General features: G+C 39.3%; 6 protein-coding genes across 9 annotated transcripts in view; 4 read left to right on the top strand and 2 right to left on the bottom strand.

Moving 5' to 3' along the window:
- Window positions 1-350, top strand: part of LOC135482244 (echinoderm microtubule-associated protein-like 2) — a 21,112-nt gene extending 20,762 nt beyond the window's left edge. Inside the window, 1 exon segment of the mRNA XM_064762122.1 lies at window positions 213-350. Coding sequence (XP_064618192.1) covers window positions 213-335 — 123 coding nt within the window. The 3' untranslated portion in view covers window positions 336-350.
- A 2,359-nt stretch (window positions 351-2,709) lies between these two features.
- On the top strand, window positions 2,710-12,662 carry LOC135482053 (myophilin-like). The gene is made up of 4 exons (XM_064761883.1): window positions 2,710-2,862; window positions 9,492-9,604; window positions 9,913-10,117; window positions 11,432-12,662. The coding sequence occupies exons 1-4, from the start codon at window positions 2,854-2,856 to the stop codon at window positions 11,615-11,617; spliced, it is 513 nt and encodes a 170-aa protein (XP_064617953.1). The 5' UTR covers window positions 2,710-2,853; the 3' UTR covers window positions 11,618-12,662.
- Window positions 12,663-14,594: 1,932 nt separating this feature from the next.
- Window positions 14,595-18,843, top strand: LOC135482241 (protein DGCR6-like). Its single transcript, XM_064762120.1, is given in 6 exon segments — window positions 14,595-14,685; window positions 15,024-15,290; window positions 15,292-15,359; window positions 16,569-16,729; window positions 17,107-17,219; window positions 17,397-18,843. Coding segments are annotated over 5 exon segments (624 nt in total). The 5' UTR covers window positions 14,595-14,685; window positions 15,024-15,221; the 3' UTR covers window positions 17,610-18,843.
- A 4,754-nt stretch (window positions 18,844-23,597) lies between these two features.
- On the bottom strand, window positions 23,598-32,938 carry LOC135481853 (glutathionyl-hydroquinone reductase YqjG-like). 2 transcript variants are annotated; one of them, XM_064761593.1, is made up of 9 exons: window positions 32,745-32,938; window positions 31,769-31,964; window positions 28,871-29,049; window positions 28,486-28,558; window positions 28,054-28,252; window positions 27,562-27,655; window positions 24,767-24,883; window positions 24,409-24,525; window positions 23,598-24,059 (listed from the first exon to the last, which is right to left on the bottom strand). In XM_064761593.1, the coding sequence occupies exons 1-9, from the start codon at window positions 32,844-32,846 to the stop codon at window positions 23,964-23,966; spliced, it is 1,173 nt and encodes a 390-aa protein (XP_064617663.1). In that variant the 5' UTR covers window positions 32,847-32,938; the 3' UTR covers window positions 23,598-23,963. The 2 variants fall into 2 exon arrangements, with proteins under 2 accessions (XP_064617663.1, XP_064617664.1); XM_064761594.1 differs by lacking the exon at window positions 32,745-32,938 and adding an exon at window positions 32,188-32,638.
- LOC135481854 (uncharacterized) lies at window positions 31,206-41,109 on the top strand. Of its 3 annotated transcripts, none has more exons than XM_064761597.1 (7): window positions 31,206-31,401; window positions 35,144-35,325; window positions 35,983-36,008; window positions 36,515-36,635; window positions 38,049-38,093; window positions 38,750-38,881; window positions 40,046-41,109. In XM_064761597.1, exons 2-7 carry the CDS (start codon window positions 35,179-35,181, stop codon window positions 40,223-40,225), a joined length of 651 nt encoding a protein of 216 aa, XP_064617667.1. In that variant the 5' UTR covers window positions 31,206-31,401; window positions 35,144-35,178; the 3' UTR covers window positions 40,226-41,109. The 3 variants fall into 3 exon arrangements, with proteins under 3 accessions (XP_064617667.1, XP_064617665.1, XP_064617666.1); XM_064761595.1 differs by having other exon boundaries at window positions 35,136-35,325; window positions 40,046-41,107; XM_064761596.1 differs by lacking the exon at window positions 31,206-31,401 and adding an exon at window positions 33,029-33,094 and having other exon boundaries at window positions 35,136-35,325.
- A 4,501-nt stretch (window positions 41,110-45,610) lies between these two features.
- On the bottom strand, window positions 45,611-55,966 carry LOC135461779 (myophilin-like). Its single transcript, XM_064739007.1, has 4 exons — window positions 55,768-55,966; window positions 49,272-49,426; window positions 47,575-47,809; window positions 45,611-46,855 (listed from the first exon to the last, which is right to left on the bottom strand). Exons 1-4 carry the CDS (start codon window positions 55,819-55,821, stop codon window positions 46,667-46,669), a joined length of 633 nt encoding a protein of 210 aa, XP_064595077.1. The 5' UTR covers window positions 55,822-55,966; the 3' UTR covers window positions 45,611-46,666.
- Window positions 55,967-63,272: the final 7,306 nt, after the last annotated feature.

Genomic DNA, 63,272 nt, shown 5'->3' with positions numbered 1-63,272 from the left:
TTTTAATCTTTTACGGATAATGGAATGTAATATTTTTCTTTATATTCTTTATTGATCTACTTTAATGAGGCTACAACCAATTATGATGTGCAATGTTTGGTAAATGTAATCAACTTCTTCCTTAAACAGGAACTTATTGTGATTGTTCAAGAAGATGCTGTGTATGTTAAATCGCTTACTTTTCACATTTTCTTGTTTCTCATTGCTGACAGGCATTCAGTCATACATACAAGGCTCATCAATCTGTCCACGCTCTACGATTTGTTGGTGACGGCAAGCACCTGGTGTCACTAGGAGGCGCTGATTCATGCATCATCCAGTGGAAGATCGTGTAAAGTCTCTTGGGTATTGAGGAGAACCTATTTTGGGACATAGTTGTCAAAACACTGCAAATTTTATCTTTGTCGTGCCATAAACTGTAAATATGCATTTAAACACTTTTTTGTTACAGATAGTTTATTGTTGATGTAGAGAAAATGTCATGCAAATAAACGGTTCTTGTTTAGATTGATGTTATTGTGTACAAAGTTATTAAGAATAATATCAGCTTCTTATTATTGGCTAAATAGTTCCACCTGCTACGATTACACTCTTCTTGCAACGGGAAATTGTAGATATAAATGCAAAACAAGTAATAGTTTATTTTTTTTGGTGCAAAATGTCTGTAAACGTTCTTGGCTATGCATACACGTGTATATACACCTTTCATAACTAGGTAAAGCTCATTTTGAATTTCGATTATTTAATTAGATAGGTAGAGGGTTTCGGTGATGGGAAATGTTGTAGAGTAAAATCAAGAATTGAGATAAAGCATCACACTGAAAAGAGATGCCAAGAATCTGAATTAGTTTTCAGTGTGTTTTATCTTAGGGATTTGATAAACTTCTGCGATTTTGTTCGATGGTTACCAGCGAAATAGAAGTTGATGGTTACACGTCAAGAACTGCGTAGATCCCGTTCTGATTACGCCTCTTGATATCGTTGATCATCTCACTGATACTACCTGTGGGTTCCCGTTAACTGGTGCAATTTACCCAGCTTTTTTCTAATAATAGCTTTACAAACAGATCCACCGTTGTGAATCTAGGGGTAATTTTATCACGGAACCTTTCCTTGCGGATTCGATTCATTGTTTTCTGGTTTCACACGGATACTGTAGTCTGTGTTCACAGCTGGTCATCCTGGCATGTACAACAACACACAGCGCATTCCTCAATGAACGGAAGAACACGGTGCATCGCGCAGCCATCTATACTCGTATATAAACGGCAATTGTTAGTGTAAAATTAGTGACGTTAGCCATCTGTCAGAAATAACTTAGAGTAAACAAAATGTGTTTAAACAGATCAGGAGGGGTGGGCCCTGGGTCATAGGAACTACTGAACTACCTATGGGTGGGTTTAGCGGGTTAGGTACTCGTTGTAGGATTGAGGTACAGTTTTAAAACACCCCCATATCCTTCAATCTATTATTCATTAATTTCTTTTTCATTTTAATAGCTATAACCTTGTGGTACAGGTACCATACAAAGGCGATAATTAGAGGCAACAATCAAGAACTATTTTCGTATCCTTATGCATGATTAATAGGTACACAGTAATATGACTGGGAATGTCATTCTAAAGAGATCTCAAATTATGATTTGGATTCGTTTAGCACCCACTCCCTCCACAAATGTCCTGTAACACTGGCCCAGAATCAAAAAGTAACAGTTTATCCTCAATTGAGAGGAGAACTATGAAGTTCGCAACATGCTTTTAATTCTGCCTTCTTTTACAAAGAGCTTAACAAAGTATTTTACCCATTACACTGAGAAGGTAAGGGTAACTTTTGTGGACTGACAGAGTGACCAGACCGTTGTTACCGATGTACTTACACGGCAGCAGTGATAGCATATGTAACAGATACAAAATAACCAACTGGTATGACGGTGTCTCAACGGATGCCTGTAAGGATGGGTGGTTCCACTGATGAAAGGCTGACAAAAAACAAATGTCTGCCTTTAGGTAATTATCCACAATGGAGGCTTCTCGTGCTTTCCAACCACATGGTTCTTGTTACAATTTGTTTATACCAGTTTGTGATTTTCTTGTAACTGAGTGGTAACGAACTTAAAGAAGAGGCCTACAGTTTCTTACTGAGTTCTTTACATCAACACCACGGAGGTTACTGTACGTTATAATTGGGGCAGACATGCCAGACTCCAATAGGTCGTATGTCATAACGTTTGCTACAGTGTGGTGTTAAACGACTTGCACTGAGGCGAAAATGTCGTTCACTTATTACATGTTAAAACAGGCAGACACAGACCTATGGACCCTAATATCCAACACACAACATCGATAGGAATATACTTAATGTAAAAAGTTACACACACACTCATATTTTTGCGTTTAAGCATGTCAAAGTGCACTAAATGCAGGGGTAAGAATATTAACTTTTTCTACGTGAATATCAGGTTAACGTGCGCTGAGCATTCAACGCTTGTAACTTTGGAGCATGTTGCCTGGAGATACACCAGCTTCGCCCATCACTTCACGGGCCACCATCCCGAACCCTGAATGTGGCATGCACGTGCTGACTGAGCTCTACATGTAATGTAGACGGTTGTGGGTTGAAGACAGATATTAGTTCAGTAGTAAGGGAATCGGAAGATGAGATCTACAGACATGTACCCGGTTTATAAATAGCCGCCCGAAGCTGGGTGGGGTATAAAGTGGTGGGTGTTGGTACGAGAGGCAGTGCTCTGTGGGAGTGAGCGCCATTCCATTAGCAGAACAGGAGAACGGAAGGTTGGGATTTCTTTAAGGCACACGAACTTTATTTTATACACGGACCAAAGATAACCTAATCATGTCTAAGGTAAGATGTTTCTATAACAATTATGGTACAAGAATCCATATTTTAACCCTAGTCTCTTTTCTTGTTTTGTGTTTTTCATGAAACAGCTACCAATAGTATGCAAAGTATCCAAATCGTCGTACACGCCGTCAAACAGTAAACCAACAACCCAAGGCGAATTCCCAAAGATTAATTTCATGAATGAAATTAGCATCACATCCTCTTAAATAAAAAAATATACTTTTAACGTAAGGTAATTAACTGAAACAAGATGTAGTCAGCAGTTTCTAATAATGTCGGAAAGTCAGACAGAGGTAACCAACAACTATTAATTTCCTTAAGAAAAAGTCCAAATTTGTACGGTTCTGGACCATTGTTCTGTTTCCTAGAACAGAGATGAGCTGTTAGTGTCTCGCTGAGCTAGTGACCGTCCTAGGCATACATGGGTTTACCTACTTTTATTACCTTATTATTTATTATAAACCCGACAACCAAGGCTATCAGAATACACCTTAACAAACTGCGCTGTTATAACGTTTCAACGTATATGACGAGAAAAAGGGCTCTATAATTAAGTAACATGCGACCCTTTCACGTCTGTTGACATAAAACTTTGGCTTTGGCTGACCTCAAATACTCTGAGATGACTAATTACTAAACATTGTTGGAGTCCTGCCATATAATAGCTTACAAGTAATTTATGACTTTGTTCTCACAAACTGAAGGTGAACCATTTCCTTTAACACCAATGCTCCGTAAGGCTATAAATATGAAAGGCTATATATCTTTTGGGCTATATATCTAAGACAGGATGAGCTTGAACATCAATGTTCTGTAATGCCATATATCTGTAAGGCTATCTAAGACAAGATGAGCTTGAACATCAATGTTCCTTAATGCTATATATCTGTAAGGCTATCTAAGACAAGATTAGCTTGAACATCAATGTTCCTTAATGCTATATATCTGTAAGGCTATCTAAGACAGGATGAGCTTGAACATCAATGTTCCTTAATGCTATATATCTGTAAGGCTATCTAAGACAAGATTAGCTTGAACATCAATGTTCTGTAATGCCATATGTCTGTAAGGCTATCTAAGACAAGATGAGCTTGAACATCAATGTTCCTTAATGCTATATATCTGTGAGGCTATCTAAGGCAAGATGAGCTTGAACATCAATGTTCCTTAATGCTATATATCTGTAAGGCTATCTAAGACATGATCAGCTTGAACTATTATAAATTACGATGATGGCAGCTAAAATGGCAAATATAGATCATTCCATGTGAAGTATATAATATTTATCTGCATAAGGATAAGCTATATCGTGCATAAATTAGACTGTTTTGAAAATTATATGTGTATCAATTACATCAACACGGACAAATTGTTTGCTGTCGCAACTTTATTAACAGATATTCTCTGTTATTTTTATTATGGGCTTAAAATTAACAGTTGTCATAACAGCACTGACGTTTTCTGTCTCGGAAATTAAAGCTATATCTTAAGCAACTACAGCAGCTCAATTATAGGCGCAATGCGAGTTGAAGCTGTGTAGCTCCTAGTTTGGACATCACACAAATGCCAGATGTTCCTTCTCTCGATGGACATTACACTGCTGACACTCCGTCACCCTATTTAACACGTGGACGAGTAGGCGCCTCCAGCTGGGTTGACTAACAATTTTCAGATAATGAGACATACTTTATCCCCAAAACACAAATCGCATACAGATAATAAATATTAGTCAAGGTTTCTATGGTCACAAAAACACACGCAAGCAGCTTCGATATATGAATGCATAACAGCCAACTATTAAATGTACTTTTAATTTATTAGAAACCACCTATGAATGCAGAGGTTCTTTACCTAACGCTCTGGAGGGATAATCAAACTTGGAACTAGAAGCTTGACACCATCAAAATCGATTAAGAATACAATGTAACGTTTTGTTTTAACACAAAATTTCAAGAAATATGCTCACGTATATGAAAAGGTACATAATACAGTTCAAATCCTTATTACCCTTATGTATCAGTTGTTCATTATAATGTTATTAGTAAAAGTGGCCAACAAAGATATATTACTTTCGCAAGAATAGTAATATTCTAGACATAATACATGTTCAACCAAAGGGTTTATATAATCAAGTTCTTGGAAAGTTGGACAGGAAGACCCGGTGTGATCTTAATGATTTTCACTCCGCAAGATTTATATATATGCTGGAAATCTTTTTAATAGAACATTAATCAACTGTTTTCACCTACGCTATTACTTCATCACGGGCATTCCAGCCAATTTCCGGTCATGAGACACGATTCCCGGTTTCAACCCGTTATTCTGACAGGTTAAGGTGACCTCTTCGATACAAACCACAGAATGCTGCTAATGTGGACCTTCGACCTCCTCTCTCGACCTCCGGGTGATATAAGACGATAACCGGGTGATATAAGACTGACGTCTCTCTTTAGCCGAGAATTTCCGACATCCTGACCCGCTGATTGGCTGCCAGATGTCATGGTAATCTCGTGCTGATTCCCGGCAGCTGATACAACACACTGCGGGAGATGAAGTTTCATTTGATCTCTTTCCGTCGGGAGATCGTTACCATTCTGTGATGCATTCATTTGAGGCTTGAGAATTGGTTATGAGGCCCAGTAAACAAGAACACTCGATCATTTATATCGAGATTATGGTACTGCAAGTAGAGCTTAGCAAGGCAAGAGACAAATGTATATCTACATAGCATGGGGGCAAGTCTTTTATTCCCATCAATCCTTATCTGTATATACCTAAGTCAGCCTAACATAATAATATGACATTAACAAAAACGTACAGGGAAGAACATCATTTGCATTGAGAGATAAAGCTAACTGGAGATTCTAATTCTGTCTGCGACACACCACACCAACATACACCGGATTTTCACACTCAAGAAATAATCTGTTAAAGTGAAGAGAAACTCTTAGGTATGAGTGACGATAGAATGTACTCTGTTATTGTAGTAGACTATTTCCTTACATGTAACAAACATATTTTATCAATTCATTAGTGTTAAACTAACTGGATGTTATGTCAGATACGTAACACTGTATTACGTTATAATAACAGAATGCATTCTAGCATCATTCAGACAGCACACTTTCTGTTAAACTATAACAAATTGTTTTGGGGTCTGTGCGGTTTTGTGCGCTAAGATAGAAAGCAGTTCTAAACACGGCAGGTATACACTATTGGCTTATAGAACTACCACTACATCACAATGTTCTTCGTTCTCGAGCTTTTGTCGTCTTTGGTCGTTAGAAGAGATCCTCCTTTTACATCCAGGTGAAAAAACAAACTATACGCTATACTGACTGCTTGTTTAGTGGAGATGTTCTAAGCCATGGGCTCTGCTGTGCAAACCACACCACATGTCTTAATCTGCACCACATAGCATGCCGCACAAACGCCGATATACAGCTGCATCTATGATAACAAACACATAAAGGTCAAACTGGTTCTGCCGGATGATATCCCAGTCATACGAATACGGGTGGAAACCGCTCATCTCCCCAGAGAACAAAACCCTCTTCTATCAGACTAAAGACACTTTCGTCACGAGGAGTCTCAGGGCGTGCCCGCCACATTTATATAAACTCCATGATCTCAAACTGATGTTTATAATTTTCGAACCTGTACCGAGAGACCATTCTCTTGTTGACGTTATGGATTTTTCTTTCCATGGTGTATCTGTTTTGAGGCATCCAATTTTCTAAAACAAAAAAAACAATTAAAGATACTCATCTGTGAGATAAAACAAACCAGCATGCTATATACTGTTTTGCAACATGATGTACAGCAGGGATTTTCAAATGCCATATTCTTGTCCACGCAGCTAACAAATTATCAAGATTACTCGACTCGGCCATATAATCACGAGATAATAGAGTCTTAAAAGTTTGGGAGCTCTAATAAAATAGCCTACATGTGGTGTATTCAGGAGTGAGAATTTTCAACCGAGTCAGTAAATTAAACGCCAGTATAAGGCTTGATGGAACATGGTACACAACCTATTTCAAGAAGATTGTAAATATACTATAGTTATGACTTCCCTGACGTAATAGCGTATGCATATTTATTTATTCGGTTGTTGTTGAATGCCATACTCAAGATATAGTCAGTTTTTTTAGTAATGGCGAATCAGTTGCAAATGTAATAAAATGTCTTTATTTCCTACGTACAGGAATGCAATAAAATGCTAACGACCTGGATAGTCAGTTTTAATTCCATCACACTTACTTCAGTAAAAACTGAAAACTAAACAGATTGGTAGCCAAAAAGGTATAAGTGTTGTTGATACTAACATTAGATGCTACCATTTCGACCCTTTGTATTACATATATTTACACTAGCTGGACTCTTGGATCATAAATTTTAAAAAGACTTTTTCAGCTTTTTGTCGTGACATCCACAACGTTTATCCTCAGAGGTGAAAAAACGTCACAGTTTTCTTGCTTAACTGTCTGTGTATGCCACACTGTAAATGTCCAGCTGAGAAACAAAATAATTCGCAATTCATGTACAGTAGAATGACTGTGAGATGTTGATTACTGCTGATGCTGTCTCTGTTGGGTGTGAGTTATCAGCTGGGTGCAGCTTTGATTTATACTGTACTGGAGTTGAACGCTTCAGCCAGCAGTGTTTGGCCGTACTAGAGTGCTATACAGCTGACAGCATTAAGCCGCATGGAGAGTCATACATCATATACATGTAGGCGAAACGTGAAGCATGACGTCAGAACCTAAAATAAACCTTCAGGTGCCAGCGCAACAAATTACCATAAATTTCAGAACCAACTTCGTGCGACCTGTTGATATAACATATAGACAAATACGGCCGTTTGGATTTTGCTGCAAATCTGCATTGAAATATTTTGAAAATGTAAATCGTTCAGAAAACGGCTCTTGCCCCTAGTTGGACAAGAAGCATTATACCAAAGTTCATTGTCGTATTCTTACATGTGTATATATTTAAACCTGACTATTGGCCCTTCTTGGCGTGTGTATGAGTCAGGTCTGGAGGAATTTTGCTGTATGAAGTTGCTTACAGCCAACGTGTTTGCAATGGTACCAGTGAGCAGGTAGACATAGACGAATTGATTTGGACACGTGACCAGCCTATATAAGCCGTACATAACATTGCTTATCTTTTATCTCGGAAGTGTACGAGTCTGTAATTGTTTAGCTTTTATTCTGGTGCATCCGGCACACCCATATCAGATCATATCCCTTGTTATTCTCTGCCTCTGCGTGTTGTTGGGAAGATGAAAGTACCGTAAATATGGCAGACTGTTTGGATATTACGTATTTGTAATGGTCGTTGCTGAGCCGCCGAAGGTTATGTAATACAACCGTGCAGTTTGGCCTGATGCCCATATGCACGGGGCCTGTTCGGAAGCATTGCGAAGCTCTCAGTAGCAGACTGCTTATAGAATGGCTGATACATGTTCTCAATAATACATGTAACAGAATCAGGACATTGTCTTAACTCGGATGTTGGTATCTAAAGCAGGGTATTAAGAAGCAAACTGTAAACACTTCGGACATCTGACACGAGAAAAGAAAAACGTGGGTAGATAATATACAAGATTACAGAATGAGGAGTAAAACCAGACCAGCGATTAAAATGTAATAGTGGCAGACAATCAATCACACGTACCCACTATAATCCGGCCTGTTGACAATTTTCCTCAGACCAAGTAAGGTTTTATTCTAACTATTCATGTAAATGCTAAAATAGTTTCAAATTACACGCCCCCTAACACCATGATTAAGGAGGTTTAGGTAAGAATTCAATAATGTTAATTATATTTTATTATACTGGTCTAGAATTACCCAAATCCTGTGTCGTTATCACATTTTATAAAAAGTAGCTCGGAAACAAGGCCTCGAGTGATTCTTAGTCATTGAACGAACACTATAAAGACCACAGTGTATATACAGCCAAACAGGAGCAGGGACGACAGAGTGGTATCTTGGTCACCCGTGATCGCAGAAGTTGTACCACACAAAGATAAATGGACTTTCCACTAGTCCTTTAATTTTCGATATGTTGAGTGGGATTCTCGGGTTGTGACTTCGTTCTGTTTGGAGGTTTAACTGTGGGTGTACATTTGTGATGAAAGTATTGGATACTTTCTAGGGCATAAATGTTTTTTAGTCACGATCGTAGCATTCTGTTTCTGTAATAGTTTGGCATGGTACTTTTATAAAGTCATAATGAAAGCGTGGAAAATTTTAAGTCATAATAAGAATACATTAATTCCCCCCCCCCCCCCCCCCCTTTTTTGAACTTAAATGTGGCGATAACGAGAGTAAGGTGCTGTCCTTATTTTGAAGAGAGCATGGTACATGTGTATCATTCAATTACAATCAGAATATACTATGCTTCTACCTTTTCTAGTCATAATGAAAGTCTTGAAGGTTCCCATAATTTAGAAATCATGACCCTTTGCTCTTCATTTCGAGATTGTGGTAATTTTTCTAGCCTTGATTATAATACGGATCATTTATAATTATGAATATGACACATTTTTAGTTTTATTCTCTTTAGGCATGATAAGAATGCATTTCCGAAACTTACTCTCATTCTTATTTTTTTCACAGAGAGATAAGAATCTTGAAGATCAGGCTCTGGCATGGATAGAGGCCATCCTCGGTGAGAGCCTGCCCAAAAAGCCGTATGAAGATTTGTTGAAGGATGGTCAGGTTTTATGCAGGTAAGGACGAATGGGAAAAAGCCAGGGTGATTCGTGACGTTAGCGTAAAGTAAGTAGTGTTAAAATACTATTATAGTGAATAGATAGTATACTGCGTGATACTCGTATATTGTCAAACACATGTACATCATTTCAAAAAAAATCGTTATAACATGAAGTGAAAGCTTTTGATCTTCAAACGAAAAGGTTATTGTGTGCCGTAAGCTGTGCAATGCTTATTCCAAAAACCAATATTCTGTAAGAAGAACAACAATCCAAAACAACATAAACGTGTAGCTAAGATCCGGATGTTTCTTCTGTCTCTCCAGACTGATCAACAAACTGGCGCCTGGCTCCGTCAAGAAGATAGAAACCAAAGGGATGGGTTTTGCATTGATGCAGAATATTGAACGGTTCCAGGCTGCGGTGCTGAAGTACGGGGTCCCTCCCAATGAGAGCTTCCAGACTGTTGATCTCTGGGAGAAGAAAAATATCGCCCAAGTCACCCTGTGTATACACGCCCTAGGCCGGATCGTAAGTACAGACGTATGCCATGAAGTGTGAATGCCTAAGTGTCTTATAGAATTGTTACCTTGGTTTAACTGGCTTGGTCATTCATATCAGAGTAAACAAAGCGTGTATATCATCCGGAAACCCTTGCTCTATTTCATCTCAACTCCAGCCCTGTCTAAATATTGCAGTGGGTTATATTTCAGCAATCCGCATCGAAATCTTTATAATCTCCATTTGTAAAAATGATTGGTTTTTGTTTTACGCCATCAGTCCTGAAGAAAAATCGATTTCTGAACATAACATCTGACAAGAAAAATCGATTTCTAAACATATACAAATTGAACGAGTAATCTAGAGATTCAACGGTTAATTTTAATATGGATGTCCTCAGGACACCACCTTGGAAATTAGGATATTGGTAAAGCGTCAAAAGATGCACTTGGTTGAAAACGTAAGTTGCAACTCTATTTAGCAGGGCAGTGTCTTGCATACATATATAATAGCGCCCAAACACGTCACCAGAAGATCGAAAGAAAGGAGAAATATTTTAAAACTGAAGAATGCATTTTGACCTTAACTAGTTACTATGTTGAATTCCACTGCACGGCAACACGTGCATGATGTTCCAATGCTGGCTACAGGTAGATGAAGTAGATTTCTTTTAAACATTAAAGGAATGTTATCAAAGGATTATATATGTTTTCCAAAAGGAGGGCCTCAAACAGATTAAGCGATTCTTAGCAAAGTTTATTTTTGTCCACCGTGACAGTTTGTAAGGCATTAGCAAGCAGCCGCCATGTGATTTTTTTTTCAACATTAGCATAAAATTAGCTATCAGATAGTAAATGTGCAGCATGTTAGGATTACATAAAAAGGCCCTGTGACAGACCTACATAAAGCATTTCAAATTTATGTTAAATTTTTCTCTGATGCAACTTCCCTTCACCAAGAAGGTGTTATCTCTCTGCTTTTTGGGATCGATTATTCAAATGTTAAATTAAAGTTAAACCACACTTTAACACTAGTGCCACTCTCCTCCAAAGCACAAGGAGGCCTGTCTGGCTCAGTCTGAGTACCAGGCACTTTATCAGTGTGTTCATGAGTTCGAAGTCAGTTCTCTATATTTCGGCTCCGGCTTTTTTGTCAAAGAGGTTTGTTGGGTACCAAGGGAAGTCCGGTGGTTTTTTCGATAACCCTGACGGTCTTCATACAAGTGAAAACTCTCAAGTACCGTATTTTGAAAACTAATAAATCAGTTACTCTTAAAAACTTAAAACCATACTTAAGGGCATATATCGCTTAAATTTTAACATGTTCAACTTATATCCCTCACAGGCCCAAACAAAGCCAGATTACACCGGTCCAATTTTGGGTCCAAAGATGTCAGAAGAGAACAAACGAGAGTTCACACAGGAACAGCTGGAAGCCGGCAAGCACATAGTCAGTCTACAGTACGGCAGTAACGAGGGGGCTTCTCAAGCCGGGCTCAACATGGGCAAGAGGCGAATGATCCAGGATTAAAGCAAGGCACGATTACGATATTGGGTTTGGCGAAAATATTATCATTGTATAATGTAGAGAATTTAGGAACGAGGAGTGATTCAGTCATTAATTAAAATATGGCTTGTTGACAGTAATGGAGTATTCAGCAATATAGGGATGAATGTGCCTTTAATGGAATCTCCTGACTTCAGTAACAAAAAACAAATGCCTTTTAGTTAGCTGGGTGAAAATAGAACTCAGTATTACATGGACTGAACAGCGATAAAGCTCCAATCTGCAACGCAAAGGAGAGCCTGTGAGTGTGACGTAGTAGTGTTGCGAAGAACTGGATATATCTAATGTATTCTGGGCGTATACACATCTGGAGCAGGAAGATACACATGTATAGACTGTTCAAACCAAATCACACTTTTCCAAGACAAAGACATAAGCCCTCTGATATGCATGGAAAGCATACAGATGTATGTGTATAACAGTCTTATTGCCTGGGCGCAAATCATTCTATGGAGTGAAGTTACCATCTAAACTTACTTATATATGTATGTGTAACAAACGCCTCCTCTTGCTGGAGGAAATGTGGGTTGAAAGTGTAGGTGGAATGCATCGTCAAATATGAGACTGCATGCCATCATGTTTTCGCATGTCTTGTTAGTTTCTTTTTCGATTTAAATGGAAAAGTGTTCTGGACTGTCAAATATTTACGAAGTATACATTTACTTTCCATGCAACATTCATCTGAAGAGAGCGTAATCCGGAGGTGGAATTGTAAGCTGTTTGATAGTCAGCATACATATAAAGGAACAGCGTGTGAATGCGAGATAAAATGTGCACGGATTTATATGTAGCAACCGATCATAAATTGTTTGCTGTGAAGAGTAATGCTGGTACAGTCTTTCCGTCTAGTCCAAGTCCTTGGTAGGATTGATTTTAACTGTTAGGACTTCATATATACGTTTGCTTTATTAGTACAGTCACCAGTCGATATCATGTTGACGTTTTGTCTCATATCTCGTCATTTGTTTATGTTTTTTTAATCGTTTGAATAAAACTGAAATTATGTAACTGCAACGGCTTGATTCTCCCTGTCTGTGTATGTATTCTGTCCACCTACATATATTTTGAGATCACAACCAACGGTTTTGGATTTGTGACTATATTGCCGCAATACTGGGAACATTAGCTCGGTCTCGATCTGTCTTCTTTTAAGCACAACATGGTTTACCAAAAGGCTTTCTTGGCATAAAGTCGATCAGCGCAAATCCAATCGAATTTTCACTATTAACTATTTTAGAATAGCCCAGATAGTTAGCTTTCACAAAATGTCAGCCTCGTCTGTGCACGAGTTACTGTTCAAAATCAGTAAGAAAGTTCATTTTGAGGCTATAAGTAGAACAGGTGCACATTAGATATTTACTGAAGGGCAATCATTGATTGCATGGCATTTACGCTTTACTGAAGAATATTCCGCACACGTGACGGTGCACGGTCAGGATTATGGATAGAGGTTGCCGGTAGATCACGCAGAAACAAGCGCCCCTATAACCAACTTCCTGGCCAAAACCTTTAACTTAACCTACAGCCGAACATGCTGGACGCTAAACACGTGACATAGTTCGCCAGTTTCCTGGTGCATTTACCACTTCTCACACAGATTGTCACTGAGAGCCACAGAAGCTCTGCACCACAGTGAGTGAAAGGATAAGGTAATATGTAGGTATAACCTATTAGGCAGCATATGTATTCATATTTTACCGGTATACGACGGAAGCTGATGGGGGTGTTAGTAATGTACTTCCCTCAAGCTACGCATGCCTACACTGACAGGTCATACCTGAATTAAAATTCACAAAAGTAATTTTCACTAATTGATGGTGATATAGTACCAACAGCATTCTCTACCACCACCACCACCACCACCACACCTCCTCAAAAAAGAAAAAAAGAAAAATAGAAATAAAAAAGGAAAAATACTAAAACAAAACAATAGGATAAGACAATAGTAAAAAACGTAAAGATTAATTCGATATGCTTTGTAGAATTTTATCACTAATTCAGTTCTTATGTAAATCTTACGTTAGCCTAGTCTTAGGCTACTGTCAGCCAAGGATATTCATAATTTCAAAATATGGAATCTTTGGAGTCAGACTTGAAAAAAAAAAATTGATTCTAAGACTTGTATTTGGAAACGCTTTCAAGCCTGTATTAGTGCTGCAGTCCATGGCAACCATCCCCTTAATGGCTTACAGGATTATATCCCGTTCTGGACAAGAATAGTGGGTCGATAACAGTGTTTTAAGCTATCACGTATTACCCAATTGGTATATACATAGTTTACTAAAGCAGCTCTTCTTTGTACTGAGAAGACAATAACGCTGCTCAAGGTGCCATCCACTAATCTGTGTATCGGTACGCTATTAGGTGTATACATTAGAAATACATTGTTATGTCTATAACCTCTAACTCGAAAATGACATAGAACATAGGCCTGTCCTACAGAGTAAATGTAACACTTAAGGACGTACCCCTGTATGTTTGTGTCACCGCTTGCCAAAGATCAGCGGATTATGCAGGTCAAACCTGTTTCCTCCACCGGTAAAATTGACCGCCCATAGAAAATCGAAAAAATTCATAGTTTTGAAAAAACAAAAACCAACATAATAAATATTTGCGTCACTATAAACAGACAATATCCATAATGAGTTTGTTAAAGTTGGATATCATGATAAAGGCTTGGATCACGTCATATAGAACTTAACTGTTCTATATGACGTGATCCAAGGGTTCATATTTGTGAGATTTTTCTGAACTCTGAATTCGTGACTTCACAGATCAAGAACTTGTATACTGTTAATCTGCAAAGGGCGATACGGTTTTAATTCATTTCAGCTAGCGATGATTCTCTGAGCCAAACTTGTCTATTGAGGATGGTACGCGTGGACAAAGTGATCTAGGGGAGGTCAGCCAGTCAATATAGCTCTTCTGTGTACAGAGGTAAATATAGCCTCGTAAGCAGACGTTAACGTTTTTTTGTACTTTTCTCGTTTGTTACACTTGCTGTAATACTGGTGTCTACGAGTGATCTGTGTGTAAGTATCTCGATACTGTTAAAAGTACTTGGACTAATGAAAACGGCTTAGTTATAGAGCGGCTTGAACGAGTGATACCCTGAAAGGGACATTACGTGAAACAACAACAACGTACAATTAACATTACGTGATGAACACCTTTTCAAACTCAAGCTGTCCCAATGGATTTAAGTTCTGTTCGGCGTAACAAGTGCATGTCTTAATTCTTAGTCGCCTATTAGCTTATGCAACAAATGAAAAATTTTAGGTGATCACAATCACCTTGACACTTGCTGATTTTTTCTTCTTTAGACTTAGCAATCGAACATAAATGTGCATCTGCAGTTTTTGTTTTCCAGGGAGACCATGTGGGTAACAGCGTGTAACTGAAAACAACCAATGTAATGTAAATGGATAACTACAGTTACAGGCTTTGTATTGGTGAGAAAGTCATTGAGGTATAGTGCTGAAGAAATACCTCTTCATCATGCCCTCGCTTCAGCATGTCGGATGAGAAATGAAAGTTAATTGGAAAAATAACTTCATTTAAGTTGAAAATGGCTGAGTATGTAACAAATTTGGATCCTTCCACACTTGCCACTGTGAAAGAAGAGCTTGCCAAGAGAGGAATTACAGCAGAAGCGACATTACTTTCTGCTCAGTGAACTACAAAGCATGGCCCGAGAACTGCCAGGGTAATTATTTTGTGTGTATGTTCACAGAGTATCAGACATACATGTAGTCTGCGGTTGCGGTGAGTTGAAGTCCAGTTCATGCTAGCTTCCTCTCCGGCGGTAGGTTGGAAGGTCTTCATCAACCTGCTGGTCGTGGGTTTCCCCGGGGCTCTGCCCGGTTTCCTCTCACCATAATGCTGGCCGTTGTCGTATAAGTGAAATATTCTTGAGTCAGATGTTAAAACACCAATCAAATAAATAACTAATAAATACATACATGTACTCCATAACCGAAATATCCAACTTGTCTGAATGAAACTATTAAATTAGAACAGCTTAGGTTCTTATCAGGCCTTGAAAACCTTGAAAAACCAGAAAATTTGAACTTTCCAGCTTGGAAATTTGAAATCTTTAAGGTGTATCAAACTTGTAAAAGTACTGGTACAAAACGTTTTTTTTTTCACAAAAACTTCCCTTGAAAATCATGTTGCTTGTTGATGGGGGAATAAGTTATTGTTGTTTTAGAGTAATTGTGTATTAAACTGTAAAATACTAGCATAACATTCTCTCATTTTCTAATAACTAACTGGCAAGCTACCCACATGTCAGAATGGTACACCAGGAAATTCTGGAAAAAGCAGGTGAAGTACATTTGGCTGCAAGTCAGTGTGATAATTAATTTTGACTTTGTGAGGCTGTTGCTGACTAAAAGGTTGACCTCACTCCAGCCAATGATGCTCTGACAAATGAGGTCCCAGGCATGAATACAGCTCTTGCTTGTTCACCTTTAGTGAGAGGGCCTGTTGTCCAATAAACTTGATTGCTGGTGTATAAGGAAAAGTTGTTGTGTACTACAATAAACACCAATGAAATGAATACATATTTTGATTTTAATAGTATCCAAATTGAGGGCCTCCATGGCTCAGTTGGTTAACACGCTAGCCACCATTATGACCTAGGAGCCTCTCACCAGTGCGGTTGCTGTGAGTTCAAGTCCAGCTTATATTGGCTTCCTCTCTGGCTGTACGTGGGAAGGTCTGTCAGCAACCTGCAGATGGTTGTGGGTTTTCCATCAGGCTCTGCTCGGTTTCCACCCACCATAGTGCTGGCCTCCACCATATAACTGAAATATTCTCGATTACAGCGTAAAACACCAATCAAATAAATAAATAGTATCAAAATCTAAAATGTTTGCTTAGATTGATTCAAATTTTATATTTCTGTGTCCAGAAAATACCAGCAGCGCATGTCTTATGACTTGTTGTCAAGTTTGGCCAGTGCTGTTCTGGATGGCACTGTGTTTGAAATAGTGCAGAGCTTACAGGAAGTACAGCAGTTGGAAGAGAAGAGTCTGTTTAGTCAAAGGACCAAGCTAATCAATGAACATAAAGGTAAAGGTGTCCTTTTGACATCAGTTGACAGGGATGAATGCTTTATGTTTTTTTGTTTATAATAAAAAAAAAATGAAGGCTGATGATTTGAGTCTCTGGTCATTTGTCTTTAAGTGTGCAACAAAATATGTATTGTTGAATGGTGTAATTTTCAATTCCTGTGGATTTCTGAGGTCTTGGTTCTAAATTCTCATTAAGACATTAAAATTACCAAACTTCATTGAAGCATTTAGATGTAATAATTCTATATGTCCCCATTGTGAACAAAATGTGTTCTAGGGAAAATGTTTAGTTGATCTCTGTTTGATAACTATATTTACGTGTGAGTTAAGATCTTTTTTTCACATTTTACATTTACGTGTTCTGTTCTGTTTTAGCCCAAAGACTGGAGATGAAAAAGAGGCATAGGGAAGCTGTTCAGGATATTCAGTTTCAAAACAAGGCTCATAATCTATTATTTGTGAAGGAACAAAATGAACGAGAATGGGAGGTAAATGTCATTTGGCACATCAATAACATTTTAATATGTACCATGTAGTGGCTGTGAATAATAGCATCACTTTTTCCAAGTACTTTTAATTTAGTAAATGTTTGACATATTTTTGCACAATTTTTCATGTAAATTTCAAAGTTTTCTTTTTAAATTTTTGTCTCTGTTTTACTTCAGGTGATGGAGAAGAGGTGCGATGATGAAATCAAACGTAAAGACATGAAGATAATCTTAGAGTTGGATGGCAAAGTGATGGAGCAGCAGTCTACTTTAGAGAAGGCAGGAGTGCCGGGATTCTTTGTCACTAATAAACCTCATGAGATTAGACTACAGATGTATCTTCTGGACTTCTTATATAAACTCAGCAAGACAGACGTGTCTGTGACATGATATTGCCTGAAATTCATTCTGATATGTGATCCAGGTACATTGAATGAGAACGATTTGTCCAGATGTGAGTGAACTTTGTGCTGACGAAAGGATTATATATATTTTGTCAAATATTTGTTTCAAAATGAAATGCCAATAGCATTGTGACCAGTATCTCCAACTACAGTCATACGTCATGGACATTAATGACAAGTGATTGTGAGGATATATCGGATATTTCTGAATCAGTAATTGTGACCAAGTGAAGATATCATAGGTCAGTTCAGGGAATCAGTCATGTTTTTGGATTATTTATTGTATGTAGTGTGTATTTACATGTGGTACGTGATTTGTTTTGTGTATTGTCACAGTGACTAGTTGAAGATGTGACGTCTGTCCTCTTGGTTCCTTCTCTGTTAGCCAACATGTGCTTTTGAAAAATTCTATTTATTTAATTTTAATTTATTTAAAATTCTATTGTATTTATCAGTTTACCGCCAGTTTTTCTCCAGTATAGACGTTTGAGTTTATGAGTCAATGTTCATGATAACGGATGCCTTGTCAGGACATTTACCTGATGTTCGGAGCCCTGGGTTTGATTCAGGGGCTACACGGAGGCGGTTGTAAACATGGATTTTGAGTATATTGAAAACCATGATTGGTACCATGGAATAAATAGAGTTCATCCACGGACAGTGTCTAGCTTGTTTTGAATTAAGTCCCGTTTAATTATGTCCTTCCAAATACTGACATAGGTGTGATTATGGCTTCACAGGAAGTACAGTAACTTGTCGATTTGCGAGTGTGTTAGAAAGTTTCAGTTGTCTTTTTGTCACTGTAAAATAGTTACTTAGTGTATACAAGCCTAGCTCCAGTAATGCACAGTGGGTAGGTTTGGTTCTTTCAGGTTCTTTCCCCAGAAAGCCAGATGGGTGAGGGATCAGCTTCTCCGACATCTATATACATTCCACGGGCCGACGAGAATTTAGTCACATGCCGGTGACGTGTCTGGCCATGAAAATCCAATAGTGAGAATTAGTGGACTGTATACATACGACTAAGTTATTCTTATAGCCTAACAATTCTTTGACCTTTGATCTATGTCTTACACTGTCACATGGATTTAGTCTCTGGAACTAAAAATAAAAGTTAAACTACAAAGTAGTTTCTAAAAACTACAAACACCTTGGCCCAAACATTCCGACAGAGATTTTTTAATCGTATGCTGTACGCTGCGACTAAAATTTGTCGACCAAATTTTTTACCTTCTATTTATTCGTCAGTCTGCAGGTGATTGTAGTTAACTGGTTACAGGGATACATACAGAGGCTTATATAGCATAATTAGCACTTCCATCCTTTTAGTGTAGAATTTGCATCATTGATTCTGTTTTCATGTTTTACGTCATATATACGGCTGATTTCGCCTTTCACGTATTTACTTGGTCTGAAACAAAATGCTTTGTTTATCCAGCACTTCGCACAATGAAAAAAATCAACAATCTGTAAATTGACGTGTTTCGATCAATGTGCACGGCCCACTTGCCAACAAGCCGCAAAGTTTACAATGTTTTTACTCCTTTCCGATTGGATAACAGGTCTACAGGTAAATTACATCACAGAGGCTGAATGGTGAAAGGCCTCCGATGTTCTATGAATAAAAACAGGGAGTCTGATATTTTACAAATTGTAAAACAAAATTTAGGTCATGTATTTCGGTACATAAGGGTAACTGTCATGCCGTTTATAGAGATCATCTCTAGTAGAGAACTGTATAGGCCTTTCAAGGGGACGACTTTTCACTCTGAACTTGGACATTTTGTAGAAATGATTGTCTCATGAGTGGGACATACCATGCAGGTAATCGTTCTGTCTTACAGCTTTAAATGTCAATGACCAATGCAGCGTACACACTTCTAATTATGAAGTGTTTCTGATCAAGAATTGCGATGCCGTGAATATTACTGAAGAAACGGCATGTACTGTTTAACTTCTCATCGTCAACTGAAAAACATAAGGTCCATCGATATCCTGTACACAAATACCGGTATATCAACTACGACTTTCTGAAATCTTTAACTCCAGTGTTGACTTTATGGGTGGGATAAACTTACCTTTATAACAGTCGAGTGTGATACTGAGGTGATCAATACAGCGGACAGAACTAATGAAATTCTTGCTGAATCGGGATCTTGTATTTTGAAAATAGGATCTGCTTGGTTGATTGATTGGTTTACTGGTTCACACGGACTTGTAGGTCTACCCTATACTTTGACGCTGTGGGTCTTCCAATGCAGCAATGTTTGGGCTACTGTTCCTCGTGATCTCTGTGGCAAGTATGTTATGGTTACCTTATTTCTTTGTGGCTTTAACGGTGGCCATGTATTAGTGCGAAACGTTAGATCCGAACTGTATTATACACGATATGGGTCTACTCGATTTTCTGCACCGACCCAGCTGTCTCTGAGATAAATCTGAAACGCCAGTGTAATTATGTGATCTATACAGTCAAAAAGCCGTTAGTATTTGGAAATCTGATGAATCTGGTCATTTCATCGTCACACAGTCATTTCCTTATTGTGGCCTGAAGATCGAATGTTGGACAAACGGACTTCCAGATTTTAGGTTAATATCTCCTTAAAATCGATGACTGCCCTTGACCAATAAGGTGTTCGAATTCAGGTCTCGTTCTTCAACTGTGAAACGAAGTCAGTAGGCTGTCAGGTACTTGGCTGAGCATTCCAGGTTTTCTTCAACTGTATACGTATAAACCAAATAGTTTACCCAAGCCAGTAGTTAAAGGAGAAGAAAATTTAAATATCAATCAAATACCATTGAAAAGAGTATGCATTTCCTCGCAGGTGCATACCATGAACAAAATTCTAATATGTACCTCAAGTTGATAAATTATAAATCTAGTCAGCGTCAACATCTGCTGTGGGCGACTAGTCCTGAAGGCTTCTGTGTTAGGCGGAGAATTGCCGTCGCAAACCGCCCCTGGATTGACCCTGGATATACCACTCCCGAACTGTGCTATCGCGGCCGGTCTCCCTAGGGGGACTTTACAGTTCAGTTGATCCTCGAAATGAGTTCCGTTTTTAATGGCTTATTGATGAACAGTCCTAAGAAATTCTACTAAAACATGTTGGGCTAAATAGGTCTGTTCATAATAAAATTTAATTTCCAGTACATAATCAGTTGTGGATTGTTTTCTCGTTAAGTTTGCGCCACAGCCAAATGTCCTGAAGGATTCACCTTTTACTCGGAAGTAGGCCAGTGCTTCAGGTTGTTTCACACGGAGAAGAACTGGACTGATGCTAGGGAAATGTGTCGCCAATATGGGGCTGATCTTGTTTCTATGGACGGCGATACTCGCGTGGAAGTGATGTTACAAGTCAGTACAAGTTTGTAAGTATTCACAGAGATTTAAAAATAAATATGATAAGGATGATAATGTCTATAATAAACAGAAGGTTTTAACAAATAAGGATCATTCGTAGTTCTGATCCTAATGTTGTAGCTAATAGTATTGTATTCGTTAGTCTTGAGTCAGCAGGTGTCTTATCAAGTGTTCTATTGCTTGTCACTAAATGAGTGTCAAGTTCGGACTCTTTTGTCTTTCAAGTTAAAAATATTCCAATCGCCGATCTCGCCGTGTTCCGGAGGCACAAATAACACTTCTTTCTTCTGAACATCACAAACTTTCATTTTCCTCATCGTTCGTCTCTTCTAAATTAATTTTTGTCACACTGTTTTTTTTCAGAAACCAATATCACAGTAAATGTGATCCAAAATATTTACCTAATAATTTTGACAGGTTAGCAGTAAAAGAGTTCGAACTCGAAACTTTTCGACTGATAGGGACATTTGAAAGTCGTATATGTATAGTTGATACATCTAACGATGATAGGTAAAAAGAAAACAGACGTGTGTGTGGTTAATTCCTTTTAATACCAAGTTATCTTACTTAAAACCAAAACAACAGAGAAAGTTTAAACGTTTTAATCGTTAAATACTGAAGGAATGAGATATTACTGTTACTGGTTTACAGTGCAAGTGACAAACACTACTGGGTCGGCTTGACAGACCTGATCACGGACGGCAGTTTTCATTGGTTAGACGGAACTCCACTGGTTCAACCAAAGTGGCACAGACACCAGCCTAATGGCGGGAGAAGACAGAACTGTGTGGTAGCGGAACGTGACACCGCTGTTTGGGAGGACAAAAACTGTTCTGAGCTGTACCGCTATATCTGTGAAATCCCTCCAGGTGAGAGAAAATTGCCTTGGTAAGGGCTTTTTATCGTTTAGCTCTATGAGTGGAGGAAACGGTAGTCCTCGAAGTGAACGCCGCCTTTCGCCAGATTTACTTTTAGCTGAGCAACCGCCTTATTTCTCTATATTAAATGGACATCTTTACGTGCGACGATAGTCGTACATTTAACATTTCATTTGAAGCCCTTTTCCTGACCTTCCCTTCAGTGCAGGTTATGTTCTCTTTTTCCAACAGACCTTTCCCCAAATCAAATATCCATGTCCGCCATGTTGGTAACAGATGAAAAGCGTAATCGACAGCAGCATCTGCTGGACCAGAGGTTAGCGGTATCCCAAGTGGACTGCGCAGGTTATTGTCTACATCGTCGGGTTTGTGATATTTTCACTTTTGTTACAAAAAAGTACAAAACTGAGAACTGTTTCCTTGGATTTTACGGTCCAGTAACCAGCGCATTCCTTGAAGATACTGAATATGTCAGCTACGTAGTTAACCGTACTGTTTGATTTATAGTTCTGGTTGAAGAATGAAGGACATACATATACACCGGCTAAACCAAATACACTGACGATAATTTATTATAGCATAAAACATGAAAGATCAGAAGTGTTGGGATTAACGCTGTGATTTATCAGGTGTAGCATATTCGATTTAACTGATGAATGAACATAATCTCTGCTCTTACCATCTGCTTTCGTGACCTTAAATAATAATTGGAGTTGGCCTGGCTTTGACACACATTTGATTGGATTTGTCAGTATTTCACAAGCGAAGTTTTCTGTTACAGCAAAGATCTACTTTACGCTGTATTTACCATTAACAAGCAACCAAATGGCATATCTGAGGAACTAACTAATCTAAGGAAATGGCCCTTTTCTTGGTTTCTGTATTACTTGTAATCCTATGTGTAACTACAAGAATCTCTGTAATGGTAGGTCTATGTCGGCCCATACATGTATGCCTTTTGATTTTTTCAACCCTTTCACTCAAAAAACTTCACACTTTCGAGGTATATTGCTGGAGTCCAAAAATAGTAAAGTATTTTCAAAAAATCTGTGAACACGTCAATCATGCATGAGGTTGTTTGTTCCGAATAACGTCGGTGAACATTTGGTGGTTGGTTTCAAATGTGGATTGAAGCAGAAAGATCCGAATTGTATTTAGACTTACATAATAATTTACGTGTGTATATTATGTATTAGGTATCATGATTTTGACAAAATCGGTGGCCTAATCGTTACAGTATCCATTTAGAAGTCACAGGATCAAATACGGGTCGGATCATACTAAAGACTTTAAAAATGGTACACCGAGAGCGTAGAGCCAGGAAACATGACTGGGTGGGGGTCTCATGTCTGGTGTCTTGGGCATGATACTTGAATGGCGGCAGCACTAAGGCGGCATGGACAGACCCTGCCACAAGAAGACAGAGTGTACAAGTCGTCATATGACTGAAAAATTCTTCAGTAAGATTTACTTATTTATTTATTTGGTTGGTGTTTTATGCCGTACTCAAGAATATTTCATTTCTACGACGGCGGCCAGCATCATGGTGGGAGGAAACCGGAGAGCCCTGGGGAAACCTACGACCATCCGCAGGTTGCTGACATACCTTCCCACGTCCGGCCTGAGAGGACCGACCGCATTGGTGAGAGGCTCCTGGGTCATTACCCTCTGAGCCACGGAGGCCCCCTTTGTTTAGTAAGACACAAAACCCAGAAGTGCACAAACAGGCATATACATTTTGATATGTTTGAGTTTATTGATATTGATATATACACAAGAAATAATAGAATATTCTACGTGAAACAGGGCGATATAGCCATATATGTGGGGTAATTCCCATCCGTCCGAGTTTCTCACACTGACGAGACACTTGGCGTGGACAGATCGTTGGCCGAACTTAACACGCTGACAGAACAAAATACACACACGCACACACATCACTTTAACACCAGATAATTTAACAAAACTAAACAAACACAGATTTGCATGCATGAACTTCTTCGTCATGAAAACCCGTCTGATACTGAAGCCACGTATTATGAGCAGGCGGCTAGATATATCGTTGAACTAAGCCCGAGGATCCACTGTGTGAATAGGATTAAGCTGCCATCTTCTCCCGTCCGTGGGGCTGTGTGAAGTCCAGATCTGGTCCAATAGCCACGATACCGAAAGGGTTGATGGTTTTGTGACTTTGCTGAAATCGAAATGAAATAACGATCCATTATCACTGAACCATACAAGACATTAAGGTTTAAATTACAGACGTAGATGTCATCATGTGCCAAACTAATCATACAACCATAAAGGTGGAGTCTTCTACTAGTAATAAGGTGAAGTGCATGTATCCTAGATTGCTGGGAAATAGCCACACTGGCACAGGCCAAATAGATTACACGGTCATGTTACTGTATGGATTGCGAGCGCCAGGATAAAAATGGTGTAAGTCAGTCTCTAGCTCACGGATATAGCTTTGAAATGCCCTTATTCATTAGCCGCTTTTTATGTCTGCCTTGTAATAATCGTTGTTGTTGTTTAGTGGTTACCTGATAATGACACATAATATGCTGAGGGTCGACGGTATCAGCCACACCGGGCATCTGGTAAATCTCCCTCACATAAGGCCAGATGTTTGGGTAGTCTATGATACGCTTCTTGTTACACTGAAACCCACGCACGATAATAAACAAAGTGGCAGTCAGGTTAACGCATTCTAAATGAAATACGGGTAAATCTTTCAGGTTTAAATACATTGTATTCCAAGATGGCTCCTTCCATTTTTCTATCATTCATTCACAATTTACTATTCCGTTACCGTGGCGAATTCTAAAGATGTTTGAAGGCCTTTGAATTTATATGATCCACATGGACTCTTTAAAAAAAAAAACACATTTTAAAACCCACCTTAAAATGCCCCACATAGACCATGTCAAAGCGAACCAAAGTGGTAAACAACCTGACGTCGGCTTCCGTAAATCGACTTCCGGTAAGATAACGTTTTTTGGATAAAACGCTTTCTACCTTAAAATAAAATATAACAAAAATTTTTTAAGCATTTTAGTGCCTTTGAATATGTGATCACTCCATGCAATGGGAACATTTCCCGCCTATAAGCAAATCGGATGCCAGCGAGTTAGTTCCAAGCTGTGTAAAACACATGATTCCTTGCTGTTGCACTGAATGGGGTGCTTGTGAACGGACTCTTTGCTTTAGGAGCAGAACTGTATAACACATAGACAGTGACTTATTACAGAAAAGAGCAAAAGATTGGATGGTATAAAACGTGATAGCCTTGATTCATCTTGATCCATGTATTTAAATACCGAACTATATGTTTCCGCGTGTTCACAATAACAATAGCTAGAGAGTTGCGCAATGACACCGAGAAGTCAGGCTAGCGGGAGACATAGAGTGAGCTGGCTGCACGTCTATGTGAGGAACGGGGGGAAGCGGGGACCGGGGACCCGTGCCCCAACACTTTCAAAAGAGGGAGGGCCAGCGTATGTTCTGCCCTACCCCCAACACTTCGACCCACTCGTATATGAAAAATACACCACAGTGAATGTTCACTGCCTTTTTCTCTGTTTTGAATCGGATGATAAAACATTTCTTTTCATTTGTTCAAATTTTAAATTTTAAAATTGCGCAATGTAACTCACGTCTATTAATTCCTCTGGAAGGCCTCTTATCCTCCAAACTTAGAGCTGTATTTGTCCTATTTTATGCCATATTTTCAGCAAGGCGATAATACTTTCAGACGGTGGTCTTGTTTTATGAAGCCATCCCTGCGTGTTATCTATCACAAAGAACGTAAGAACACAAATATCGAGTTTACCTAGGTTTTTATCATAATGCTGGACAGGAATTCCCCTTTGCCATTTTGTGAAAGCTTCTAGTTCCCCGTTCAGATGATCTCCATCTTAGCACACAAATTTTCAATATTTTCAAGTTAAAGGTCGAAAAAGGCAATTAGAACATTTATTCGGACGTCTCGAATCTCGGAGCTTCCAGAGCCGTGGTATTCCCTGGACCCTCGCACATAATTGACAGGGATAGTCGTTCTGCTTGCCTATGTCCAACTCCACAACCTCTCCATCTCGCTGTCTACAGGTCTGACTACTCTGTTCAGTGTGTAATAAACATTGTTCAGTTTATCCACATGTGCTATTAGAGTAAATATTTCACAACTCACATAGCGCGTATCGGTATTTCAGCGGAAAGTAAGTATATACATGTAAAGTATGGTAAGGCCAGGAATCGGCCACAGTGCAAGAAACTGTGCACCTCAAGTTGCGAAGTTGACTATAGCTGTGAGTGACAGTTACTGACACACTCGTAAGGCTACTTCCTTTTTCAGTTCTGTTTTACACTTCTTTTCCTGTTATATGGCAAGCATGCGGATTATAAGCTCCAAACATGTACTCAAGAGATGTAGAAGTCATAAAATCGAAAAGTTGTAGCCGGCTCCGGTCACACTGAAATATCTATTTTTCTTGCATTAGACACTGTAGAGTTATGAAACTCACTGCACCACAAATGTAACTTTCTGAAACATTCTTGAGCTCGCAGTTATGCATAAATCAATATACAGTAAATGTAAATGTTCAGCCTTATGCTTCCACAACGCATAACATGTTAATGTTAATGATACAGCTAGAGGACCACATGTGCTCTCAACCAGGATTCACGTATGGTGTCGCTATAGTTGCCAAATACTACGTAATACCATTGCTTATATGTTCTTATTCATGATAACACTTACATAATGCAAAGCGACCTTTATCTTTACTCACACAAAAGTATATTTCCAAAGAAAAAGAAAACAAAAAGTGCTACAAAGATACGAACTCTTCCCCGATATGCAACCTGTTCTCCGCAGCGACATCCTTAGTCCACTGTGCCGTGGAGGACGCCTGATAGACCAGGGCAGAAATACAGATTTTAAACTTGCGAAAATATGACAAAACTGATCGCACGGTAAAGTTTATGTTTTACATATGAAGACAAACGTTAACCAAAACGAAACTTTGACAACACGTAGAAATACACATATGAAGGTTTCGGTAAAGATATTTTTCTGGTTAACGTTGATCTTCACACTGTAACTTAAAGACACAGTGCCTCGTTTGAACGAAAAATTGTTTGAGGGTTACTGCTATGCAACCATCTCTTATAGCATTTTTACTTTCATGAGTGCTCCACCAAGTTTTATACTTCTGATCTGGAAATGTACAGAACTGAACCAGGATTTTGAAATTTGCACTTTCTTATCGTACCTCTCCGGGGCCGATCCTCCGCCTTACCTTACCAGGTCCTTTGTGCCAAAATGTGCAGTATAGGCCTTCTTCATCACAACCTTGAGAATGGATATTTTTTTCTCTTAAAACGAGCGTATGGCTATATGGGATCCTAAAGCTTCCGGACCCTTGACGGCCCCTGGACCCTTGACGGCCCCTGGACCCTCGCCCCATTGGTTGGGATAATAACCGCGCCCACCCCTTCCCCCATCTTTTATTCTCTTCCTACGCCCTGATGTACTCTTACTGTATATCTGTCACAATACAGTACTGAATCAGGAAACTTCAGGATGTTCCGGTACTTTCCTACGTGCTATGACACCTGCAATCGGCTGTCACAGAATATACGTGGTATGCTTGTTTCTATTCCTTTTAAATTCCCTTCAGTATCCGATTTCTTACCTTGTCCAGGGCAGAGAAAAGTACCCTTACGGCAGCGTCGTACGCTTCCTGAGACTGGGCAAAGCCGGACTTGTACACCCCGTTGTTAATTTCCCTGCAAAGTACGAGGAGGAAGTTATGTAATGAAATTTGACAGCTGCACCTTGTGCGGGTTGCATGTTGCAATCAGCCTGCGAATTTAAACTTATCAAGTCTCCCTGGAGAAAACATTAAATACTTGTGACACATGTACATAGGCGTATAAAATGAACCAAGCATTCATTGCACATATTTTTATGTATGAGAAAATTCTAGAAACGCTTATAACAACTTTGATGCCCTTTTCCTAAATTAAATACACGTGGTACATAGGTACAGGCGTATAATATATGAACAATTCTAGAACATGTCTATACCACAAATGTGACGCCATGATACATTATCAGTCAGATACACTAGCACAACTTTCTCTACATGAATTAGATTTACGAATATCTACATCTTTTTCCTTACGGATATATCCAGGCGTTTAATTGGTCTATCTCTCCTCGCAGATCCTCTGGGTACAGATTCAACGCTCTCTGTTCAGGAGTTTTACAGAACTCATTGAACTCCGTGTTAAACATCCGGATAATCTCACTCGATTCGTTGTTTACAATAGTCCTCTTCTGTTTGTCCCACAGGCAGGGTACAGTAATGTTACCACCGTAAGCTGAACAAAGAAGAATGCAACAGGGGTATAAAATTAATGGATATGTATATCTATAAATTGGCAGGTGTATGGGAATTATCCCACATGTGCTATTGGCTTTATATTTATATTTTCATATTATGTTATATTTTTTAACTAATTATTGACTAATTGATATTTTATTATGAACCACAACCAGTCTTATAATATCTTCTTTCAACATTTGAATCCCAATGTCACGTATATAGGGTTACCTGGATTTGCTAAAGCGTAAATCTCCCGAAGGTACTGACAGTTGTTCACCGTGTCCAAGCTGCATTTCGGTTTCTGCAACAACATTCGTAACTCGTCAGACTCACATTACGCTAGATGTACAATTTATGTTCATGTACATTCGATATTGAACGGGTCAATAATGTGTTATATTCATAAGGTGTTTGTATCAAACATGGCAGTCGCAGTTAAATTAAAATAACATGCTTGCAATTAGCATTCATGTAAAACACAAAAGCTCAAGGTGAGATATGCCGAAATAATAACATCTCATAGATGAGTCTGGCATACAAACTCTTTCAAAACGATTGCAGTTGAAATTCAAACTATAAATACATGTACATTCAAGTGAAGAGAAAAAGCAACCTGGTCAGTGAAATTCCAGCCTTTCTCGGTCAGCAGCCAGTCGACGACCGTGTGGGAGATGACATCCTGCAATCCCTTCAGCCGTCTCACGATGAGCACGCGGTGTGCCCACGGACAAGCTAGAGACACGTACAGATGGTAGCGTCCAGCTTCCGCTTTGAATCCACTGGAACCATCAGCTGAAAAGGTATATCCATCATGATATCGTTAATTCCTAACAAATTTTTACAGTTTATTCACAGTAGAACATCGTGTTTTTCGCTTTGCAATTACAAGCAATTACAGATGATTCTTAATGATACTGCTTTTTTTAGCTTTGAACCCATGCAATTAAACTGTCATCTGAAAAGACATAAGCGATAACAGCATTAATCCTTAGCAAGCACTTACACTTTATTCCGGACTGAACATTGCCCTTTCCACTTTGCACTTACTGTAACCGTCCGCTGTTCTGATTAGCATTGGTTTCTACCAATCACTTACAAATGATCCCCAACAACGTTGCGCTTTTCAGCGTGAACCCACTGGAGTGTTCCTTAATTCTGACTGCTTCGTTGGTTTCCGTACAATAAACCTAACTGTTTCAAATATGCCCAATGCTATTTTTAATTTGGCTTGCAGGATTATTTTGCAGTTCCATAGACCAAGTTCCAAAACGTAGCTTGCTTCATGTACAATTTTTGCATGTTTTCCGCAGGACATAAATTCTCTAAATTCCAAACTTGCTAGATTCCAACCATCGGCTGAAACGATATATGCGTGACCACATCAGTAATTGCTCTAATAGCCCACTGATTCCCAAGTATATTGTATATGTATTCCAGATTTCATTGGGGCTTGTGGCACTAATTCCATGGGAGTGGAAGAAGTGGAGGGGTGGAGCAGAAGACTTTTTTAGCGGTATTTTTTACTTTAACAACTTAACGCGTAAAAATTCTGGATTCATATATGTCTTCACTTCAGTATAAGGATTAATCCCCCAAACAGAAAGATTTTTTTCACCCACAAAACTGACCACCACCGTACAAGTGAAAACTTCGTGAGTATATATGGCGTTTAACAATAGCGAAGCAAATAAATAAAGACAGAAGACTATGTTAAGCATAAGGTAGTATTTCAGTGAAATTAAAAACCGCATCACACATTGCATTAAACAGATACCATCTGATCTTTACTCGAAACATTTTGATGACTTTCCATGAGTACTATGCCATTCGTGATGTATTGTATTACTTTTCAGATCAGTGCGTATTTGTTTTTCTTCAATGTCTATATATCATTATGGCACGGAGTCTTTAGGAATGTTTTGTATCGAAAACTCACTGATCCTTGGTTCTGATAAATAAACCAGAAGAACTTGCAGACATATGCGATTGATTACCCTTAGTTATAGTATAGATCAGCTTTGTAAAGATTTTAACATGAAGACAGGATGAAATTATTTTATTAATTTTTATTAAGCAAAAATGTGAATTCATATTAAGATTGCTTCTTCCTTATTGGCCTACCTCAAGTTTTCTAAGGATTTTCCCAACACACTATCATGAGCTGTTTTATCCTTCCTCAAACCATGCCAATATTCGCCGCATTAGCATGCCATTGTGTCTGATCATACTGGCTTTTTTTATGAAAGTAACCTGTCGTTGCACTTTTACATATACTTTTAGGCTACATTTCGCTTAGTTTTACACTGCACATATTTATTATATTATCACGTTGCTGTTATCATCTCGGTAACTGCATGTGCCTAGTTAGATTGAAGTAAAGAAATAAATGCATGTATTGGTAGATATTTTTTGATTTTCGTACAGTTTTAAAAATAAGTTTATTTTGTTCACGTACACTAGGCTATATTACTTGTTATATATTTGAAATTGTCCAGATATTCTTATACGGTCCCTCCTGGCGTATAGCGTCAAGGTCACATACTCCTCACATCGATTGCACCCCACCTTACATTCGTGCTACATCACTGCCACCACTATAGACAAGATTTACCTTCTGGGACATAAGTGCACTTGTTTAGGCTTTGCCCTATCACTAATGTCTTGGCGTGGATCTACATGATGCACAGGTATAACCAACGACCAAGCACAAATATTTTTGCTTTAGGTATCCAATAGAATCTTTTCACTCATATAGGTCTAGGATTCACTCTAAAAAAGGAAGGCATATGTGTAATAATTATGATTGTGGAAAGAAAGGTTGATACAGTCCCTGTTTTTCTGCCCGCGAACCACTGACCTTTACGTTTTCCAAGTGCTCTGCGCTTGTGATGGCAGTGAAATAAAGCGAGTTTATGGAGAGCCGCGCCGGTACTGATAGGAGTATGGATGACTCAGTCTTGAGGCACGTCTGTCTCGTGAGCGCTGCAGAGAGCTGTCTGTGGCATTTTATGTAACAGTTCTGATTAGACACCGAACTATCAGGAAACTTTACAACACGTGTACCGCTGAAAATATCTGAGTGAAAGATGGAAACCATATCTTCAGCTCAAATGAACTGAAAACTGAAGATTAGATGGCCATCAGGTGAGGCAGCAGGAAACCGCACACAAACTCCTCACAGTGTATTACTTTATTTTCTTCTATAAGGGACCGTATATACCATGCTAAGTAATTAATACACACCATTTGTAATGTAAGTAGGCCTAATGCTTCACATTTCCGACAAAACTAAGTTTACTTTGTAGAGAAAGAAACTGATTATACATAACAATTAACAATTAATTAAGCAGAACGTGCTTAACCATGGGCAGTGATGTTAATATACCGACATTTATGCTTTCGTGTTTAGCTATGCAACCTGTCAACATAGGCCTACATGTACCACATCAATCGATTTATAATCAAATGGTGCATTGTGCGAAGCGACCATAACGTCCAACCGTCCACATACCTGTAATGCTGTCTCTAAAAGCTGACGGTTTCCTCACAAACTCCCCTTTATTTGTTACGGATGTTTTCCAGGACTGTTTGATATCTGCGTCAGACGTAGCGGAATTCTGTGGCGTACTCATCTTAAATGCTTTTCGACTAGGTGTAGGCCTACAACCCTCATGCGCTCGTGCTCTGACCCAGTCAGCAGACTTCCGCTACAAATGCAAGGCACAGTGAAGCATGTTGACTACATAGCAATAGCATATATAACGGTGAAATCAAGGCTGCTCGTTACGGCCTGGGGCAGGCAGCCTCACATTTAACTCATCATGGAGTAGGCCTCCTTGCTGTGGGAAGAGTTTTCGCCTCGGTTGACTATCTTTGGCTACACTATACTTCTGCTTGCTGCATTGTAGCATAGGGGCCTATAACACTTACCCGTGGACGACATACATGTAGAGACCGCGCTCTGATTTATCATATGATTTGTAGACTTCCGGAGTATTACAGATTTTAGTTTAAATCTTGTGAAACAGAGCTTGTATTATTGTCACTCGACGAGCTTGTGCTACAGACCCATACCATGTGAAGGCGGCTCAAGTACGCATGCAGGCTACATATGACATTGAGCAGAAAATATGCAAATCATTTTTTGTTCCTGTTTTACACAGCAACCATGCAATCTCCCCAAAATACCTTCAGAATACAGAGAATGTAATTACATCCTTTCTAATAAGTTTATAATTATTCTCGTGTAAGACCACGAAATGGACAAAAACAGACATAATTGTTTATAATTTGCTATTTATAACCACCCAAAGTACATGTAATTAGACACAAAACAAACCTTCTATATCCCTCTTGGGCACCCTACTCACTTTTTGGGAACTTCTGATAATAGCAGTGTCAAATCAGTTTATAAAAATGTAATTTTTGTTATTATTAGGGTCACCTTTTGTAGGTGATAACTTATGAAGTTATGGTTTGACTCTCACCTGCCGTAGGCCTATGCAGGAAGTCACTAAGCCCTTAAAGTTTGAGATGCCTGAACGTATGGGTGTAGACATTATCTGTACGTACACTTTGTTGATCTGCATCGCTGTGGCTACGCATGCATCACCGTATCGATCAAGCCCGGAGAGAATTGAGGCATTTTCCTCAGGTTTGAAACCAAGTGCACGAAGCGGTGACGTCACGGGACTCGGTGTTTATCTGCGAGATTCCAGTGTGATGTCATTCTGTACCAGTTAGGACAAGAAGCTCCAATCATCAAGCAGCAGCATGAGAGTCTCCCAGGAACCCAGGGACTCTTGCAGTAGCCCTAGTATATACTTACAGGTTCTAAGTATGTTCAGCCCCACAGTATTAGTCTAACATGCCAATCTGTACAGCGCATTGCACAAATAACAAGAAGATGAAATACCTACATGAATCATTCTTATTTATTTATAATTGTGTATGATTAGACAGTGGCTATAAATAATCTAGAGCTAAGTTTCCTTTGGTTTTAGATATCTTGAAGTAAATAATGTTGTCAAATAGGAGAGGATACGGTTTCCTCCCACCATAATCCAGATCGCCGTCGTAGAAGTGAAACCAATCAAATAAATAAACAAATACACGCAATGACAGGGGTAAGCCTAGTTGGTAGGCGGTGCCATGAATTGTGACTGGTGTTTCGGTAAGTGTAACTGGGAGCTTCTTGTTATAGTGAAGGAATAGTGATGTACGAGATAGTTTTATGACATTACCACAAGTGTATTCATCTTAAAGTTTGCTCTTCCATGCTCTACATATTGACTAGTTAATGACTTTGGGCTTCGACTTTTAAAAATTTTAAAGAAACAATATTCGAAGAAAACCTTTTTCTCTTCCCATCATTTTCCACCATGCTACATTTACTCCTTGGATCCATCTATATATAAGTGCCCCAAAATGGCTGATAACTCGTCTACAAGCTGGGATAGTTGACCCCGCACTCATGGCGCCAATGGTATATGTACTGATATAACTCATCAGGCACTGATATAACTGATCAAGTACTGTGCATGAGGCCAATGGTATAAAACATTATGTTTATGATTTTGCTTAACCTGTATTGATGCATCTTACATTTGGTATACACAGTAGCCAATCCATGATGGGTCCTACTCGCTCTAAAAAATAAACTTATTAGTTATAGAGGTTGAATATATTTGATATAAGAATTTAGTACAATGTGCTTGCTGCAAAGATATGGAAATTTGTTGAGACAGTATTCACGTACATGTATCATTGTCAACTTGTTCATTTTTTCGTATATGCTGCCATACTGGTATACTGAATTGGTTGTCTCAGATTCAGTTCAGTTTTGGGAGAATTTGACCACAAGGCATATGTATTTGCCTTGAGTCTATAATTTGAACTAATTATAGACTGAAATGTCCATGCTGGCAATGTGATAAGTATAAGCACAAAGCTAACTTGTAAATAAGCAGGTCGCAATTTTGTCTAAAGTAAACATATGTTGTCACATGTTTGGGTCGAGCTGCGGATAATCTAGGTTGTATAGATATAGGCCTATATATAAATAATGTGTATTTGAAGTCACCAGTCTTGGCCTGTGAACTTCTGCCGAACACATTGGCATACATCAGGCGAAACACACTGGCTGCATGATTATATAGTAAGTTCAGGTATGTAATTACATATGTACTTTAACCTGTGTCATACGTTCATATATGTTTTTGTGTATATGTTTTTGTATTTTTATATACTTGGTTGATGTTTTCCGCGTTAATTATCAGGGGTTGATAGAGTTCGCTTGATTTATCGCAAACGAAACGTATCATATACCGTTACACAACAAACCGATATAGAAATCCCGCCATCTACGTCGCAGTGTTACTTTACGTACATTGTGATTCTCTTTGATCCAGGCAAGCAATGAGTTAAGTCCATCAGTCTCTGCCGCCTTTAAAAAACAATATACAAAACCCGGTGGAGTTATACTTGGAAATCTTTATACACAAAACGGTCAAGGCAGTGGATTATAAGCTGGCTGAAATGAAACACCCGACGGAACCATTGCACCCTTCAGTTCATATTGCATTCAATGTCTTTGATTGATTTATATGTTGCATACATTTTTTCTTAACATCCGTGCTACAGTGGCATATATTAACTGCAGACCTTAACCTTCCGTTTGTCTGAGAATGGGTAGGCCCTTACTCGGCCTTACATGTAAGTTCTAAAAGCAGTGACATAATTTATGTTCGTCTAAACATACTAATACATTTATGAACTCTTACGACAAATTTTGGCGATTGTCTGACTGTGTTGATCCATATCTTTGCGTGAATTAGTACTTTCGCTCTCCAGGATTAATACTATAAATCTGCTTAAAGTTTTGTAGGGAACCCATCCAAACCGCTTCAGGAATAATTCCGAATGGCAGTCATCATACCTCAAGATCCAACAGTGTATCTGGATACGAAGTTCCAGGCAGGTGACGTGCCGGAGAAACTGTCCTGGCTGAATAAGCCTAAAGCTGCGCTTGTGGCTGGCTTGGACGGACAAGGACTGGTTGTACATTCCGTAAGGCTTCTGTTTTTAATATCCCATCCGATATTTAGATGGATGCAAGTGGCATTCTACTGCTATGGAAATATCGTGAGAACCAGAAGATTTTGCGTGTATATATATAGGGGTAACAAATTGCAAGAATGTGACGAATTCCAACATTGAAATTCATTAGGTATACTTTGTACATACCCTATTTCTTCTAATTTTTGGGACACTTGGTCTGCAGGAATATTGATTTTCTTTTTTCTCACATTGTTAGGCCATTTAATGAATAACGTACTCATATCTTTACTTTTCCAAATGGTCGGTAAAGAAATGTAATATTCTACTTTCAACAGTACTAATATCTGTCCCCAGAGATCTGGAATCTAGAGTAAACTGACAGGCTTTTTCACATGAAGTTACCACATGTTTTACCACTATATATCTTCTCGCTAGATATCGCGGGAATGGAATACCGCTCGTTGCCAAAATCTCCTCATGTAATTAATGCATTAGTCAAACTGACTTTCCACCATTCGATAAGTAGGTCCATCACATCTATAATTTTAACAGAAACATCCTTTCGTACAGATATAATCAGTGAAATATGCGCTATATATTCGTTAGTGCTTTCTTATGGAACATTTATGATGTTAAGATTTAATATGTACATTCTATATGTTGTAGGATGCAAAATCCGATTTTTGGCAGAAGTGAGTATATCATGATTCTTTGTATAAAGTAGGCTTACATGCTTTGGTATGAGTTAAACTTTACGTATTAAATGTTTTGTTGGAAATTGCAAGGAACAGTTTATGATGCATTGTGTAAAGTGAGTTTGATACTTTCTAATAATAAAACCGGTATTTTGCAATTTCATTTTGGATATTGTCTTGCCAGTTGACGGCCTGAACTCTGATTTGGAAATTTCGCTTGCTTGTTGAATTGAACGTAGTGCAATATCAAAAATGTTAGAAAAAAAATTCAGTTTTGAAAACCCATGCAATTTCTCAACTATTCGCCTCAATTAATCTGACATGGAAGTTGTTACACATGAAATCGCCTGCTACATTCCAGAGTCATGTGGGGCGACGTTTTACTGTGTCTTGTCAGGCGACATGTTTGCTATAGCGTATAAATTTGTTTTTCTCGTCGATCCAGTTTTCCCTCAAAAGATGTTTGTTCTGTCTGCATGATACCTATATTTTCTGTGTTTCAGAACCTACTACACCCCGACACTTATAGCGGACAACGGACATTTCCTGCACATGACCAGTCCGGATGACCAAGTTGTCATGGAAACCTCCTTTGACCTGACGACTCACGCGAATTTTGATCAGGTATATGAAGTTTCTTTATTTTCCCCGTTCCCCGATAGTTGTCGGTCCAGACTATACGGTGAGAAGACGATACATAAGTGGGAAACCTTCCCGCGTGAAGTAAATCATGCCAAAGCTGTGTGTAGAGGATGTATTGTGAAATCCCGCTTCGTAAAGGTCTAAAAGATAGATGTGACACGTGAACGCGAGGATGTCTGATAACTCACAAATCTCTCTGTAGAGCATGCCTCGCCTTACATGAATTTAACGCCCTTTGTTGTCGACATTGTTCATACCTAACTTTGCGATGACGATTGTTGGGGAAACTGGTACTCATGTGTTACATAAACGGCTCGGGCCCGGAGTCGCCATTACGCGGGAAAGGTGATACCCAAGCTACTGGGTCGAGCCACAGATTCCTCTATTTTTTTTTTTTTTTTTTTGAGCTGTGGTTGCTGGAAGTGAAGTCGTAGCATTTTGTTACCTTGATAATTTCTAAGGGGGTAGGAAATAACACTGGCCAAAAAAGTTTTCAGTTCTATTCAAAACAGACAAAATTCTGATATATTTTAACTTGGTGCAAACTGACAGTGCAGAAATTTTTAGTGCATCAAAACCTAAAATGTCTATGTGGCAGTATTACCCACTCAATGCTCGTTCATTCTTCAGTTCGGAGGCAAATCTCGGACCCACTTACCTGAATTGCACATGTGTAACCTATAAGTAGGAGAAGTTTTATAATTCTTTGTCAGTAATATCTTCATATGATGCTGACACTGAAACCAAAATATTACGTGGTTTAGGGGAAAAGTTAAAATTTAAGGGCTGTATGTAGAAGCCCACCCAGGTTAATTCTCTAGGTATCTGTAGTATGATGGTTTGTGCAGAAGGGGATTTTCTTTTCTGTGAAAATAAATCCTGCAGAAATGGAAGCTTACCCTGTTTTTCTTTAAGATGCAAAACTTGTTGTCTTCAGAAACTAAAATTTGACCACCTTTTCACAACTGCACTGAAATTATGTAAGAATTGCTAACCTTACCCCTATTAGTACCTGCAGACATGACTTCCAAAAAGTGACATTTTTTTATTATTGTTGCACACAGGCCGCACATTTAACCAGTTTTGGACTTTTCTCTTCAAGATATCAAAAAATCAACCTAGCTTGACCACCATGTTTTTGAGCTGTGGTTGCTGGAAGTATAGCATTTTGTTACCTTTGGTAACCTCTAGAGGGGTAAGAAGTAACACTGGCCAAAATATTTTGCCAAAATCGTCTAAATATGTTGACGTTATGCTTAAATCAAACGAATCAACAAATTGTTTTCACTGAACATTTCAAATTTCTAAGTCGCACATCTATACAATTAATTATTGGCCAGGGAATCGATGCCAGTTGTGGACATTTTATGCTGACGATGTATGTTTATCTTTCAGGCTGGGTTAATGGTTAGAATGGACTCTCATCATTGGATTAAAACGGTATGTCACCATCCAGTCCTGGCTTCCGGTATACGATATTCTTCAGTCAATCATATTTTAATGTGGACCTATCCATGGATGGAAATTAATATTCACCCCCACCACTTGATAATGATGTCGGTACATCTCCATACACCAGGGACAATGATCCAGAAGTAAAACGTCTTTGTCTGTCGGAGATGTTTATGTTAGTATACTTTGTTGTTAAGAGACTTCTGTCTTTTTGAACAGTCCAAAACAGTGGACTTATGAAAATTAGTGAAATGATGCAGTCAGTGTACTGCTACAGTTTGCTGAATCGCTTTAGGCGTAAGACCAGAATCTTTGTCCCATTTAATGAAATACCGGTATATAAAATAAACGCGATTTACATGTATCGATATTGCTTGCAGGCTTGCTGACAATAAGCTGTTGACGATGCTCCTGTGACAGTTTGGGTAGTCTAACGCCCTTGAAAGAGTACTTGCCTTAAATCCACTAATTTGGTGTGCATATATTCGTACATGCACGTCACACATGGTAAAGTTCATCTGCTCGTTTATCCCAGGAACTTCGGTTTTCTGCAGGCAGAAAAGCTAACCACAGTCGCATGTGTGTAAAATTCTTGAGTATGGAGTTAAACAACAATCAAATAAATAAATAAATATTCCTGGCAGGGTATGGAGTTCGCTGACGGCGCCCCGTCACTGAGCTGTGTGGTGACGAATGGGTACAGCGACTGGTCCCGCTTCTCCTGGCCCTCCAAGTCCCTCAGTATACGGGTGTACAAACAAGGAAACAGCTATGTTGTAAGTTAAACATAATTGGTGGTTTTTATCTTTTGACTGTAATTTTGATGTAGTTGACACGGAACCATTTATCATGCAACTTACGAAAGGTGGTAGTGAAATGGCGAGCAGTGCGTTCAAGATTGGAGGGACATCACTGAAAATATTCAGTTGTCAAAATTACGAAGAAATGATTGTAAAGGGAGTCCAGTGTATAGCGGGGAAACGGTTGTTATAGCTGACCCGGTGTCTGGTGAGGGATTACAGGGAAACAATAGTTATAGTAAGCCCGGTGTCTAGTTATCTATAACAGGGGAACAATTGTGCTGTAAACCCGGTGTCTAGTTAGTGATAACAGGGAAACAATTGTTTTAGTTTACCCCGTGTCTGGTGAATGATAAAAACGGAAACAATTGTTTTAGTTTACCCGGTGTCTGGTGAGCGATAACAGCGAAACAATTGTTATAGTAAACCCGATGTCTGGTGAGCGATAACAGCGAAACAGTTGCTATGGTAAACCCGATGTCTGGTGAGCGATAACAGCGAAACAATTGTTACAGTAAAACCGGTGTCTTGTGAGCGATAAGAGGGAAACAATTGCTATAGTGAGCCCGGGGTCTGGTGAGCGATAAGAGGGAAACAATTGCTATAGTAAGCCCGGTGTCTGGTGAGCAATAAGTGGGAAACAATTGCTATAGTAAGCCCGGGGTCTGGTGAGCTGTAAGAGGGAAACAATTGTTATAGTAAGCCCGGTGTCTGGTGAGCGATAAGAGGGAAACAATTGCTATAGTAAGCCCGGTGCCTGGTGAGCAATAAGAGGGAAACAATTGCTATAGTAAGCCTGGTGTCTGGTGAGGGATAAGAGGAAAACAGTTAGAACAGTAGACACGGTGCCTGGTGAGCGATAAGAGGGAAACCATTAAGACAGTATACCCGGTGTCTGGTGAGCGATAAGAAGGAAACCATTAAGACAGTATACCCGGTGTCTAGTGCATACAAACATTTAAGCTTTAAATTAAATTTAATATCTGAACTGTTTAATGAGCAGCATCTCACAAGGAATAAGATACCCATATATCCGTGCAAAGATATGGTGTTAAATACCGTATATACATATTCAGCATGAATCTATACTTCATTCACTTGTGATGATTCCTATATTACCTGTGATTTACATTTTCCCAGATGGAGAATAAGCTGCCCTCCAGTGACAAGTGGGACTACTTCCGGATCGCGCACCTGGACACTGGGGACTCACCTGTACAGATCGGCATTTTCACCTGTGCTCCAACCGACAAGGGCATGAGTGTTAAGTTTAACTATCTGTCCGTAAAACACACTGACGGATATAGTCATCACAATTAGCGTGTGTCCCGCTGAAAAAATATTTGGGGTAAAAATGTCGTTATTACGAGAAAATATATTTTTCCGAATTTTTTTTTGACATTAATGAGCTTCTATAGAAAGACTGGCCTACAATATGTTAAAATCCAGTCATGAAATAATGTTACAGGTCAGGAAGAAACTACTTGTCAATGACTTCATTATATACAAGCCATGAATATTCATATAACATCGAATGTATGGACGATGTTAAAATATGACAATATAAAATATTACGTATACAGTTGTACAAAATCAGTAACCCTCAGTTTGTTCAATTCCATCATCTGTAAAGATGCCCATACATACGCAGCTTGTAAATAAAATCTCATTTCTATCGATATCATGCCTTGTTAACCTTTATTTAAATGTATGTTAGCCTATGGTATTCCGTAAGAAAGTGTATGTATCACTTTTACCAAATCTCCAACTAGTACTTTTACATACTATACCTGTTTAACTTTCAAGTGAGACTACTTTTAATACCATCTAAAGGATGCATGACCGGCCTCCAACTGGTTGCAAATATTCATTGCTTGTTACCAACAGATAGAAAACATGCTTACAGTTAATACCCTGTTTACATAATTAGAAAGATGTCTGTAAACTGTCACATTATTCTCAGCTTAATAACATAATAAAAATAATAATAATATAATAGCATTAAATTTGTGTGTCACTATGTTAAAGCAATATTTCTTTTTAACAGCCACTAAACCACCATAACATTATTATTTATTTGGTTGATTTTATTTGATTGATGCGGGCAGAGACCAGGGGAAACCCACGATCATAACATTACATCACGATGCAACTGATCACCACCCAACTTGGAACCGTACCCGTATTGGCAATAGTTAGATTCGATCAATAAACCTTACTGGTAAAGCTAGGGTAAAACTCAAACTACAGGTCTACACATCCTGGCTTCCTGTCCGGTCGTACGTGGAAAGGTTTGCCAGAAACCTGCGGATGGTCGTGGGTTACCCTGAACTCTGTCCGATTTTCTCCCACCCTAATGCTGGCCGTCGACGTATGAGTGAAATATTCTTGAGTAGGGCGTCAAACAACAACCAAATAGATTAATATTTGTGTACATGCTTTGGGACATTCCAGAGCACTGGGCCAGAGTGGGCTTCCTGATTGTGTTACTTTTCGTGCATGTATCTAATCTTCGAAAGCGTACGAGGTCCAGTCGTATCCTTGTCAGAACTGATTGTCATACTACTCTAGCCCGAAAGTTTTGAAGAATGATAATGCAAATTAAAAATCAAGTGAACGAATCCCTCGCTCTAAATAGCGCACTTCTTATTTCTATGGCGTTGATTGAATACACAATACATGGGGTAGGACATTAATCCGGTCAATAATAAATATTTCCTCTGCTATGTTTTTCTTATATCCGTCAAATGTGTGTATTATTGTCTATTATACAGGGAAGCTTGCGTCTTGAATCCAACGTTGCAATAATGTCTGAGTCTATACGCTTCCTGCCCACAACTGTAGGGAGAACTCGTCTGTCGCCTGGATGTACTGTGGGCATGTACATGAGTGGTCGTTATGGATAACTGGCTGTGAAGGTCCTGTCCCGACCCAGGTGTAATATGACACCATGGTCGCCCTGGGCTAATATTTGACCCCGTCTGTACTGTGACAGGTACAACATGTCGACATGTTTAAAGTTATAACTAGTTTTTGTGTCTGCTAACAACCTGGACCTCAATTAGATCGGAGCCTTTAAAATAACTTTCGGTACTCTGGAAACTCTCTTTGTTGGTACAAGTATTTGTTATAGTTCTTTTTCTACAAACTTTTATACCTCTATTCATTTACTTTTTACTTTATATTATTCTATGAAAGTAACACATGAAGCCACGTGTGGGCCTATATAGCTGTTGGGTATCCATGAACCACTGTCAAAGATCCGAGAATAAACCATATCCAGGCCACATATATACCGTACAAATGTTAAAAATGTGATGCTAGTGGCTTCATTACTTAACTGTTATCGGTACTTGGTATTTAGGGAAAGCATGTGGACTATTCTATATACTGTGAGGTGAGGATTCATGTCTCGATAACCTGGTCGGCACTGTCTGTATACTGTGAGATTAGGAGGTTTGTCTCGATACTCTGGTCGGTACCATGTCTGTATACTGTGAGATTAGGAGTGAGATCTCTATATTGTCTGGTCCCCAACATCGTGTGTGTATATTGTGAGGTAGCGGAGTGATGTCTTGATAGTCTAGTGGCATTGTGTCTGTATACTATGAGATGGAGATTCATGTCTTGATAATCTGGTCGGTACCATGTCTGTATAATGTAGAGTTAGGAGTGAGGTCTCTATTGTCTGCCCCCCCCCCCCCCCCACCCCCCCCCCCCCCCCCCACCATCACCTTCTGTTTATACTGTGAGGTCGTGGAGTGATGCCTCGATAGTCTGGCCGGTACCATATGTCTGTGTACTGTGAGATTAGGAGTGAGGTCGCTATTGTCTGGTCCCCAACATCGTGTGTGTATATTGTGAGGTAGGGTGATGTCTTGATAGTCAACCGTGTCTGTATACTGTGAGGTGGGGAGTGACGTTTGGTCTGGCACCGTGTCTGTATACTGTGAGGTGGGGAGTGACGTTTGGTCTGGCACCGTGTCTGTATACTGTGAGGTGGGGAGTGATGTTTTGGTCTGGCACCGTGTCTGTATACTGTGAGGTGGGGAGTGATGTCTCGATAATCTGGTCGCCCACCGTGTCTGTATACTTGTGAGGTGTTGAGTGATGTTTCGATAATCTGGTCAGCACCGTGTCTGTATACTGTGAGGTGGGGAGTGATGTCTCGATAATCTGGTCGCCACCGTGTCTGTATACTGTGAGGTGGGGAGTGACGTTTGGTCTGGCACCGTGTCTGTATACTGTGAGGTGTGGAGTGACGTTTGGTCTGGCACCGTGTCAGTTTACTGTGAACTGGGGATTCATGTCTCGATAATCTGGTCGCCACCTTCTCTGTACACTGTGAGGCGTTGAGTGATGTCTCGATAATCTGGTCAGCACCGTGTCTGTATACTGTGAGGTGGGGAGTGATGTTTGATCTGGCACCATGTCTGTATACTGTGAAGTGTTGAGTGATGTCTCTATAATCTGGTCAGCACCGTGTCTGTATACTGTGAGGTGGACTGGACGCAGGCTCACATGGCAATTTAATACTTATTTCCGTGTATAAGAATCATGACATAGAGAAAGGGAATTACGTTTAAATTGACTACCATATATCTCACAGTTGCTGTATACAAAATAGGCCCCATGAGTGACGGTAGTACAAGTCATATATTCCTTTCCCTTTATACCACAAACTCGTGCTTTCAATGTGTAGTACACTCGGAGTTAGTCTTTGGAATGTCTATTCATTGGATGGGATGAGGTTTAATAACGATCGAGCGTGACGTTAATATGTATACCTGCACATGTCGTGCGTTTTAACGCGAAACGTAAGACAGCTACGCTATTTTACTGATGTCCAGACTGATGCCCCATATTGCATATTACGCATGTTTCAGCAAATTGCGGACTGATTCTTTTTAGAGCTGAATGTTTGTGTATTAGTGTAAGAGTGCGCCTGCACTACTAAGCTAGCCAACCAGCCTATTGACCGCGGGGAAAGATTTTACTTCTATGCAGCCTGGTAAACGATATAGGTCTGCAAAACTCCCGGAGCGATGGTAAAAACTAGGGAATAAACAACGTATTTCAGTACTAAACTCACGATAAGACGAAACCTTATCCCGCTTCAAATGCTCCATTCTGGGCTGCTGTGATCCACTTCTTTAAACAATTTTTCATGTGGCTTTGGAACTTGAAATCATGTCACATACCTCTGGTATGAGTCACATGGTTTAATATTTAACCATTTCATGGCCTCAACTGCTTGTGATTCTCACACACCATGAATTATATAGTCAGAGTTTATGTGACATGTGTATGTGACTTCATATGAAAGGATGTATGGACGAACCTACTGGCTTATATTAGGTATAGACATGAGTATTCCTAATAAGGAGGTATGGATGATGAGCGACGTGCGACGTTTGAAACTATTGACTCGACTTTCTATGGCGTAACAAAAACATACATACATGAACCTTTGAACCTATGAACCTTCTTCTTTTAACCTACGGGTTAATATTGTCTTTTGTCATATTTGGTGTCTTAATTGGCAGTGTTCTTTTAAGTGATTTTTGAACTACAGGCTTGTTTACATGTTACCTATACATCGAACATGTGCTCGGACACCATGCATATGCGCATGCCCAACCAATTAATGGGACTATTATAATCGCTTATCAATTTAATGAAACCATTTTAATTCTCGCCATATGGCTGAAATATTGCCGATGTGGCGTTAAGCCATAATCATTCATTCTATGAAAAGTCAAGCCAAAAACTGTGTAGATGTAGGGATATACACTAGCGTAAGGTGGTAGCCAACAGAGGCTATACTAGTATATCATATGACAAGTATATAAGCCTAAGTACAGCACCAGTATTCCAACAGATTATTCAACCAATGTCTGCTTAAGTGTGCATACAACAATTTGGTATTGCATTGGACAAAAACAGAAATGGAATAGATAGAGATCTCCTCCGTACCCATGTAGATGAGAATTTGATTTATTACCACGGTTATGGTATCGTAACAGCCAGGCCACGAGGATTTCCTATTCACTGATACGTCTGTCCATCAGGGTAAAGATGTCAAAATGATCCCCTATAGGTCTATAACAATAGCATGACACGGTCTGCTGACTTCAATATCAGCACAGGGAACGAGTAAGTTGCGTCTTCAGGCCTTCACAGTAAACGGTTTGCAGATACTTGCAGTGTGGCTAATTTTTGTATGTAGGCTACCCTTCGTCGAAGTTCGGGGAAAATTTCCACTTAAAGCTCTCAATGTAAACCTAAATTTGTTCGTACATATTGTCTGAAGAATGTCTATTTGTGTCAGATTCTAACTCACGACATTGATGTTAAATGACCTTTTTTGGTTGTAACTGACGACCCATATCTAATTCACATCTAACACCACATGTGTATCAGCATGTAAGCCATCCACAAAACCCAATGACACACGATTCTAACCTGGTACTGTTTGCAAGGCTTAACCCTTCTTGACATGACTGAAGTGCTGGTTACACCATTTAGGTACACGGTAAACGTCACAGAAAGGAACACAATCACAAAATGAATACAGATGACCACGCTTTTGAAAAGCTAATTGTACATAGATCTGTGTGTATAGACGTTTATCATGGTACTCGGACAAACATGTTAATCAAAACCTTCCCTCTGCTTATGTGGAATGTACAACAAATAAAACGATTTAGAACAATTACTCAAATGTTTATTAACGAACACATATTGAAGTATATCCTGTACAAATATGGACAATGAATGAGAGCTTAGCTAAACAGCTTTGCTCAGAGACATTAAGGTGGGAGGTTTACAGTTTATCAGTGTCCAGTCTATAGGCGCAATGTAATCGACGAATAATGACGTCACGTGACACAAGTCAAAATGATCAGATCAAACCGCATTTTCCACATGACATTCTATAAATTCTCGAGAAAATTTCACTGAAAGGAATTTGTATATAAGTAAAATGTCATTCCACTGCGTCGTAGCACTCGCTTTGTGTGTATTTTTTCTTTCTATTCCAAGCATATATCTATATACGTTAGTTTGTAACAGAAGTTTATACACGATTCCAAACATTAATGACGTATGTCGACGTATACTTTCGCTTATCCCAATGTCACTTTCCAAATTGTGAGCTGAAGGTAGTAAGAGAAAAACTTTCTGCAACGAGGCCGCCTCCTTAAACACAAGTCCCGTCATGCAAGGCAACAGAAGAAACTTCCATGCAGCGCTTTATACGTCGTCGTCAATTAACTATCTGATCGCCTGGTATGTTTCCATCATCACCACTACTTAACGTTACGTAATGGCTTTCAGAAATCATTGTCTTCTGAATTCGTGGAGTTTAAACAAATACGCTGTCTCCAGTTTGTGGAAAAGGCATTGATAAGGATGCAGTCGTCAACTGACAGGGATGTAGAGATCTATTTTGTCGGCTTAATTTGTCGACGTTTGTTCTTCAGTGACGACAAGGGATGTGTCATGTGCAGCCATGGGTTTGAAAATGGTGGACAATGTCAGTTGATTGAAATAAGTTACATAAAACACTTGTAATTACAAAAATAGCCGTTCAGAACAAATGTAAATTTTTTAATGGTTAAATATGATGTGGCAATAGTCTGGCTGAAACAGCTCTTTGGCCTGTGCACTTTGGCACCACGTTTTTTTTTTTTGAAAACTCGTTCAATATTTCAGATCAGCATTCCGGTAAGCCAAGTTCATAATGCACTCTAGTCATCTTTACTCCTGCATGATCATCCTGCGCTTCCCCATGTTGATCCCGGCTTGACTCGCACCTTTATTTGTACCATACTGAAGACTGATAACTTGCTGCCCTGCTTTAAGTTGCTCCTCTGAAAAGTTCCTTCGGTTTTCTTCGCATTTTTTCGGCCACATCATGGGTCCTCTGTAATGAGGCTTGCTTTGTGCCTGAAAGAAATGGGAAAATAATTTCATTAGAGACAGAGCGATACAACCGTTTTATGTAAATATGTCAAAGAGTACAAAGGGGGCTTTGGTCCAAATATGCTAGTTTGACCGAATCTAGCACTGAATGGCTTTGTTGAATTTAAAGATTAAACACTAATCCTGGGCCGTTGTAAGCCTATTTGTAGCCCAGTTGCCCAATGTTACAAAATGAACTTTCGCTGTTTGCTTCTCCAGGTTTTGTGAGGACAGATAATGTTCTCGTGACACCCCAGGAATGTGTTCGCGTGGTCGTGGTTTGCAGACGGCAAGCAGACGACACTTCACCTTTCCCGCGATCATTCAATGACATTCTCGTATTTACTACGTCCATATATACAGTAAATGACTATACAGCGAGTATGTTTCTGTACGCAAAGAAGACTTCTCTGATGCAGAGGATGTACAATCATGTGACTATTACATCCCATAGGGGATGCTACAGTTATTAACTCATTACAAAAATCTGGATGATAATCACAGCCAGTGGTCCTAATGCTCAGTGTAGATTTCCTTCACGGACCCATCGAGCGAGACACAAAAGTGACTAAAATAAGCGGAGGTAAATGTATCTGTACTCAGCTGGTAAAACAGACTGGCCCCAGACGCCAAACATAGCGTCAAAGCACCACTATTCAAGGGCAATTTTGTAACAATTTGTAAAAAAAACAAATTCAACTGACCTCAATGCCTAAGGCTCTGATACACGCACACACTTGTACAAGACAAGTTTTTTCATAAAGATAGTCTGTTTGAAACAAATTAGCTTCTGGTACACCAATTTCCATGGCTTTGTTTAAGAAAAGTCCAATTCTTTCCCTTTCCCGAGCAGCAACAAAAGCGGGGATTTTGGCGGGTTGAAATGTCTTGCTGTTGAAGTCGATCTTGCTATCAGGAGGGGACAGGGCGTCTACCAATCTGTGAAAATAAAATATAAACACACGGTGAGGAAATTCTCATGCAAAAATGACGTGTCATGGCCTGGCAGAGTTCCGAGTATATGTGAGAGTAGACACACAACAAGGAGGTGTCAACTATGTTTACAAAAGATTATTTATTTTTTAAAATATCGTCATACTCTTAAGGCACTCAAGGCTTGTTTTAAATTTATGTTCTGTTTTTAGTATTATACAGTCAAGCATATGTAACTACATTCACGTTTTTTGGAATACCTTCGATTTCACATGATGAAAAGATTTTACACACATTGTGAGTTACCCGCCCTTGGCCATTTGGAATGACACCTCGTAAGCTCGTAAGGTTAGCTCACTACACGGTGTTTCTCTAATTAACATGCCCTTATTTGGAACAGTCAACGGCTCAGTGTGAGCGTCTATGTGAGCCTTTGATTATTTACACAAGCGAATACCAGATGAAAACCCATGACCTTTCTAAAGCCCTGGAACCCACAGAGCCATGCTTTTCTTAACATCTTCCACACGGCTGGAGCTATAATGCACGGTTAAGATGAAGACAAACGATGTATTTTATACCTACATACCGATACGACGCTGCGATTAACTTAAAACATCTTATAGTTTTTATTTTGCCTCTGGCTTACATAGTAAATGAACTCTGTCGGTGTTAATTGATAATCCGTTGTTGTTAACACTGCACTTCTCAGGCTGTCAAACAATGTCAATGTAACTGTGGCTGAATCCGTTCGGATACGAAAGGCATGCACTTGTCAGGCATTTTAAGCGGAGTGTTCCACTTGACTGTAAGATTAACCAACCGTGGGTAAGCTGTATGTCAATCCCTTCCCCAGACAAACTCCCTCAAGACAAATATTAGCTCCTGCTCTCTCCTCCAACACTCTGCAGTTAGAACACTTTCCCCTGACCTCCTCCCACTCGCAGAAGGTTTCATTGTAGCCTTAAAAGACCTCTTTTTCTGACATCAGCTTCCACGAAAGGCACAGATGTGACAGCCATGTAGTGAAGATGTCTTGTTTAGGCGATTGCATATAAGTATATATGTCAAAGGGCTATTGCTGGCCAATGGATCCAACAAGTTCGTCGGTAAGCCGACTACACATAGGTCGCAGAGGTCGACTGTTCTAAAATGGCTCCTGTTATGGCAAGCGCGGCCTTAAATCCGTGTCTTTATCGGGTACCTGGCAACGTACTTTCCTCCGGCCTCTGTCAGCATAAGTGAATTATTCTCCAATAGGCCGTTGAATACCAATCATTTAAATAAACAAATATATCTATATCCACCAACCAGAACAAAAATGTAAGGTTACTTACATCGATTACTTAAGGAGTAAGGAACTTCTGATTAGAGAATTCACGTGATCACATGATCATATGACAGACCGCGAACCCACAGAGCTTCGACAGATCAGAACTTAAGGAATGAGTTTGATCAGTATACTCACTTGCAAAGCGCCATTCCGTCTTTCAATGACTCGTAAAAACATTGCATGGCCTGAGCTTTATCCGTACCGAAGTCCGTCTTCATCCTCTCCCCTGTCACAGCCTCGATCCATTCTAAGCACTTCTTGGCCTCTTCCGGAGGGAAATTCGCCTCTAACTGTGAACACATGCAGACACCATTCACAGTCATAATTTGTCTTACATACGTAAATCATTTTTATGTGGTTTTGTTACTCATCAAGACCACCTATACATGTACTGCGATGATCTAGTATATGAAATGGGAAAACTCTGCTTGTTAATGACCTCAGGTACTGTAGTACCTATAGTTACCCTTACCTACTGAAATTGTCAGTCTTTGTATCCTTGGATTATTCTATACACAACAAATAATATATGTTGTAGGTTCTTGATATGCATATTTCAAAATGTTTATATACGTTCAAAGTTTTTCTCCAGGTTTAGATTTGATGGCGGCAATCATTCACTGCTGCACGCATCTTCCAGTTCGAAGACAAGTTCCTTGTACCTTTAATATGACAACTTGACAGCATGACAAAATGCAAAACAAATAGTATGCTTAGTGCTGGTGACGATTTGGTACGGTTTGCTAACACAGGTTCCTGGCAGTAGATAGACTGGATTCTCCAGATAGATGACTGACAGGTGTCGATTTCCGTGTGATGACCGTGATATGGCAGATCATCTGAAAGCATGCTCTAGATATTTGATGTCAACATATCAGTTATTCTGCCTTTTTAGTTGAACCGTTGGAGCTTCGCATCACATCGTTTTTGCAATCATGTATTGACATAAATCCAATGAAAGAGTAGTCTAGCTTTAATTTTGAGAAAAATGGACAATGAATAACAATGATATTTGTCTTTAAAACTGCCTATTGTATCCTGAAGAAACAATGACGTAACGACAAATACAGTTTATTATTAAATAAAATTAAGCATTCCTTGAAGAGTTATACATTTTTACATTAGGCCTATAATTACACTCTTAAGAAGAAGGGTTCTATATTTAACTAAAAAGGGTTCTTTGGCTTATTTTGGCTGCAGAACCTTTTTTGGTGCTATAAAGAACCCTTTTGAAAAGGATCAATATAGAACCCTTTAGATATGGTGGTGACCATGAAATCGGCGGTAAAACAAAAAATGGGTTCGGACACAGAACCGACTAGGCGTTTCAGAAGCCTTACATGCGCAGGAGATGAAAAGTGTTCAATACATAACCCACGCTAGTCGCAAAGAACGCCTTTTGCACACTTTATTTTAGAGTGTAAATTATTAACAATAAATGCTGATTCATCCTTACTATATGGCCCTTAGTGCATTATTTGCTACGCCATGTTGTTTTGCAGTGGTCCTGAACTGTACCTCAGCGAGATCACGTGTCACGAGATACTGAATTTCCTGTAATGACCACTTTGTCTAAACAATTGTGTTTATATGGGAATTCCAGCCCACGGGCTGTAGAGTTCTCATATTGCTGAGAGACCAACTATCTCAAGAACTCTAGGTCTTAGATACAGTACCATGCCCAGTATATACTAAATGAAATTTACACCATATCTTTGCTAATCGTGCAAATTACGGAGATGAATGTAGGTTATTGGGTAAGTCCTGGGTACAGTGACTCATAATTTAAAGCATTGTTGAGGGGTTGTGGTAGTGTGGGATTTATCTCGCATATATGCGGGTTTTGCTTTAGATTTGATGACTCCGTGCAAATGCATCCCACTGCGAACAAATATTTACTTCACAATAACAGTAGGATTACGTACATGTTCAATCGTGCCACCAATTAGCTGGCTCTCAAACCCTCATTATATTACGTCGGAGTGTTTACTTTATATTCTTAGGGTAAATATTTATCAAATGTAGCGAAAATGAAGTTAAATATTTAACCATATACTGTACACACTATCATCGACGAATACCGCATAAGAGCAATGACTGGTGAGCCGACGGTCTTCTGTTTAGGTTTGTCCCTGATAATTACTGCCCGAGACACATTAAAGCGTCTGGTGTGCTATGAACATTCAGAAGATTACTACTGCATCTCTATACCTTACTCCTGACCTTCGCAATCTCACAATCCAGCACGTCTCTCTGGTAGAGGAAATAGAGGATCATCGAACGCATCTGTTTAGAAGGTTGATCAAAGATTGTCATTTTTCACCTGACTGCTGATTAACACCGTTTACAAAACGAACATCAAAACACTGAATCCCATTTCTTACACTGGGACTTAGACTGGATTTTAGATTTACCTGCTCTAATAATCCGTTCTAACACCAACATCCATTTCTTACTTCATGAGGATGGACAACTACATATGGATAGGTAATGCAATAAACCAGGTTTTTTTTAATGTTCATTTGCACTTAGATATTTTACCCTGGGGACATGAACCTGATGTGTATGGACACTTAACTTAATGGTGACCCACTGACTACTGCTACGGAGTACTGGGGCGTCTATTTTGGGTCATCTAGAGTAGCTATCTACTGGTGGAATGTCTTATCTATTATAGTATTGGGCATTCCTCAGCGATAAGCCACACTAAACGACCACCATGCACTTAAGCATCCTTTGTACACGGGGTTATCATCAAGTGTAGTTATCTGCTCCTTATAGTAAAGGGCATAACCACGGGCGGCATACCACTCTCATGTGACAGTCTCAGGTGACAGATCTACATTACACATTGTACACGCACAAAACTAGCTTGTCACTCAGAATATCGCCGACTTGCCTGATTTAATACACTTTTATTACTCGTAACACACTCGTCTAAAATATATCACCGAAGTCAAGGGTCGGAAAAATTCCTAAACTCTTTACAGCATCTCAGATACGGTCCGTAGATTCTAAAGGTTTTAACTTGTTAAACGACCCGTTGAGTGGGCAATGAGGGCCGGATTGTGGCGAATAAGTGAAGTGGAGAATAAATATTAGGTGTTTTGTAAATCACTCAGGAGTGGATTTCAGATGATCTATCAGAAGATCAGTGTAACCTTGAGTTGGTCCACTCCGGGGATTCCATTCACTACACACTCCTCCACTGACTATGACAGGCCTACATGTACGTATCTACGTGCTCCGTGACAATTTAAAGCCATGTTAATGATGCCCTGGTACTTGATATTGCCTTACTGAATAACCCAAACACGAGTGTCCAACTTTCGCGTTCAAATGCCAATCAAAGATAGCCATTTGTCAACTCTAAGAATTGCACATAAGATAATTTCCATGATTTACGTACTTTTGTTCTCCAAAATCTTTTATTGGCTTATTTCAATAAGTTTAATCTACTCTTTAGGTGTGCCATTTTCTAAAACTTAACACGAGCAAGTCTGAACACATTTGACATTTTGACATCTTTGTGATATAAACATCCATGCAGTGCGTGAGCACCGTCATTTCACCGGTTAACTCCCAAGATGATGTGTAACACCAGCCAACCGCCTTCGTCCTCCAATTCCACTAGTGGTGGTAGAAAGCCATTAAGTCAGTTAAAAGCCAGCTGGCTCAATTACGTAAGCCAGCACGAATTTTCGACCGAGGTTCTCGGGTGTGGTAAGAAATGTTGTTCCCGGGCTGCTGAATGTGACCTCCATACAAATGACACAGCCTTTTATGTGGCTGTAAGACGACAGCGTCGACCCAGAAAACATGGCGTGCGGCCAAACGCGAGGAAACAAGGAAAATCCGTCCCACATTGGAGGTCAGCCCGGTGTGTGCAGGCTAGGCGGCTTTTAACCCGAATTGTGAAAACTTCATGACAACGGCCACCAAAGAGGCACATTGATGACGGGTGCCTCCCAGCAAAGGCCAAGTTTTCACCGTAAATGGAGGCATATAACAAACGCTGAAATTCGGCCACACCTTGTAAATCCACTTGTGAGACTGAAATGTTGGGGGCCACGGCTGTGTCCCAGTGCTTTCTACGGTTAAATTGTTATTCTTTTGTACGTTTACAGGAGAAGGCGGACCTGAATAATTCATATTTTGTCACCACATGAACTATATGGTATACTTTTATTTTTGATACGGATACCCTCTAGAGTGTCTCACAAAATAATGTAAGCCTATGATTTTATGAAACATTGGTATCTCTGAAAGGTTACGTCCACGGACATTGGTAGAGGAATGACGAAGAGATACTTCAGTCATTCCATTCAGATTCCTGCACACAATCATGTATTCGTAAACTTGAAACATATACTACGTGGGGAGGTTTTCCAGCAACCTGCGGGCTCTACTCGGTTTCTTCCCACCATAATGCTGGCCGCCGTCGTATAAGTGAAACATTCTTGATTACGGCGTAAAATACCGATCAAAGAAATAAATTACACATATACGATGTATATTTAGCAAGGTTTGAAAATGTATAAAATGACATGTAACCCGCCCTGCAGTCCCCAGGTACGATCACTAAACATTTATTCATATATACATTTTCTTAGCACATATGTTCAAAAAAATATTCAATACGGTATAAAGTTGGGATTTTCCTGTTTTAAAGGGATTTATCTGACTTACCAACAACCAGAGATTCCGGCCTCATGTCCGGTAAAAAGAGTTTATTATGTACTTATTTCCTCTTCCTGTCTTATCGGCAAAGATGGGACGTTTTGCTAGGAGTGAGAATATGGTATATTGATCAAGCTGGTAACCTGACTATTTTCCCATCTTGTACATACGGTCTTGTCAATCAAGGGTACGACCTGGTTTACTTTGGTCGTTTCTGTATGTAAAGACCCTCTGGTTAATTTGCTATACGGTATCAACTAGGCAAATTTGATCTATGTTATCTACAGATCAGACCATGTATAGTTTGCTGCATGACTGAATATGACTTGCTACATGTCTCGAGTGCATGTTATAATCAAACTACAACGCGTATGCTATAGTGTTCATGCAAATCAATGACCACCCTTACCCTCCGTCTATATCAAACGTACGGTTATGTTATAGAATTCAGCTGTAAAGGATCGATCTGACTCGAGCTACTTCCAGTTTTACTGACAGAATGTCAGTCCAAGTGAATCGACGCTAGTCCGAGTGAATCAATGTCACCCCGAGTGAATCGATGTCAGTATAAGTGAATCAATGTCAGTCCAAGGAATTCAGAATTCATTTGTAAGGCAACAGATCGATCTAACTCGCGCTATCTCCAGTTTAACTGAGAGAATGTCAGTCTAAATGAATCAACAGCAGTCTAAGTGAATCAACGCCAGTTCAAGTGAATCAACACCAGATTAAGTGAATCGACACCAGATTAAGTGAATCAATGTCAGTTTGAATGAATCAGTGTCGGTTTGAGTGAATCAACGCTAGTCTAAGTGAATCAACGCTAGTCTAAGTGAATCAACGTCAATGCAAGTGAGTCAACACCAGCCCAAGTGAATCAATGTCAGTCTAAGTGAATCAATGTCAGTTCAAGTTTTTCTATGACTTTTTTTAAAAATTTTATTCATTATTATTTTTGGGTATTGTTGTCTGTCTAAGTTCAGTCCATGTGAATCATCGTTAGCCTATGTGATTTAATGACAGTCTAAGTGAAAATGTCTTTTTAAGTGAATCAATGACAGACAATATGATTCAATACTTTTCAGAGCGAATCAATACATCAAAATAACACGATCAGTATGATCAATACCCCGATCTATGTAAATTACTCCACTAGAGCGTATGTAAATGAAAGTAAATTTCGAGTTAGAAAAATCAAATCTAGTTCAATCAGTTCTACTCCAATTTGACGCAGGTGTCATAACATGGAAGTTTCTGTCCAATGTATAAAAAAAAAATCTATCGAAGCTACATGTAGGTGTTTTTCGCCTGTTATAGCATGTTGTCTCATCGCTCTCGGGTTTGGATGCTTAAGGACCGAGCCCCCCTGTCAAGGCTGTGACAATCGGCATGTGCGCAGCGTGCAGTGAGCTGGTTCACATGGAAGGTTTATGCTTTGAGTAAATCCCGATTCAAGGATAGCCTACACACGCTGACAGTGTCACAGTATGCAGCCTCAGGTTCCCGGGATTTTCTGACAGACGGATGTACAGATGTGGCTGTTACAGCTCTACACAGCTCTCCACAATACTCCACACACTTTGTTTGCTAAACAAACACTAATGACAGGACCTGAGTACTAATTTAGACGAGGTACAGATGAGTTAACAGTAATATTAGTACTGTCTTTAATGGAACTGAGTTTTAGGCGCTTACATAGATTTGTATGTAGGCATATATATATGTAGGTAATGGTTGTGCTGTCATCAGTGATGTTAAAAAATGTTCATATTTTTTCATCTTCTACGTTTGTCATTTTGTGGTGACATAAGTATTTAATGCGGAATAACATCGCCCATCACATACCTGTCGGTTTTAGGGTTTTCGGAACTGCTTTAATTTTTCTCTCAATATATTATATATTGCTATTAAGCTACTTCAAGCAATGAATGAACACGTGCAGACTACTTACCTTAGCTTGGGCTTCCCTGGCAAATCCAGACTTAGCTGCGCGGTAGTTGTTCATTGTAAAAGATTTTAATCTGCACAAATCCTTCCTGAAAACACTGGTGCTGCAGAAATAATATCACTGTAAAGCGCTGATGAGCCGACCTGGTAACACAAGACAGACTCCAACGTTGACTGCACAACCTGATCACAGACTTTGACAAGTACTATATCATAGGCGACAGGCAATTTATAGGTCTGCTACCACGTGATAGGAAAACACGAAGTGATTGGCTTGTCACGTCAAAAATTTTCCTAGGCCCAGCCCACATGACGTCAGTGACATTGACGAACGGCCAGCCCCCTAATATGGGATCTTTCCTTTCAACCCGAAAGTTTTGTCCCTCGCCTGTCAGAAAAATCCGGCTCACCGGGTCAAATATGACATTATTTCTGACGGCGTTTTGTGTTGGAATTGTCACCTGAACAAAACGCGTTGTGATAAAGACGTTGAACAGTAGTCAGGTTAGCTTACTAAGGCGTAGTAATCAAAACAGTCAATAGGAAATATTTCACTGACATACGCCTATATCCCTGTATGCCATTCCCATAAAAGGAAGTTTTACTACGGGTTGTAAGTGGGGCGAACTTTGTTATTTTCACAGGTGCAGTTGGCAGCTTTATGAATGAACACAGAGAAAGTTCCAGATTCTTCTCGTGAACGGCAGTTTTGACGGAGTATGCATCGACCCCCCCCCCCATTCTCCTCCCACCCGACTCCAATCTCTCACGGCTATGTGTCAAGTAGACTGAGCTGATAAAATTTTAATAAATTATCTCAGAGTTAGGTGTGTATGTATTAAGACCTCAAGTATTCACTTTTCTATCTGTGGGTTATCTTAAAAGCCATATTTCTTGAGGTCAGGTCCCCTGTCAAATAAAGCCTGTATAGCGTATGAAGTACATGGATTAGTTCGTCGGTCTTGTTATGTGATGTGAGTTTACATTGCCTTATTGTCCATACATACACAGTCTGTATACTCAAGTACAGACAAATTAACATTTTTATGTTTCTGCTTGATACATTTAACCTGGCAAGTCATACCTCTTGAACAGCGCACAGAAAACAATGTTAAAAGGCAAGTCAAGTATATAACATGTTATCAACGTCATTACAGCTCAACCACTAACTATATAGGTTAAAACATAATAAATATTGAAAGGAATTTATTGTGTATGTCTTAGATAGACAGGCATGCTTAAATATAGTTTCATAGGACTATAGTGTAGGCTGCAGTTTGCCATGACGGTTCATGTCTTTTTGGATATGTGTATAGCCATTCATGTTCAAGGTCACATGTTCATTGTGCAACTGGAAGAAGAAACACACGGATGAAAGTCGTGCGCGTATGCCGACACTTAAGATGTCACACTGTTGTATCATCCATTTTCACAGGTAAATTGAGCGGGTTTAACAAGTACATAATACCCTATACACGTGAGATGAGTTCGACAGGTTCATTTTGTTCTGGTTTTCAAATAATTGCACGCTTGAATGTGACCTGTGGTTACTAAAACCCCACTCCTTATAAAACTCAGTTAAACATACCTGAATAAAAGGTTATCTTTCATTGGTATGCTCTTGATAACAAAGCAAAACCTTACGGAAAATAGTGTTTGTACACAGCATAGAGGAAAGGGTTACGTTACTGTGTACATACGACAGGGAGTGTATTAGTAGAGATGCCGGAAGATCGCTGCTCAGGTAAACATTACGTTAGGTTACGGCCTCAGCCAACACTGCGATAGGAAACGCGCATCTTCAAGAATCTTCGTAGATCTGCGTGTTTGCTTCCAATTGCCTCATGTGGCTTTAAAAGAGAATGAAAATGTATCATGCAGTAATTGAGAAAGGCGCGAAAAGCTTTTCGTCACGAATCGAGGAGTGCATGCACTTTCAAACTCTTCATGTTCGATGAAAATTAAAACAAAAGGGGCACCCCGTTGCTGAGGTGATCAGTCTCTGTGTAAACTGTGGCAGGCATGCGTACATTGCATACAGGTTGTATTTACTTGTTTTATGGTCGCTTTATATCCTACGAAAAAATGTAGGACGTACTGGTACATACTGTCAGTAAAAACACTACACCCACGTACCTATACAGAAATGCGTTATTGATTGATTGATTGATTGATTGATTTGATTGGTGTTTTACGCCGTACCCAAGGATATTTCACTTATACGACGGCGACCAGCATTTTGGTTGGAAGAAACGGGACAGAGCTCGGGGAAAATCCACGACCATCAGCAGGTTGCACGTTATCTCATAGTTTTACAACTATGTTTATGTCTCTTTCATATCCAGTGCTTGGTTGTGTTAGTATATGTTTACCTATATATTTACATGTATAGGTGTGAGAAAATTCAGGAAGGCACATGTAAGACCAAAGTTTGGGGCCGGTGTACATGCAATACAATGTAATATTAGCTATCATATTACATTCAGCTGACATGTATAAACGTCCTTCAAATTCCAACTTACACATGGATATGTCAGCCTTGTACTCAAAGTCTTACCAGTAGAACCTCCCAAGGCATATAGGACGGCACTGAATTAACAGTTGTCACTGAAGCTGTTAGACCATGTTCTGTGTCGTGCACAGAGGTTTGCATGTACACATGCTGGTGTATATAAGTGTTAATTACAGCACATGATTACCTATATTCATATGTGTGTCATGAATATGTGGTATTTAAAAGTCAATTATGTGCAAATTACTCTATTCAGGCGCTATACACCTGGAAATACACGCCGGGCCAAGGTGTAAATTGATTATGAATAACCGATGTTTAGGAGTCGCTGCATGAGACACTGTCCTTTAATTTAAAACAAGGCGTGAATACATTGTTTACTTGCATTTATTAATGACCCATTTGTTGCCAACACTAAAAGTACTTTCGGCAAACCCCTTTCATTAAGAACAGACGGTTACACTTCACTGCGGTGAACCTATCACAATTACCTGAGCATCAGACTCCCGCGTGTGTTATCACATAAATTCCTTTACTATGGTCCGTCTGGGCAACCGTACAAAACATATGGCTTTCCTGGAATTGGACCATTCAGAGATTTAGCTGTTAGGAATGTGTCTGGTTTTTTGGACTGATGCTTGGTTTGTACAGTATATACTTCGACCAAACTCCTCAGCCTTCAATGAATCAACTATCCACTTGGTGTATACTAAACAGAACATGGCCCTGGATGGGATTGAACGGTTCACAGTGTGTCTGTGTCATATGTAAATCCAGTCCATACCAAACTCAGCTGCAATGAAGCCATTTCATTACATAAAGGAGCAAAGCCAAACTTAAAAACGAAGTAAAGACCAGTATAGAAAAACCTTTTTTTGTTTGCTCACTTGTTTTCGCTGAATTAAATACGATGAAATGTTTTGATTATGAGGTGATCTGCAGGTACGGTATTGTGTAAGGTCACCAACGCCGTCTCACAATCATTTCTGTGGTCCTAAAGTCGGTGTTTAACGTCTGATTCGCTTTTCTCACAGAGGCACACATTACATGAGTACAGTTCTCAAGAATTTTATTCCGACCTGAGCATAAAGGCGTAAAAAATAATGTGTAACGTCATTGTTTGTTCACGCAAAATACACAGGCTGCTGGTAGATCGTCCCACGTAAGGCCGGAGAGGAAGCCAGCATGACCTGGACTTGAACTCACAGCGACCGCATTGGTGAGAGGCTCCTAAGTCATTACGCTGCGCTGGCAGGCTAACCAACTGAGAAACGTAGGCCCCAGATAAATGTTAAGTACACATTAAATAAAATACAAACTTTCATTAAAATGGCGTCATTTATGTAATACAACAAAAGCTTGTGTATTTCGTAACAAGTATTGTGTATAACATCCAACACATCTTGTGTTCAGTTCTTTCAACAGAAGACCTTGTGTTAATACAACATAACATCTTGTCTTAATTCAGAGTTGTACAAATATGACACTTTTGTTGGAAAGAACACAGGTCTATGTTCATACATTTCTTTTCTGTTTTTGTGTAAAGCTCATGTACGTTATCAATATAGATTGTAAAGCCCAGGCACATTATCAAGATAGATTGTGAAGTTCATGTACACTATCAAGATAGATTGTAAAGTCCACGTACATTATCAATATAGATTGTAAAGCCCATGTATATTTTCAAGACAGATTGTAAACTCCATGTACACTATCAAGTTAGATTGTAAAGCCCACGTACATTATCAATATAGATTGTAAAGCCCACCGTGCGTTAACAATATAGATTGTAAAGCCCACGTTCATTATCAAGGCAGATCGTAAAGCCCACCGTGCATTGACAATATAGGCTGTAAAGCCCATGTACATTATCAATATGGACTGTAAAGCCCACCGTACATTATCAAGATATACTGTAAAGCCCACCGCACATTAACAATATAGACTGTAAAGCCTATGTACACATCAATATATATTGTAAAATCCACCATACATTATCAGTATAGACTGCATAGCCCAAATACATTATCAATATATATTGTAAAACCCAACTTACAGTCTCAAACACCATACTGCGTTTAATTCAGCCAAAACAAATTAATAACTAATAATCGAAAGTATTTTCAGATACAAGTTTCTTTCTCCTGATGCTCACTTCAACTGCACGTGCTTGTTGCCTTCTACGCATTAGTCGTTGCAAAAACCGCTTTTAGCTTACAGTGGTGTTACTTGAGGACCAAGGGTTAAATTGTGTTTGTATATACATACAGTATTCAATTTATTGAAAACAAAGGACAATTTGGTATTTTTCGGTACCCCGTGTCCCGTGATGTTTCCACACATAGCCCGTTAACCGCACGTTACCTAGTTCTCCAAGCTTCTAGAAGACCTGGGAAACCACAATCCTCCCCCGGCTCTACCGGCTGAGGCAAAGGTCGGCGTTAATTTGGTCCGTTATCTCAGTAAATTAGGGGAAATGTCAGAGTCTGGTCCTCCCTGATTAGTGCATTCACCCAGCCGGTAAACCCTATACAGCAGGCTCCACAATCAACCCTTTGTTTTGTTTACAACGCCACACGAACTAGCGATGACAAAGCTACAGCAAAATTAATGTCCTTATTGTTTGACGTTGGCTTTTTTTTTTCGCACGGACAAAATCACTCCAATTGAGAAAAATAATTAACGGGTACCGTGCTACACTAGGCCTATACAACGTTAATGCTTCTAATACATGGGGTGCAGGCAAGGCCTACACATGCATGTATTGTAAAAAGCAACGTGGTGATTGTTAACAGGAGAAAATTGTATAGTTTACTCTAAAATACCCGGATTTGTCACATTACATACTGATTGCATAACTGCTTCACGAAGGTATAGGCTTTACAATGCCTTCAGATTACACAGACCAAATATTGTATTTTATTGATAAGGACGATTTGACGAATGACAGAATGAACGAAATCTCAGATGGGTAGCAGAATGAATAACATACTTGAAGGACAGCGGGATAAAGGAGGTCTTTACTGTGGACATTACAATCGTCTAATTATACTCTTTAACGTGAAAAGGAATTTTAGCTTTCATTTCAGTGTAAAAGATCAAACTTAAAAACATCAATATCTTAACAAATGTATTACTTTGCTATGGCGTTAACATATATCTTCCAACATTTCAGCTGTACTTTTACCTTGACTTCCTCTTATCTCCAGTGGAATTGTCCCAGCGCCGCCACTGCGTCACTAAAACATATATCGCCGAGGGTATCAGGCAAATCCCAAACAACTTACAGCACAGAAACTCGAAATGACACGTCTGAGACAAGGCACTGAGTTGTGCAAGTTACTGGCGCCTATATATAACAGAATTCTGACTATAGTATAGGAAGCATATTCATAAATGTACATTAAAACATTATCTAGGTGTCATCCATATCCACATTTAATTGTACAATAGCTAACAGTAGTTCATGTGTGCCCAAATTTATGTCGGTGCACTTAATGCACTGACATAGATAGTGCTCTACATTCTGGTGAGGATATACTAGTACCTGTCATTTCAGTTGTGATTCGTCATGTAGATTTTATCATAGTTGTGTTGCTATACTGAAATCATGACCGCATATGCCAATGGGTTTGTATTCACACGATATGTTTAATCTTTGCAATATATTCTAAACCAGCAAGTACCAACTTATATATGACTCAGGCATTTAGGCTGATTGTATTGGGTGTAGCAGGTATTTAGCAAGGATGGTAACGTGCAGACTTGCATGTCCCTGGTGAACCTGAACTACTCCAGTCCAGAAGTACAGCTGTAAATACCTGATTTTAGGTAGTAAACTCAGCCGTCACTCACACAAAATAGCCACATGAATGCCTCGAGGCATGTGTACGGAAAACCGCAAATACCTTGTTGTGCTCATTATACATATATATAACCGCAATTGTTTTGTTAAGGTACGTTTAACAGATAAACGTATTACGTGTGAATCTTATTTTATTACTAAGAATCTAAGAATAAGCCAGTGTCTTGAACATACATGTGTGCCCAGTATTAATCGTACATGTAATATTTTCGTCAGAGTGAAATGTTCGGGACATGCAAGTGACGGCTTTCCCCCCCCCCCCCCCCCCCCCAATATTTGTTTATGAGCAGAGAAGAAAACTATATTATTCACTTTTAATGAATCTTGAAAGAGTTTATTGTGATTCTGATGTCGCCTGACACCCCGCCACATCTAGGCCGCATTTAGGCCTATGTATCACACCTACCCTCCTACACACATCTATCATGCACGGCACATGGAAAGCGCTGGTGTTTACCAGATGCTCCTTGAAGATACAGTTCTCCGAAAAGCTTAATGGAAAGGTGGATTTAAGCGAGAAATCCTATCCTTCAGAATGTATGGATGAATTGTTTTCATTAAACATTCTATCTGTTACCCAATTAACCATACGGCAATCAGCTAATCCAACGTGTGTTACTGTCATAGTTTTGCGTGTGTCGCCTGCTCCGATGTAACTTGATATCGAATGCTGTATCTCTGCCAACCCATTACACAATCCAACCACCAACATCAGCCATTCAACAATCAATCTAGCAATCAGACGGCCTAAGTACAAAACTAATGCTAATGATCCGATGAGTTTGGGCATCAAGGAAGTGGTTTTCTAAATGGAAACACGATATTTAAAGATGAGCGATGTCAAGACGGCATAAAATGGTTTCTCGCTTAGGATTGACATCAAAGATTTTATAAAGTACATAATATCAGTTTTCAATATCTAATATCACTTTTATTTTAACTACAGTGTATTGTCAAAAGACAAAACAATATATATACACAACTGTACAAATGTCACAATGGTTCAAACATAACGATCAACATGAAAACATAACTGTACAGTCATAGGTTACAGGCGTGAAGGTCAAGGTCGAGGTGGCCATGTACCATGTATAGTCTGTCACGTAGAACTTTTCATCATCTAGAAGGAACA

This window comes from Liolophura sinensis, chromosome 1 (assembly GCF_032854445.1).
Source record: "Liolophura sinensis isolate JHLJ2023 chromosome 1, CUHK_Ljap_v2, whole genome shotgun sequence".
Taxonomy (NCBI): Eukaryota; Metazoa; Mollusca; class Polyplacophora; order Chitonida; family Chitonidae; genus Liolophura; species Liolophura sinensis.
Note: the sequence above shows the minus strand (reverse complement) of the source record. Positions and strands in the feature narration are given on the sequence as shown.

Coding starts and splice junctions, on each gene's coding strand:
- LOC135482053 (XM_064761883.1), top strand. Junction 9,605..9,912: donor GATGGTCAGGTTTTATGCAG/GTAAGGACGAAT, acceptor CTGTCTCTCCAG/ACTGATCAACAAACTGGCGC. Junction 10,118..11,431: donor TACACGCCCTAGGCCGGATC/GTAAGTACAGAC, acceptor TATCCCTCACAG/GCCCAAACAAAGCCAGATTA.
- LOC135481854 (XM_064761597.1), top strand. CDS start 35,179: ATGGCAGTCATCATACCTCAAGATCCAACAGTGTATCTGGATACGAAG. Junction 36,009..36,514: donor AAATCCGATTTTTGGCAGAA/GTGAGTATATCA, acceptor TCTGTGTTTCAG/AACCTACTACACCCCGACAC. Junction 38,094..38,749: donor CTCATCATTGGATTAAAACG/GTATGTCACCAT, acceptor TATTCCTGGCAG/GGTATGGAGTTCGCTGACGG.
- LOC135481853 (XM_064761593.1), bottom strand. CDS start 32,846: ATGCAGATCAACAAAGTGTACGTACAGATAATGTCTACACCCATACGT. Junction 29,050..31,768: donor TTTTAGAGACAGCATTACAG/GTATGTGGACGG, acceptor ATACCTTTTCAG/CTGATGGTTCCAGTGGATTC. Junction 24,060..24,408: donor ATATTATGTGTCATTATCAG/GTAACCACTAAA, acceptor TTTCGATTTCAG/CAAAGTCACAAAACCATCAA.
- LOC135461779 (XM_064739007.1), bottom strand. CDS start 55,821: ATGAACAACTACCGCGCAGCTAAGTCTGGATTTGCCAGGGAAGCCCAA. Junction 47,810..49,271: donor GACGGAATGGCGCTTTGCAA/GTGAGTATACTG, acceptor TTATTTTCACAG/ATTGGTAGACGCCCTGTCCC. Junction 46,856..47,574: donor TCAGAGCCTTAGGCATTGAG/GTCAGTTGAATT, acceptor CATTTCTTTCAG/GCACAAAGCAAGCCTCATTA.